At 40.7% G+C, this 72,089-nt stretch overlaps 5 protein-coding genes across 6 annotated transcripts in view; 3 read left to right on the plus strand and 2 right to left on the minus strand.

Annotated features, from left to right (window-relative positions):
- The first annotated feature begins 3,996 nt into the window (after positions 1-3,996).
- Positions 3,997-9,167, plus strand: LOC122770748 (chromobox protein homolog 8-like). Its single transcript, XM_044027833.1, has 5 exons — positions 3,997-4,189; positions 4,379-4,422; positions 5,759-5,824; positions 6,185-6,251; positions 7,221-9,167. The coding sequence occupies exons 1-5, from the start codon at positions 4,121-4,123 to the stop codon at positions 8,085-8,087; spliced, it is 1,113 nt and encodes a 370-aa protein (XP_043883768.1). The 5' UTR covers positions 3,997-4,120; the 3' UTR covers positions 8,088-9,167.
- A 2,720-nt stretch (positions 9,168-11,887) lies between these two features.
- On the minus strand, positions 11,888-16,157 carry lg6h17orf67 (linkage group 6 C17orf67 homolog). Its single transcript, XM_044027848.1, has 4 exons — positions 15,938-16,157; positions 13,583-13,671; positions 12,657-12,787; positions 11,888-12,208 (listed from the first exon to the last, which is right to left on the minus strand). Exons 1-3 carry the CDS (start codon positions 15,990-15,992, stop codon positions 12,671-12,673), a joined length of 261 nt encoding a protein of 86 aa, XP_043883783.1. The 5' UTR covers positions 15,993-16,157; the 3' UTR covers positions 11,888-12,208; positions 12,657-12,670.
- A 1,179-nt stretch (positions 16,158-17,336) lies between these two features.
- Positions 17,337-25,048, plus strand: dgke (diacylglycerol kinase, epsilon). Its single transcript, XM_044027801.1, has 11 exons — positions 17,337-18,051; positions 18,831-18,990; positions 19,077-19,196; positions 19,310-19,453; positions 20,024-20,181; positions 20,439-20,487; positions 21,787-21,900; positions 22,643-22,714; positions 23,786-23,913; positions 24,055-24,166; positions 24,665-25,048. The coding sequence occupies exons 1-11, from the start codon at positions 17,600-17,602 to the stop codon at positions 24,875-24,877; spliced, it is 1,722 nt and encodes a 573-aa protein (XP_043883736.1). The 5' UTR covers positions 17,337-17,599; the 3' UTR covers positions 24,878-25,048.
- A 16,445-nt stretch (positions 25,049-41,493) lies between these two features.
- Positions 41,494-48,166, minus strand: LOC122770742 (keratin, type I cytoskeletal 13-like). The gene is made up of 8 exons (XM_044027823.1): positions 47,716-48,166; positions 46,308-46,390; positions 45,923-46,079; positions 44,822-44,986; positions 44,341-44,466; positions 42,694-42,914; positions 42,309-42,334; positions 41,494-42,207 (listed from the first exon to the last, which is right to left on the minus strand). Exons 1-8 carry the CDS (start codon positions 48,091-48,093, stop codon positions 42,104-42,106), a joined length of 1,260 nt encoding a protein of 419 aa, XP_043883758.1. The 5' UTR covers positions 48,094-48,166; the 3' UTR covers positions 41,494-42,103.
- Positions 48,167-58,299: 10,133 nt separating this feature from the next.
- Positions 58,300-72,089, plus strand: part of krt222 (keratin 222) — a 23,788-nt gene continuing 9,998 nt past the window's right edge. The window contains exons 1-6 of one of the 2 annotated variants that reach the window (XM_044027805.1): positions 58,300-58,431; positions 58,616-58,819; positions 62,994-63,076; positions 65,052-65,205; positions 70,206-70,532; positions 72,034-72,089. The exon at positions 72,034-72,089 is cut by the window's right edge and continues 70 nt beyond it. In XM_044027805.1, coding sequence (XP_043883740.1) covers positions 58,622-58,819; positions 62,994-63,076; positions 65,052-65,205; positions 70,206-70,532; positions 72,034-72,089 — 818 coding nt within the window. In that variant the 5' untranslated portion in view covers positions 58,300-58,431; positions 58,616-58,621. Of the gene's footprint in view, positions 58,432-58,490; positions 58,820-62,993; positions 63,077-65,051; positions 65,206-70,205; positions 70,533-72,033 lie in introns of those variants that run through there. The other variant, XM_044027804.1, reaches the window with a different exon arrangement.

The raw sequence follows: 72,089 nt of genomic DNA on the forward strand, positions 1-72,089 counted from the left end.
GGCGTGTCCGCCGTGCGGTGTTCTCTTCTCAGGCGCCAATAAGGCCAGATTTAGATTCTGGAGAGGAAATCCGGCTCCATATCACAGCATGAAAGGCTGGATTTATATACAGCATATCAGGAAATAGTCTGGTATAATATAAGGAAATCCTCGTGAGTGTATAGAGTCAAGATTTACAACGAAATGCAGGGACAACTGGGCTCAGTGTGGTTAAAAACATCTGCTATAAGCATCACTCACACACTCTCTTCAACATTTATATAATAAGAAATATAATAATAAAGAAATAAACCGTGATGGTGATGATGGTCGTGGTGTGTGTTTGAATGTCTTCCTAAAGAACGTGGGTTAAACAGATGAATCCGCGCTCCATCAATCATCCCTAAATAAAGACAGTTGTTGTCTGTTCTCTTTTTCTAAATGTTTTACAGTGTATTGTAGCTCTGCTGTTTCTATATCTATGTCTCCATGTGTTACATACTCTATGTGATGTATTCGTGTGTAACCGTTGCTTTCGTGTTCGATGTCATTTAGCTGCTGATTTCTTTCCGATCTAATGAAGAACGAGCTTTCCATCGCGCATCATCGTGAACGTCACACCCAAAGTAACAAGGAGAATCTCTCCGCTCTGAGTGCGCGCGCGCGCGCGTGCTGGTGAGTGTCTGTGTAAAATGTGCTCGTTCTCCTCACCAGGATCCTGCGTCTACATCTTGCCCGGATACAAGGCAGCCAATGGAGTTGGTTCCGCGGCAGCGCCGCTGCTCTGCAGACGCGCAGAGACCAATCGCATCCAGAGGCTGAAGGCGCTGCTGCTGTTTGTGCCAGAGCCATTTCTTCTTCTCCTTCTTCCTCTTCTCCTTCCTCTTCTTTCTGTCTGCACGAGATCTGCGTTTGTCAGAGCAGTGAGGGAGAAAGAGGACACATTCAAACACTTGATATTCAGTATCCTAACATCATGCCTTCACCCGCGCGTCTGATCTTCAAATTCTTTATATTAATGTTTGTAAATAAAGCCTTTTCTTTGACTGTAAATCATTCTTCCGGAAATGCGGGTGGTTTATTCTCTTTTTCTGGAATATTTCCTTCCATTGACTAAAGCTCTGACTGAGGAAAGTGTGTCTTTAACGCTCTCTACAATGGGATTATGTTCATTATGTTAGACAAAGATTCAAGATTCAAGATGTTAATGTACCATTTGTGTCCAGGCACAAAAGGGAGGATTTCATGTGCAGAGGCTCCTTTCAGAGTCTGTAATTTAAAATAACAAAGTGACTAATTGTATAAGGCAAACAAATAAAGAGCAATTCAAAATAAAATAGAAAAAGACTAGAAACAACATATTTTAAAACTTAAAAACACTCTAACCACAGTGGAAACAGAAACCACACACACTGGAAATGTATATAAACTTGTGTTGATTTATTGTACATGAGGGAAAATTGACGTTTAGTAAAGATTATTGCACATTTTACTGCAGCTGAAGGACGTGACGTACAACCAGGCTGTATTGAGGCCTGCAAGAGAGCGCGGGGACAGCGCGAGGACGTATTTATGTGGATTTTCCTGGAGTTGTTATGGACAAGATTTGCTCGTGATTCTGATGCATATTTAGATATTTTTAATGATAAGAATAATTGCTCGCCGTGTGATAAGGAGTGAGGAGTGTCTGGACTGTGGAGGAAACTAAGAGGCCTCAGCACAGGTTTGTGCTCTCATGGAGCGACTGGTTTAAACTGTTCAACAAGCTTAACGATAACACGAGTCAGTGTTAGGAATCAGTGAAGGTAAACAATGATCAGTGATAAAACACTGAACTGCAGTTAAACCTTTACATTATCACTCAAGCCCGTGTCTGATGTTAGACAATTAATGATTTCAATTTAATGTCGCCGCAACTTTATCACACAGGGACTGAAAAGATTGAAGTGTGTTATTAATAGACAGGTTTTAACATCGTAAATGTTGAGTCACTGCGTAATCCAACTGAAACAACGCCCTGATTATTCATGTTTGTTGTTCTTCATGTTTTCCTCGACTCGCTGTGTTTATTTTGTCTGAATAAACTGCCGCATATAATATAACAATATAATAATAATAATAATAATAATAATAATAATAATAATAATATTGTTGTTGTTGTTGTTGTTATTAATATTATAATGGTTACAATAATTATTATAATCCGTCGTCACCAGCTCCGCAGTTTACAAATCTTAAAAGTCACAGAAAAAGAAGCCGACCAGGAACAGTCTAATTAATTTAAACAAGTTAACATAAATAAAGTGCAATAATCGGATTATTTATTATTATGTACATTCATTGAATTATTATATTATGATGTTATTAGTAACAATTGATATATATATGATGGTATATGAACGGACCTGTGTCCCGCAGTGACTTTTCTTCTTTTAAACAGACTCAACAAAAACAGAATAAAGATCTAAGATAATTTTATTTGTTAGATATTTTCGTTTCGCTGTCTTTATTTTTATTTTATTTTATTTTATTTATTCTGTATCAAACGCCACGGCGGCTAAATGGTTGTTTTCTTTTGGATTTAGACTATTTAATCTTATTATTAATATTTATTTAAATGATCTTAGTGCATGGAAACAAAACATAGGCCCGTATAGATTTGTTTGCACAGATCAATATTGCGACAAAAAAATAGCACGCAAACGAGAAACTAAGAAATTAATCGATAAAGGCGCAACCGACTGTTTAAGTTAAAGAGATTAAAGAGATACTGCTGAATATATACATATGATTATGTGCATATACATTTGTACATAATCATCTCATCTTTCCTTGGTTTCCACCATTATAGATCAACACTGACCTTTCGCCTGCTGCATGTGTTCATTCATTCATATATGTATGTATTCACCTATTTATATATGTAGTTATTTATTTAGTGAGTGAGTGAGTGAGTGAGTGTGTGAGTGAGTGAGTGTGTGTGTTTGTCACAGCTTCTCACAAACACTAGGAAAGTCGTGGAGATTGGTGCAAAAAAAAGAACCCAGCATTAATATTAAGGGAAAATTAAAGGGAATAAAATATTCGTAAGAAAGTTAAATAAATTAAAATAAATTATAGATAACATGAATATACAACAATGTGTGAACAAATAAGGTAAAACACACACCTGCTGAGCTGTATTACATACATCAATACATTCTTCCTATAATATAACGACATTCTTCCTATACATTGAATACATCTTGAACTGGAATTGTCAGAATGACATATACATATACAAATACATATACAAATACATACATACACATATAAATATACAAATACATATACAAATACATACATACACATATACATGTGCAAATACAGATACATATACAAATACATACATACACATATAAATATACAGATACATATACAAATACATACATACAAATATACATATACAAATACATACACATACACATACACATATACAAATACACAAATACAGATACATACACATACACATACACATATACATATACATATACATATACAAATACATATACATGATCCGAATTCAGTTTCAGTGACAAACCCGTACACATGAATGGAAAAGGTGACGTCATCTGACCCAGGAAGAGTAGTAGCGCAGGTGTGGGAATGTATTAAGTGTGTGTGTGTGTGTAATAATAACACGCGTACACATCTGCTGTTAAACGTGTGTGTTTGTGTGTTATTTCCCCTGTTTACACGTTTCCCTGCCGCGCGCTACATGATTTTTTGCTACCACGTGCACATCTGAATGTGTGTCACATCATTTGCGCGAGATTGTGATTCACCCGCCGCCGCGCGGGAGAAAAAAAATCCCCCCTCTCTCGTCCTCCCCCCGCAAGAATTCACTCAGGCGTTCGCTCCTCCCCTCACTTAGCAACCCGAGCACGTAGCAACGGCTAAACCAATGAGCGCTCTCCTAGAGGTTCCACCGACTGCGGTTTCTTAGCAACGCTGTAAAAAAAACTGCTCTGACGTCCATTCTGTTCGGGAGTATTATGGTCTGTCGGGAATTCAGAGTGGCAGCGACTGGAGAAAAATATCTGCGCTGCTAGCTGTGTTAGCAGCGTCCTGCGAGCTAACGGTAGGAAGCAGCGGAGTGAACATGGAGCTGTCTGCCGTCGGGGAGCGAGTGTTCGCCGCCGAGTCTATTATCAAACGCAGGATAAGGAAGGTGAGGCGAAACACTGCGTCGTGTGACATATATCAACATGTGTGTACGTGTATATATATATATATATACACATACACATACACACATGTATACACTGCACCACCATCGCTCTCCAACATACACTACTGTATCTGCCCCGCGAGCTAACCAACTCTGTGTGTGTGTGTGTGTGTGTGTGGTGCCACGCAGGGTCGCATTGAGTACCTCGTGAAATGGAAGGGCTGGTCTCCAAAGTAAGTGCTGTCTCATTGTGTCTCCGGTATGTTTACTGTCTCATTGTGTCTCCGGCATGTTTACTGTCTCATTGTGTCTCCACTGTGACTGTCGTTAGCTTACTCCGAGCTAGCAGCGACACTACCGGATTAAAAAAAAGAAAAGAAACCAGGTGAACACTGTAGCTCGTGGGCTAACTCCACGGTCACCCACTGCAATTATCACTGCAATTACTGTGCAGTGTGTACACGCTGCTGTGTGTGTGTGTGTGTGAGACAGCTTGGGCTGCAACATACAGGAAAAACATGCGATATCTGGTCGTCGAATATCGCGATAAATAAACAAATATACATTTATGTATGTATATACCTGCGTCCAATGCTAATATAACGTATGATTCCATCACTCTATGTGTATGTACTGTATTAATTTGCACATAAACATGTATGTCAACACAGAAAATTGTTATAAGTTATAGTTGTTGAATATTGCCATTATGATATGGCATTAGTGATAAACACTTATACAGAGAGAATTCTTTCCACTTTGACTTTGCTGCTATTGTTATAACTATTGTATAACAAACAGTCTTTTTTGATTTGCACATTAAAAAAGAAAACGTATTTAAGTAAAGAACATTTTAATAAATGTCACGTTTCTATGTTTTGAAGAAGGTTGAGTAATTGTTCAAATATTGCCATAAGTTTAATATCGCCATGATGCTTAGATTTGCCTTCATTGTTTCCCTTTTGGGTAAACTGCTAAGGTAAGGTGGGTTTGGGTCTGTTTTTATGGGTATTTTTGATTCGTATAATTTTAAAGAACCTGTATACAAGCAACACATTTGAATTTAGTTTTTTTTAAATATTGCATGTGTTTTGTGCTTGGTGGTAAAGTTAGTGTATTGTTAAAACATTTAAGATAAAATATGCATATTTTAGTCCACATATTACAAAAAAATAGAACATTTGAAAGAATGCAAATCATTTTTACACTTGTGGGCAATGAAAAAGATTGTTGTATTGATACATCTCAATGCGCGCAATGGAAGGAGACTCTGGGAGTAAAAGATGATGTTTAAAAATCTGGATCAGTCCTTTAGCTTCTGCTTACTGCATATGCTGTGCACTTTCTATAGTCTATTAAACTAAATGCACAGTTATGTCGTTTCCACCCTCTGCTTTTTAAGCCAATACAGTAAGTGAGTTCACGGACATAAGCCGTAGGTGATGCAAAAGTTAAAGTTCCAACCACATTTAAAAGTAATTAAGTCATTGAAATGCTGACTTTTAAACATTTCCTGTTCCAAACAGAAACATTACCCTTGTGTCTAATTTGATGTTTTTAAATGGACAGATACAGCACTTGGGAACCAGAGGAGAACATTCTGGACCCCCGACTATTTGCTGCTTTTGAACAGAGGTAAGATGACCAAGCAGAGTCGCTGGACTTGAATATGTCCATTATCTGGTGTGGTCTCCTGCTGCTGTAGGACATCTGCTTTATCTGCTTTGAGGTTTTCGATGCGTTGTGTGTTCAGAGATGCTCTTCTTCATATGGTGGTTGTAACAAGTGGTTGTTTGAGTTAATGTTGACTTTCTGTCATCTTGATCCTGGCTGGTGACTCTTCTGTGACCTCTGGCATTTTCTCCAAGAACTGCTGCTCCCTGGATATTTTCTCTTTTTTACGACCATTCTCTTTAAACATCATCTTTGTTTGATATGACATGTTTTTTCTTTTTTGCCACTCACGGTGTGAGTCTGCTGCTCTGTTCTCCACAGGGAGCGTGAGAGGGAGATGTATGGACCTAAGAAGAGAGGTCCAAAGCCCAAGACATTTCTACTCAAGGTAAACTCAGTCGCAGACATAAGAAATGAGAATCCAACTGTGGTGTCTGTCTTTTCTATTTACTAACCAGTTCCTCACAAACATATGGTGATTATAATAATAATAATAATAATCAAAACTGTTCAGAAATACTTGTTGTTGTCACTAAAACCAAAGACATTCAGTGTCACGTCTTGGAGGAGCTTTAAGAAATGAAGAGGCTGAAATCACAGGACAGCATATTTAAAAATAGTCATTTCATTGTAGATTAATAGTCGATTGCTTGTTGCAGCCCTAAAAACCCAGCTTCCAGCTTTTCAGGAGAGTGAACCGTGATAATTGCTCAATGACCGACCTGGTGGAATGTCTGCTGGAATGTCTCGTATAAATCCTGTGGCCTGACAGGAGCCTTCGCTTCTTTCCACTCGTTTGTTTTTTACCAAAATCTCAGATCACACTGAGCTGTGAAGTTCTTTTTTACATTCATGCCCACAGCTGTAATCCATGCATCTCACTTTTTTTCTTTACACTAAAATGTTTAGATACAGCAAATTAAAAAACGGCACAATTCATACAAGGTTTCCAGAAAGCACAAAAGAGATCCTAATCATATTCAGTATCCAGAAAAATATAGAAATAATAACTATACTCTCAAAACAAACAAGGCACCTGTACCAGTGTTTTCACTGATGCTGAATGTGATGTTCATTAAATTATTTAATTAACTGCAAATTCATTTAAAAGCATGCTTGAAGAGATGTGACTCACGCTAATACTTCACTGGCACGGCACTGTCTTAAGTTAGAGTGTGAGAGCGTCAGTTCATGTCTCTGTGGTCTGCATTTAGTATAAATATGAGTCAATTCTTCTTCTCCGGTCGATGCCACTCTGAAGTCAAGGGAATCATAGAAATAAAGGGTTGGGTTTGAGGAGAATCTGGAGTAAAACTGTCCCTGTATAATATGTGTAATTGTATTTTATTTTTTTTAGGCGCAGGCAAAAGATAAAGCCAAGTCTTATGAGTTCAGGAGTGAGGCCGTCAGAGGGAGGCACGTCAGCTACCCAGTTCCAGAACCCGTCATCACCCCCAGAGCAAGAGAAGGCCTCCGAGCAGTCGTTCCTACCATCTTCCCTCCCAGTACTGTCAACCGCGGAGAGAGCATGCGCGTCCGACCACCAGAACTCAGCACCACCCTAACCCTAACCCCTCAGCAGACGAGCACAGACGGACTCATCCACGTACCCAAAAAGAGAGGGCCGAAGCCTAAGCCTCGCTTCCATGACAGCGGCTGCGGCCCTGCGGCCTCCGAGCCGCACAGGAGGAGGAGGGAAGACGATCAGGAGAGCCACGCCCCTCACAAACTGGTCAAGTACCAGGGAGTGGAAGAGATGAGGCTCTTCCACAGACACCCGGAGAACCACAGTCACGGCCATAAACGCCACCATCACCACCACCACCACCATCATCATCATCACCACCAACAGCAGCACAACAGCGGCGGCAGCAGCAGCAGCTCCTTTAAGCAGCTGTACTCGGAGCGCGGTCTGCATCCACACAGGACAGACATGGACGTTCACAGGATGAAGGAAGGGTCCAGCTTCCTGGCGCCTGCTCACTTCAAGCACCGGTCCAACGCGAGCCCGAGTCGCCCCGCCGAGCTTCCACTCACGGAGAAGCCGTACTTCCTGGACAGGCCGTCCCCGGCGCGGCTGGACGACAGCGTGGACGAAGTGTCGTGGAGGCCGTCCCTCAGCAGCGTGGAAAAGGTGCTGGTGACGGACGTGACGGCCAACTTCCTGACCGTGACCATCAAGGAGAGCAGCACTTCAAAAGGCTTCTTCAAAGACAAGAGATGATCTTCTGTTTGTTAGTTTGTTTTTTGTTTTCTCTTGACGCTCTGATGTGATTTTAAAGATCCAGTGTGTAAGAAAATAGTAAAACACGAGGCCTCAAATTGTCACACATGGAGGACCTTTCCTCTCACCCCTCCCTTTCCCAAACACATCAAAAAACTACGGTGGCCTTCACAGACCAGAAAGGGTCTTGGTCTTTCTTTTTTGTGCGTACCAAGATTCTGCTTCCAAAGCAACACACACACACACACACACACACACACACACACACACACTTCAGCTGGTTAGTCTCTCATTGGCACAAAATGTCTCGTCTAAAATACATAAAATGTTTATTTGAATGTCTCAAAAACAAATTTTATTTTTTACTTATACAAATATACTATAAAGGGTAGTATATGCAAATAAATCCTCCCTTGATTTTACACACTGGACCTTTTAAAACAAAGCAGTTTTTGTATGTAAATATATAAAGGCAAATTACACAATGTGCATATGTGTATATATTATAAAGCCGGACATCTATTTAATGTACTGACCAAATCAAATGAAGTCCATTTTACATTGTCTGTACAGAGCTTTGTGAATTTCTACTATTTTGCAAAACATAACAAACTAGAATGTATTTTTCTTTCATTTCCACGCTTCTCTTTCAGTCTGAGCTCACGTTAGTACGTCAAGGTCTGGATTTAAAATCCAGCCTCTGGATGATAAAATTCTCCATAATTAGAACTAATTAGACTGAAGATGTCCTGTTCAATTTCAAATGGTTTCAATTTAAAGAAAGGAAGAAAAGAGAGAAAAATGAACTAAAGCACTTTGAATCTAAAAGTATTAATTTGTTTTGTTGTTGTCCTTTTTCATGTCTCTAACGTTTCTAGTTGTAAGATAAATTAATAATCCAACACAGACACTTTAAGAGTTTCCCCAGGGCGCATATAACTACTACTATAGTATATTTTAAATTTTTCATAGAAAAAATCATGCTGCATTGATGTAAAAAAAAAAAAAAGGAATTAAAAAAAAAACTTGCTGTCAAGTTGCTTTTTAGACGCTTTTCAATAAATATATTGAATTTTCTCATTTCGTTGTGTTGATGTATTTATTTGTTTTGCCGTTCAGGCCTTTAAAATTTACAGGAATCTTTTCTTTTTTTTTTTTCTTAACCCAAAATCGGAGGCGCAGTTATTGCTCAAACATCGCAATCGCTGCTGTTATTAGTTACGTTTTCATATATTCATATATATTACGTCTATATATATGTATATATATATATATATATATATACATATAATTACATTTATTATTTAATAAATTGAAAACAAAGTCCCGTCTGTCACGTCATCAGTAGACGAGGCCTCCTCTCATCAAACCAAAGAAAAATGTCTGTTTCTTTAATGTTTCATGTTCGTTTTTACTTCCACATGTTCACTGACGTATATATATAGATTTATCATTTTATTTTTATATATATATACATATTTATCATTTTATTTTTATATATATATATATATATACATATTTATCATTTTTTTTATACATATATATCATTTTATTTTTTATATATACACATATATAAAGAAAATCAACAACAAACGTGAAAACGAGATCGCACTGCAACCTATATTTGTTTTATATTTTTATTTTATAACATATAGTCTATTTACGTGACGTATTAAAAAAGACAAGACACGGATGATGTAGAATAATAAATAAAACACAGCGATAAAATTATCTCAACAGACGCAAGTAAACATTTGCGTTCATTTATATTAACATGGCTGTTAATGTGTGTGTGTGTGTGTGTGTGTGTGCGCGCGCTACAGGTGTGTGTTTAGCCGCTACAACAGACACTTTAACATGAGCTATAATGCTAATCTATTTATTTTATTTTTAATAAGCAAACAGAGACGGAACATTTGGTATATTTGTATTTTCTTACCTGCTGCCACGCGATGCCATTAAATATCTCGGCCGCCATCTTGTGAATCATTCATCATCGTCATCATCACATGAACCTGACGTCAGCAGATATTATTGTCGTAAACACGTACACGCGCGAGCTAAAATGCTTGTTCGTACATTTAGCACGAGTTCTGCTGTCGATGTGAAGGTAAAGCTTTATTTCTCTAACCCGAGATTTCCCATCGAGTAAATACACACACTTAATAACGTAGTTTATAATGATGACGTGATGACACTTACCAAAACTGAAATGTGACGCCATAATTGTGACGACATTTCATCTTAATTAAAATGCATTGTAATGTACATTATGTGTTATGTCGTCACTTTAATGCATTGTTTTTTTTAAATATATATGCTATGGACGTTTTTGTCTTTGATAAAGTTAAAATAATAATAATAATAATAATCATAATAATAATCATAATAATAATGTTGAATAAATTGAATACAGTTTGTAAGTAAGGAAATAAAATTAAAACTGTCGCCATCGGTCATTTAATTGTTCTATGGTCTGTATTATTTCACAAAGATCCATCATTATTATATTGATCATGTAACCTTCATTTTTGTAGTGGAACGAAAATCGATGCAAAAACACCAACAGGCTGCTTTTTGTTTCCTATAGATAAATATTATATCATAGTTTCATGCTTTAGGCTTTAACGTGCGAGGTTACGAAAATAAATACATAAATGAATGAATGAATGAACAAACAAACGAATGAATGAATGAATGAATGAGTGAATGAACGAACAAACAAACAAACAAACAAACAAACAAATAAATAAATAAATGAATGAATGAATAAGACGCAAACGGAAAATGCGTCCAGGGCTTTTTGTTAGTTGCACACACGTGAGGTAAAAGTAATTTAAACGTCACGTGCAGTGAATGGTGTCGGCACGAGTATTTACTTATTTATATATTCATGTTTGTTTGTTTGTTTACTTATTTACTTGTGACATTGTATCTGCCCGGATCCCGAGGAGACGGACTTCACGTGGATATAACGCGTTGGAAACACGCGGCGATCTGATGGCGCGGTCACGTGATCACCGATACTCGGATCATTGTGGGCAAAGTCGAGATTATTTCATCCACATTGCACCGCCATGAAACAAATAAAGGGTCTTATCTTGACTTATGAGTAAATTAATTCATTGATTTTATTTTTACACAAACACAGGAAAACACCAGTATATAAATAAGGGATAAACAAAGAAGCAATATATATATATAAGTATATACTTCTATGTATTTATTGAATAAACCTTTTTTATATAGCACTTTAAGTTATGTACAATATGTATATGAATCCAATAAGACCGTGAGTAGAACAACAATACATTCATAAATCAGCTCCTAAACATGATCTATTTAGCGTCTAAAAATGGTGCTTGTATAGTTTCACCTCTTCATAGTTGTACAAACACAATGGTTTAATTTTTACTCTTAAATCAAATCCACATTTGACCTGCAAGTCAATTATTTCCTGCTTTATACATAAACGCATGTGTCTTTAAAGAAACTGTATGTTCATGTGCTCCCTAAACTCCACATTATGTCTTATATATGTAATGTAGTAATATAATTGTATGTGTATGCATTATGTTGAACAGTAAATGAAATACGTTGATTTATGTTCCAGTATTTGTCAAACTGCAGTTTACACAGTGAAAGTGTATATTTGCATTTCCATAAAGGCCTTTTACTCCCACATTTAAATTTTAAGAGGTGGAGTCAGGTTAAAGGTTAAGATGAGCATCCCTAACTCCTCCTTCCTTTTTTTAATATCAATAGGTGAAAAAAAACCACAATGAAAGAAGAGTCCACCATTGTCATTGTCACTCATGAGATTTATTTTCAGTGGAATGAAGACTTTTCTACTCTGTGGTGATACATGACACACAGGAAGCTACAGCGGCTTTGATACAGAGAGATTAGAGTATATACTGTAAGTAGAAGTATTGATGATATTGTTTATTTACTGTGTAAACACATTTGGAGACATACAGCACCAATAAGTGCATCAAACCGTTTTAGTCACAATAACATGGTTTATTTTGGCCATGTCACTAACAGTGATGGTGGTTTATTAAGTCTCTCTGTTTGTTGTTCAGACGTTTTCACTGCTGCCATTGTCGAGTCCATGTTCACTGAGGAGGAAAAAAAAACAGGAAAATATCACTTTAAATGAGATTAAACTCATTTAAATACAGTTTCAATATAAGAAAGCCTCTGTTATTTGAGGAGAAACTCCATTTTATACAGAAATCACTCCGGCTGTGCAAAGATGTGGGTGGGAAAACAGAATTAAATATTGTATTTTTAGAAAATGTCTATTTTAAATCAATTTGAGGTTTCCACGACAATAATACGAAAGCAGACGCTAGTGAAATTAACATAATATTTAGCAGACTTTCTTCATTGTGCAAAATAAATAAACATTAGGGTCAAACAGACAGTTAGTCATAGAATGTTGGCTTGTTTACTGATATCAGATCATTTATTTTAAAACAAATAATATTCATATGGTGCTGATAATGTTGTGCCTCCCTCAGTCTAACAGTAATGACACCATTAAAAACTGAGACTCGTGGTGACCTTTGCCCTCGTCCTCAGACAGGGTGTCCGTAGTTCCTGTCACAGCGAGGAGAGCAGTGAGGGTTCAGCAAGTTCTCCATGTTAGTCTCCTGGGCTCGTTGATCCAGAACCTGCATGTGGAGCATGTGCTCCTGCACAGGGAGACACGTGTGCATGGTTCATCAACAACAACAACAACAACAACAACAACAACAACAATATCCAGGAATATTAAGGTCATGGGAGAAATATAGGCAAAGCACTGTTAAACTGTTAAAATGACATTCACTGTAATATTTTGTATATTTATTTTAGTAATGATTTGAAGTTACATATGGACCCTTTAATGAAAGAATCACACAACAAATATATATATTTTATATATACATTTAACAAACATGTAATAAATGCTGGATTCTTTATTGTTATTATGCATTAAGCATAACAACATTTCCTATTATTGGCTTAAGTTGTGTTCATTCATAACCAGCTCTCCTTGATGGGACTATAAAGTGTTAAAGGTGAGATAAAGGTTAAAGAATAAAACAGTAATAACTCTCTATAATGCTGTAAAAAGAGTGATATGAAACACATAAAGACATAATGAACGCAGGATAATGTAACATTATTGGCTAAAGCTGTACTCATACATAACCATCTGTCTATGAACTGTTCTAATCGCCGTAACGTGTGCATAAACAGTTATTAATGCTTCATAAAGCCTTTATTAACAAACTATTGCGACACATTTCACAATATCAACTGTAACGAGAGCAGATCTGTGTGTAGTAAATGATATATGTTAAAGATAAATGAATCTCAACCTGCGACCAAACATCATTTAGTGTTTGTTTCACTGAAAAACATCATCAATAATATCAATAGTTAGTGTGTGTGTGTGTGTGTGTGTGTGTGTGTGTGTGTGTGTGTGTGTGTGTGACCTTTACCCTCATTGGCTCATCAGGATGTCCAGGCTTCTGCCGCTTACTGCGAAGCAGCTGCTTCGCCAAACTCTCCGTGATGATGGGATTGGCATCTGACGGAGAGACAGTGTGTGTCATTTAGGATGAAACATGGATCATTATAGAGTGAATATTTGTTTGGTTTGGTTTCTTGTTTAAAGATAATTTGCTCTTTTCCATGGACTTTAGACAAAGTGCTGCCATGTTTCTACTTGTTTGACGTAAACGATTACTGCACTAACAAAGACGTGCAACATCCATTCTGGTACAGCAGGGCCACCGTAGTTTCCTGATGAGTTACAATCTCTATCTTTATGTTCACTCTCTTGTTGGAAATCAACAGCAAGTGAGTCACAAATAATCCGGTGTGAGCTACAGGATACTTGAGGGGATGACTAAAGTTAATCTAATCTAATCTAATCTAATCTAATCTAATCAAGGGCCATATGGTGTTGCAGTGGCTTGCATTATTGCCTCACAGCAAGGTCACTGGTTCAGATCCTGGATCCACCGAGGTCTGCATATTCTACCCGTGTGTGTGTGTGTGTATGTGTGTGCGGGACCTAAACCTGTTTACACAGTCACATTATGGGGACTTGTCCTCCTTGTGGGGACAAAAAGCAAGTCCCCATAACGTAAATTACTACATTTTAAGGTGAAGATATGTTTTAAGGTTAGGTTAGGGTCAGGGTTAGGGTTAGGATTAGGATTAGGCCAGTAGTAATTGTGGTTAAGGTTAGAGTAAGTCTCCAAGAAATGAATGTAAGTCAATGCAATGTCCCTCAAGTCATGAATGTCGAACATGTGTGTGTGTGTGTGTGTGTGTAGGTGTGTGTGCGTGTGTGTTTGTGTGCACGTGTGTGTGTGTGTCACTACAGCTTGTGTCACTACTTTCACTCTAAGGAGATCAGCTGTTATTTTAGAGACATTAGTCCCAGTGAAACTGTGAAGAACTCACAGAAACTAACAAAATGGCTTCAACACGAGATTATCTCCAAAGTCTTAAACCGACAGCAAGTAAAAGTGGATTTAAATAAACAAGTGGGACATGTTTACTTCCAGTGGAAGGAAACGGAATAAAAGCAGAGCCAGAAAAAACATTTCAGGCAAAAAGATCTTGTCAGTTCAGGAAAACGCTTCAACTCCAGAGATTTTGGTTTTTGCCTGGAACATAACAGCTGTTTGCTCAGTGGCCGGGTCGCGGCTCATCAGGAGAACATTCCTGTGACTGTGGCTGTGTTCACACTCATGAATAAGCCTCTCTCCACTATCTGCTGCTGCTGCTGCTGCTGCTGCTGCTGCTGCTGCTGCTGCTGCTGCTGCTCCAAACGTCAGACCCGAGGGAGCTGCTCCCTCTCTCCATCTGACACACACACATCTATGCACTTTGGCCTCTGCAGAGCGAGGACTCTCTGTCTCTGTCTCTCTTTTCCCTCCAAACCCGGGCTCTTATTGAGAGGCAGCAGGGTTTTTGGTGGAAGGTAACAATGTGCCCATTCATCCTCCTCCATCCCCGGGGAGTCCAGTCTGTGCAGCACATGAGCCCAACAAGCAGCCACGCACTTTCTCTCTGTCCTCTCCTGTCAGGAGAAGAAACTGCTGCTGTTACTGCTGCTGCTGCTGCTGCTGCTGCTGCTGCTACTGCTACTGCTGCTGCTGCTACCTGCTGCTGCTACTGCTGCTGCTGCTGTTACTGCTGCTGCTGCGCTTTACTGCTACTGCTGCTGCTGCTTCTACTGCTGTTACTGCTGCTGCTGCTACTGCTGCTGCTGTTACTGCTGCTGCTACTGCTGCTGCTGCTGCTGCTGCTGCTGCTGCTGCTACTGCTGCTGCTGCTGCTGCTGCTGTTACTGCTGCTGCTGCTGCTGCTGCTGCTGCTGCTGCTGCTGCTGCTCACAGCAACGTGGCAAAACACCAAAACAAACACTGCAGTTTGCAGCTAAAGGAAAGAAGAACTGTGGCGTTTAAACAAAAACATGCTGAAACTGAACTGTTACCATGTCTCACTAAAATCCATGCAGATCTAACATGAGCTTTTCTTCATTATTCACTTTTCTCTTTTTTTGTCCTTTGCTGAATCAATCAACATGTGCAGACTCATTTACTTTATTAAAAAACTAAAGAAAACAAAGGCATTCTTTTTAATTCCTCCTCCCAGACAGTCAAAAGAAAAACAGTCAAATCTTTAACGAGAATAATCTTGAAGAAGAAAAGATAACATTTGTGCACAGAAGAAACACAAAAAAATGGGTCAATTTTGAATTTGCTCTCTTGTGGCAAATGTTGTGGTTTCACTAGTGAAATAAATGTTGAATAAAACAGAAATAAAGAGTTTCTTACGTGTGTAAATGGTCAGCAGGACCAGGCAGAGCACAAACACCAGCAGCTTCTTCATCTTCTCCTCTGAGTCTCCTCAGCTCTGAGGTCCTGACCAGAGTCCAGAGAATTCTCCACCTCCTCCTGCACGTCACTCACACACACACACTGCACCTCCTCCTGTTACTGTGGAGATATTTAAAATAAGACACAAATCAGTGTTGATGCATTAAACCTTGAAAAATGCAAAAAAAATGTAATGTCAAAGTTTGCCTTTGATGACAACAACAACAACAACACACATATATATACACATAGACACACACATACAGCATATAACTGTAGTAACTGATCACCCATCATGTCCACTAGAGGGCAGTGCAAGCACAGTCACTGGGCACTGAACATTTTTGATATTTTAAAATAGCGCACGCACACACACACAGTAAGATGTTTGGAGGACCGTCAGTGTCATAAGAGGGAAATACGTCATCGTGCGTCATCCTTTGCGTTTAGGCTCGTGCCTGGTGCGGCACGCGCGTGTGTGAAAACAGTCCTGAGATTCATGTCGGTGCCACTCCACAGCTTTTGTTCCACGCGATGATTAAGGTCGTGAAGGGATTTTACCACATGGATGAGACTCATGACGCATGCGCACTGAAGCCTGACCGTTTCTCTTTTTTTAATCAGAGACGATTCAAAAGTGAGATGTCGAGTGCACGCACTTCCTTGCTCGCTGAATAAACTTGGACCCGGTTTATATTTAAAATATAACTGCATATAAATGATATGCAAATATCAAATATAAATAAAAGAAATCTGGAACTTTATATACAACCCATAAATTAGCCAATTGGTTAAAAATCTAGACACATTTATTCGTCCTTGCTTTCAAAATAAAAGATAAATATATGCAAATGTTTACAAAACAACTGCATGTACAATGTTGTTATAATGTTGTTGTTGTCTTTATATGATACTTTCATCTTTTTGAATGTTTACTTTCTGCTTTTATTGATCACATATTACATTCAGCTGTTAGCCTCTGTGCCAACATTTCACATTTATACTGTTTGTGTTATTGTATATATATGTACATATATACATATACACATACATGTACATAGATATGTATATATTGCATGCTAGCTGCATTTAGCTGCTGTGTCACTTTGAATTTCCCCAAAGGAGAAGCAAAGAGTAATCCGTTGATATTACATATATATATATATATATATATATATATATATATATATATATATATATATATATATATATATATATACATATATATATATACACATGTATTTATATATATATATATATAAAGTAGAGTCAAATGAAAACACTGAGCTGACTGATGACAGAGGGCGACGCGCGCGCGCTAACATCTGTACGCATGCGCGTTTCTCTTGCCCGGTGAGTGACTCATCTCGAGATTAAAGAACTCTTTGATGAATGCTAGGTTAGCATAGTTAGCTTGAGGCTCCAGCGGCATCACGTCGTGTCCGTGTTTCCGTCTGCTTTCCCCGTAAACCATGTTCATGTTTCGGTCAGGCTTAGTGTCAACGTCCCGTGCGAGTGCGTGGACATGAGCGTGGCGGAGCAGAGGTGCTTTTGTGTCCCGTGTGTTTACGGAGCTCTCCGCCTTTTCGCACACTTCCGCTCGTTAGCGTCGGTGCAGCGATGAACCAGGAGCGGGATGAGGCGCAGGACGACAGCGGCCCCCGGGAGGAGTGGACCCTGCTCTTCTGGACCTCTCTGGCCGTCGTCGTCCCGGTCGTCATCACGCTGTGGTGCAGCGTCCAGCGCTCCAAGCGGAAAACCTACATGAAGGGTTTCTTCCGCAAGAGCAAGCACGGCTGGCACTACACGGACCTGTTCACCAAGCCCACCTACTGCTGCGTGTGCTCGCAGCACATCCTGCACGGCGCGTTCTGCGACTGCTGCGGCGTGTGCGCCGACGAGCAGTGCCTGCGCCGGGCCGACCGGAGCCTGCCGTGCAAGGAGATCATGGCCCCCTCCAGGCCCGGCGGAGGCGCGGAGCACCGCTGGGTCCGCGGCAACGTCCCCCTCGCCAGTTACTGCGCTGCGTGTAAACAGCAGTGTGGGACGCAGCCGAAGCTCTGCGACTTCAGGTGGGGCTGCAACGATTAATCGATTACTCGTCGACACGTTCGAAGGTTTTTGTCACGATTAAAACAAGTCATCGGACTTTCAGGCATCTTAAATGTGAATGTGGCATGTCATGGACAAGTGGAAGGGAACTGGGCTCGTAACTGGAGGGTCGGTTGAATTCCCTGGACAGGTCAAGGGTCGGGTTCCCCTGAGGTGGATTAAATGCAGGGGTCAAATTCACTTTCACTAATTGGTGTGTGTGTGTGTGTGTGTGTGTGTGTGTGTGTGTGTGTGTGTGTGAATCGAACATAATTCTACTTTCCTTTCTGCAGTGACACAAAAACATTAACGTTTAAGTTTGTGGCCTAAACAACGATCGACATGTTTTACATGTTCTGTTCACCAGTGTGGTGTAAATAACAACTGTAATTCATGCACTTAGCACCAGTGAGGGCTCAATATGAATCTCTGTGATTTTAAAGTCAATATTTCTTTGTTATTTTTCTGTGAAATATTGTCTTGATCATATTCTACAGCTTGTATTATTATTTACATTATTATTTAATATCACGATTCATATCGCAATTTCAAAATAATCACAATTATTACTAACAATCGTTCAGCCCAGGCACCAGCCACTCCCAGGTGGTGGGAGGGGCCCCCAAATGAAATTCTGCTTAGGGCCCCATAAAGACTTGAACTGATCATATTGTGCTTTTGTAAACAGGAAGCTAGAATAAGACTCTTCCTGACTGAAAGACTCTTTATACGTCCCTGTGTCCCTGTGTCCCTGTGTCAGGTGTGTGTGGTGTCAGACCACCGTGCATGATGACTGCATGGACAGCCTGGCAGACACAGACGAGTGTGACCTGGGTGAATTCCACTGCCTCATCATCCCGCCTCACTACCTCTACCGCGTCAACAAACTCCGCCGCCGGCAGCCAGACGAGTTCAGCAAGGTGCCGGAGACTCGGCGGCCGCGCCGATGGTGTTGTGACATGTTCCCGTGCCGTTTGACGTAATTGTGGTGCTTGTGTTTCTGTAGCTGGCGTCGTCCTGCGGCAGTGGCTGGACTCCAGTGTTGGTCTTGGCGAACACTCGCAGCGGCAACAACATGGGGGAGGCTCTGCTGCGAGAATTCCGCACGCTTCTCAACCCAGTGCAGGTCGGTGTGCGGCGTGTGCAGCTTCACCTTTTGTTGTTGATGTCGTTGTTGTTGTTGTTGTTGTTGTTGTTGCTGCTGAGTGAAACTGGTGTTTCTTGTCATGGACTCTCCAGGTGTTTGACCTGTCTGAACTGACGCCTGTCAAAGCCCTGCAGCTGTGCACCCTCCTGCCCCCCGGCAGCGTCCGGGTGCTGGTGTGTGGAGGCGACGGCACGGTGGGCTGGGTGCTGGATGCCGTAGATACCATGAAGCTAAAGGTGAGATTCAAAAGTCACTTGATGACGACATTTCCTGAAGTGATTACATGTTTACAGAACACAAAACAGATAAAATGATCGTTTACGCTGCGAGCCTCAGGATGGAAGTTAACCCTTAGTGCTCACGAGACGCAGACCCTCTGTGAATTGCTGTGGAACCTTGTGTCTTGTAAAATAACACAGAATAGTGTTATTTTGTGTGCGCCTGGAGTCGCTGCAAAATGTTGTCATGTCCTCATAATGACAATAAAAGACTCTAGAATGATACACAACTGTTTATAGGTCACACCTTCAGTGTTTTTCATCTTCTTATCTGTTGTTGATTCATTTTAAATCGCATATTTACTTATTTAATCAATATTTGTGCCTCGTTTTGTTGATAAAACTGAGGCAAGTGAACTTTGAAGTGTGACTTTCCAGATTTCACAAATTCAGTCTGATTTTACTCATTGATTACTGCGAGTACTGTAGAATACTCTACAATAAAATAATAATGGAAAAAAAGCATCCTACATTCTCCTGTCGAGGCGCCTCCTGTGCGCAGTGAATAATCCACGCCTTCTGTGTCAGGGTCAAGACCAGTTCATTCCCAGAGTGACCATCCTTCCCCTGGGGACAGGAAACGACCTCTCCAACACTCTGGGCTGGGGGAATGGGTATGCCGGGGAGATCCCTGTGGAACAGGTTCTTCGTAACGTCCTCGACGCCGAGGTGGTCAAAATGGACAGGTGAGCGCTGTTTTACTGTCATAGCAATGACTCAAATCCAATGACAGTGGGACGATACAGTTTACACTGGGACTCAAGGTGTGACTGGAGGTGGAAACACGAGCAGTTTATCCAGCACAAACGTCAAGAATGTACGCAGTTCCATTCACACACACGTGGAGCAGGAGAAATGGAGTTTGTAAATAAATAATAAAATAGTGTAAATAGACTGTGAGTTCTATTGGTTCCTGTTAATGACGCACAAACATCACTTTCAGGTGGAAAGTGCAGGTGGCTTCAAAAGGAGCTTATTTCCGAAAACCAAAGGTGAGTTTAACGAGTTTTCACTTGGTATCACTCTATCACGTCGTTCAGGTTCTGTTGTTGTGACCACGTTCAACTGCAATAGAGGAACTTTATTTACTTTCATTCTGTGGATATTATAGTAGTATTAGTATTATTATTAGTTTGTTTTGTTATGGGTTTTTCTGTGGCTGATGCCAATTTTTAGAAATCAGGGCAGCCAAATTATTCTTTTTTTGCCCGTTTATTTAACCATTACATTACATCACATGTCATTGAGCAGACGCTTTTATCCAAAGCCGCTTACAATAAGTGCATTTAAACATTTGGGTACAAATAAGAGCTAGAAGTAGATCAAACTATGAAGTGCTAGTCATAAGTGCGATGTATACGTGTTTTTTTTTTTGTTTTTTTGTCGTCGTCATCTTAGTCGAGGTAGAGTCAGAAGAAATGTGTTTTTAGTCGGCGGCGGAAGATGTGGAGGCTTTCAGCTGTCCGGATGTCGATGTGGAGATCGTTCCACCATTTGGGAGCGAGGACAGTGAACAGTGAACGAGGAGCAGCGAGCCGCTTTGTCGATGCAGAGCGCAGTGGGCGGGCTGGGGTGTAGGTTTGGATCATGTCCTGGATGTAGCCTGGACCGGATCCGTTTGTAGCATGGAACGCAAGCACTAGAGTCTTGAAGTGGATGCGAGCAGCTACAGGAAGTCAGTGAACCAATAATCTGGTTAATGATTGTTATCGGGAGTGAAATCTCATAATGAGTTGTGTGGTGATATATCGCCGTATAGAGACGGTTTTTAATTGAAGTTACAAAGAAACATTAACGTTTTTGTGGGTTAGTGTAAAAAAATGAAATTGATATTTCAGTCCACTAGATGGTGCTAAGTGCTCCCTCTTACTGCAGCTGTTGTGTGAGTGATAATGTGGCGTTGTGGTGTCTCTGGCGATTCCCGCCTCTTAATGATAACAAATTCTACACAAAACCTGAGTCGCCAGTTATTGAACAACACTAATGGAATTTTAATTAAAGAAAATATATGAACTAAATACTGAATAAATGAAATGTGTCATTTATAATAATTGGCAGTTGAATAAATAACTTTTAAATAAAGTTTATTTTTAAAAACTGCAATGCAGTAGCTGATAAATATTCCACTCAGGCTGCAACTAGCAGTAATTTCACAATTGATTAATCCATCGATTATGTTCGTTACTCATCGATTATTTGTTTGTTGATTGATTTGTTGAAATGATGACGTTCTAAAATGTTGTGTTTTATCCACAAATGATTTTTTGTTTGTTAACATTCTTCTTCTCCAGGTTCAGTCCATGAATAACTACTTCTCTGTTGGACCCGACGCTCTGATGGCTCTTAACTTCCACACACACCGCGAGAAAACGCCCTCCTTCTTCTCCAGCCGCATCATCAACAAGGTCCCACCCACTTCCTGGTTCCACATGCTAATTGTGTGCAAATATCTAGTGGTATTTGAATACCAACACAAACATGTAGCCTGAACTCACCCTACCATGTGACGATGTGATCATGTGATCATGTGATCCATGCTTGGCGATGTGATCGTAATGACGATGTGGCTTGATGTGATCATGTGATCGTAGCGACCATGTGATCGTAGCGATGATGTAATCATCAGCCAGCGATGTGATCGTAATGACGATGTGATGGTGATGTAATCATGTGATGATGTGGCGATGTGATGGTGATATTGTGTGATGTGATCATGTGATGATGTGACGATGTGATCGTGATCGTAGCGGCGATAATGATCATGTGACGATGTGATCGTAGCGGTATGATCATGTGGCGATGTGGCGATGTGATCATGTGATCATGTGACCATGTGATCATGTGATGATGTAATCATGTGGCGAAATGTGATCATGTGACGATGTGATCATGTGATGATGTAATCATGTGACGATGTGATCATGTGATGATGTGGCTGATAGTCATGTGATGATGTGGCGATGTGATCGTGTGATGATGTGACTTGATGTGCATGTGATCGTGGACGATGTGATCATGTGATGATGATCGATGACGATGTGATCATTGATGTGGATCGATGTGATGATGGATGTCATGTGATGATGTGACGATGTGATCATGTGACGATGTGATCATGTGTGTGTGTGTGTGTGTCTGTTTCCTCAGGCCGTGTATTTCCTGTATGGCACCAAAGACTGTTTAGTGCAGGAATGTAAGGATCTGGATAAGAGGATTGAGGTAAAGCTGTTTTCTTTATGTGCTAATTATTTATTTTTATTCTTTTATTTTTTTTGTACTTTTTCTTGGTTTAGAAACATTGTTTCTTCCTTATTTCTTGTTTGGTCAGAAACAGCTCACACAAACTACTGTAACATAAAATCAGTTTTTTCTACTGATTTCTAGAGCTGAAACAATTGATCGATGAATAATCGATGACTAAATGAATCGGTTTGAAGCTTTTTTTTCAAACCGAACAAGATTTCCCATCTTTTAAGTTTCTTAAATGTGAGTATTTTCTTCATTTCTTTGCTCTGGATAACAAAGAAATCATTCAAAGTGAATAATTTTGATTTGTGGACAAAACAAGACATTTGAGAACATCATCGTTTCGAGGTTTGATGAACACAATCAACATTTTTTAAGATTTTCTGATATTTTATGGACCAAATGAACAATCGAGAAAATAATCGGCAGATTAATCGATGATGAAAATAATTGTTAGTTGAAGCTCTAGTGATTTCTGATAAGTGCTTCAGATTTCCATATAATGGTTTAATAATCACAAATAATATCCAAAAGATTAAATGTATATTTATTGAATAATGGCTTCAATATCAGGTCATGATTTGTTATTTCTGTCCATTTGTGTTATTTATAGATTCATTTAAAGATGTCCTTTACACTTTAATCTGAAAATTCTATTTAATCAGATATTCTGATAAAAAAAAACCTTCTAAAACGTTTGACTAACAAAATATTTAAGTTTAAATGAATGAATTACACATTAAGTAGTAACAATACTGATTGTTATTGCTAAATTAGCCAAATGTACAGATCTTCCCTACTTTGTTTTCATATTCTCTGCGTCTGCTGATAAAAGTAATACAACTTTATAGTGTATTATAAATGATAACGCATATTTTTATTTAAATAGAGATGATTAATATTATTGTTTATATCATTTATTGTAATTGCATTTAATGTAATTTGTTGGAGATTAAAGCCTAAAAACTGGAAATTGGGCGGAAATATGCTGTTTGAATGTTTTTAAAATATTGATTTAAAGATAAATATGTTTTCTGACCACAGTTGGAGTTGGATGGGGAGAGGGTGGCGCTGCCCAGTCTGGAGGGCATCATCGTTTGTAACATCGGTTACTGGGGTGGCGGCTGCAGACTGTGGGAGGGGATGGGGGATGAACCGTGTCCCCCCACACGGTGAGAATAACATGTTCCCTCAGAGGCAAGAGTTTGTCCTCAGTTGTTCCGAATGCTCTGCTGCTCCTACCTTTTTATGCTGCAGGTCACCATGGCAACCGACATTGATCAGCATTGCCTGTTTCCTGTCTCTCCCCGCAGACTGGATGACGGCCTGCTGGAGGTGGTGGGCGTGTTTGGCTCCTTCCACTGTGCACAGATCCAGGTCAAGCTGGCCAACCCCGTACGACTGGGACAGGCTCACACTGTCAGGGTGAGACACACACACACACACACACACACACACGCTTACATTAATCCCTTAATCCTAACCCAAACCTCATACTTATCATTCAACACGTCTTCACCTTAAAATGGAATACTTTGACTGTATAAACAAGTATCGGTCCCCACAACATGAGGATTACCTGGAACACACAAACACAAACTTGTTTTTATATCTTATTGAGGACACATCACAGACAAGTGTCTAACCTTAAAACCAGGTCTTAACCCCGAAAATGCCCCTCAGGGGTTGTGGGGTCCAGACCAAAGGTACCGGTCTACATAAGGACTAGTGGTCCTGACGTGGTCAGCGTTTATGCCAGAGAAAAGGTCCTCAAGAGGAAACCAATACAAGTAAACACACACAGATTCTGGTGAACTGGTGACTGAGATACTGACTCCTAGTGGCAGACGTCCCACACAACAGCAGTATTTGACTGACAGTAGCTTTAGTAATACTCACACACTGTCTGTCACACTTCTACAGCTGATTCTGAAGAGTTCCAAGATGCCCATGCAGGTGGACGGGGAGCCGTGGGCCCAGGGCCCCTGCACCATCACCATCACCCATAAAACCCAGGTCCACATGCTTTATCACAGCTCAGAGCAGACGGACGACGAAAGCAGCGCCTCCGAGCCCGAGAGCCCCGCCCCGCACGAGTCGCCCCGGGCCCCGGTGCCAACCTCCGCCCGTGCTTGATGCACCTGCGTGAACGCTCTTCTTTCCCCAGCTGTTTGTGTTTGTTTCAGCCCACTTTGAGTTCAGGCTTCTTTTGTGACGGCACTTCATTTATCTTCCTCTCAGATCTCTGAATATACTTTAACCTTAAAAGCCCAGTGTGTGAACATGTAGGAGGAGCAGTTAGTGTTTGGGGGCAGAGAAAGACTGCTGTTTATTTGCACTGATCCTCTGTGCCATATACACATATGTATATGTGTGTGTATATATATATATATATATATATATACATATACATACATATATAGTCCACTCTACTGTATGTATTATACTGTATTTATAAAGTATTGCCCAGTGCAGATCTGCAGGTATGGGCCATTTTTAACAAGCTGCCCATGTTCCAGTGAAAACCCCCCCAAAGCCATGACGTCTAAATCAATAACAGGAGTTACACTGAATGTCTGCTGGGAGCCTGCAGATCATTATTTTATAGTCATTTCGCACAAACACATAGAAGCAACATTTCAGGGTTCTAGCGGCGGAGACAAATCATAGATTGTGTTGTTTCCTGTATTTATTGCCGATGGTTTTGAAGTGTGATTGTTGGCCCACAGGGCGGAGCAAGGACTCTGCCATGTGCAGTTGAAACACTGGACACTGATGTTGCTTTGTTTACTGAATGATCCACTGACTCGTGCAGCTTGTTTGTGCTGCTAGATTGTACTTCGCCTCAGTCTTTAAACTATAGAACATTTAACTTATTTCGGGTTATTTTAAAGTAGTTAGTCAGTAAATGTTTTTTAATTCAGAGGAGCCTCCTGAGTTTTGCCCTTTTGACTGACGGTATTTTGTATTTTGTGAAAAACCACAAGAAACCACAATGTAGACGTCACGCTGCTGCTGATGAGATTATATCATTTTATGTTTTTATTTGTTTATGATTTCTTCATCCATGTTTTAGCAAACAGTCACCACAAGGTGGCAGACTGAAGACAGTGTTTGTCTGTAGGTTAAGGAGAGAAAGTTACTTATCACTCCTTTTAACAAGTAATATTACTTTATTTAAGAGGCTGAATTACCCGAGATATTACTTCTGTTAGTACTGGGGACAAATTGTTGCAATCAAAAAGTGATTAACAACAATTTTTAGTCGCCCAGCTTTTTCGACATTCACGCTAAGGTAGCCTCTGATGGACAAAACACAAATCACCATCTCGTAACACAGCAGCATTTCTTAGTAATTCAAATAGAATTAGATATAACCTCACACATTAAAATAACAATATTACACTGAGTAACATGTTACAGCCCAACACTGTTCATTATTCATCCATTTCTTCATCACTTTCTCGTGATGTGTTTTCATTTTGGTTGCATATTTTCCCTCAAGGTGCTCCCTTAAATTACAGAATGCCTATCGCTTACAGCCATATGAGAAAATGTAATCTCAAAAATGTTACTTAATGCTTTCTAATGAACCCGGAGTCCAACCCTGCTGCTCACAATGCTAACCAGGGGTCAGTGTTTAGCCGCGTCATACCTGTATACTGTTGGATTGTGTACCTCTGTGGCACCTGTTTGTGTGCTGAATGTCTTTTGTTTGACCTTGTGTCTCGTCGCACTCGATCGCCGCACTGTGTTTTGTGTTGTTGCACTGAATTAGCTTAAATGTAACGTAATGGGGATTATCAGCAGGTTGTTAGCCACACTAGCTCTTGTTCAAAAACACTGATTTGGAGTGACTTCTCTCAGTATTTCTGAAACTTTCAGTACAAACACTGATGGTTTCTTCATTTTTGAGGCACTAAACGTTGGTGAAAATGGACGAAAATTGTCATTATTTATAAAATAAGGGTAATCCTTGAAAGGGGTGCAAAACCCAGTAGGACAAGACGCATCAAAGATTAAAAGTTATCAAAAGGCCTTGCAGATTTAAAAGGGCGTGGCCATGGCAATCACTGGAATTTTGGAGAATTTTGACCATTCGCCACAAAACAGCGAGTGGCCTGTGACTACATTACATGTCATTTAGCAGACGCTTTTATCCAGAGCAACTTACAAGGGAGTTGAGTTCAACCTGTCTGGGGGGGAGTTGAGCTTGCGACCATGATGACTTTTGCACAGGGTACTGGTCTTAACCACTGAGCTACCCCACCCCTAACTACGTCATACGTTGACCAAAACTTCATGCGTGAGACCAGAAAGTGGGTATAGCGCCACCTGCTGACAGTTCAGTGGCTGTGAGGGTCCACACAATGTGGCTTTCATTTTATTTGTGCTTGTTTTACTCACTAAATGTCTATCAGGTGTGAGACTATGCTAGCTAACATGCTAAACATTAGCACGATGCATCTTTACTACAAGATGCTTAACATTTAGCTTTCAACTTAATTCAGATTTGGGCCAAACATAACTTACAGCTTATATTTATATGCTGTACATGTGGAGTTACACCGGCATAATCTTTTTATTTCTGAAACATCACTGTCCTGTCGTGTGGCTAATAACTTTGACCTGTTTAATGCTGTGGGGTTTATTATTTTTAGAAAACTGTGAGTAAAAATGTGTCATACAGTTGCAGATCATTCAATGCCTGCATTCAAACTTTGTTCATACTCACATGTTGCTATGTTGTGTGCTGAGCTGCAACTAATGATTATTTTCATTATATCAATCTGTCGATTAGTTTCTCAATTAATCGAGCACTTGTTTGGTCCCTATAATGCCAGAAAATGTTGAGAAATGTTGATTTTCAAACCTGCAAATGATTGTTTCAGATGTCTTGTTTTGCCACAAATCTGAAAAATCTGAAAACTTGTTTTAATTATTGAAAGAACACTCCAACTGATTACACACTCAATCTTAATCATGCATTCATTTATACTTTTCAAAAAATAAGACATCTGTTCAAACATTTTGAGAATCAACCAAACTGAGTCTGGGAGAAAATCACCTCTTGTTGGTAAAAAAATAATAATAATCAGGAAATCATTGCCAGTTATTTGTAAAATGGGAAAACAGCTGACAGAAACTGATTTTGATGGAACTGAATGTAACTAAGCAATCATTTAGGAGAAATACCCATAAATATTTTCATATCTATGCCACATGTCTCTGTGTTTTAATTAAATTAAATTCTATTGCAATAGCACAACACATGTATGTCATTTACCAGTAGAACAACACACATCAAGAAAGCTCAATATTTGATGATGTGTTCATTCTCACCAAATATTAGGCAAATTAGCACAGCAACATGTGCCAGCACAGTCAAACAAATGGTTTGGGGGACTTACGATTGTGTGTTGTAGGCGTTGCTGGCAGATTTTTCAGGATATAAAATCTAAAAATTAAATATTACAAGTAAAAGTTAGCTGGCTTCTTTTATCTGAAATACACACAAAACTGGACACCAACAATGTAAACGAACTTAATATAAATATGCTTGCACAGCTAGCATGGTTGTCCTAAACTGCTGGATTAGCTTAAGAAGCTATAGTGACAGCTATCTGCCTTATTTTACCGTCTGAAAACACACAGAACGGGACATCAGTGTGAATAAACTTATAAATGTGTGTTGTTTTTCTGTTTATCCAGTATAGCACCCGACAGGTGATGGAATAATAAGATACACTGAAGAAAGAAACAAAAGAGTTTGACTATGATATTCAAATGTGCCGACTTAGCATTCCCAACTGACGTACATTAGGTGGACTTTTGTTCAATATTCAGTCAGTATACAGTTGAATATTATACGCAGAAATTAAGTAACAGGCGTGGTACAGGAATATTCAAGTTACAAGTTGCATAGAAATAAAAGCAATGATTGTTCAAAGGAAACTTACTTCGAAATATGCAGTTAGCTGGTAATAGTGAGCTACCCTTCTGTCTATACCATGGACAAAGTATTCTCAGTAATTGTGGCAAAGAAAAACACAAAAAACTGCAAAGATAATAATTATAATAATATCTATATTTAAGAAGTTGAATTCCGTTGCCTTGGTAACACCTACAGATGATGTGCTCAAATCAGCAGACGCTCTCAATGCTGCGGCGCAAGTTCAATTCCCTGTCAGGGAACTCACTAAGATGCACTAAACTGCACTTTATTATCACATATTTGAAGTTTTATATTTTGTTGTGTTTTACATTTCATTGTTTTATTTAAGTGTTTTGTTAAGTCTTTCGTTATTTGTGTTATTTTATTGTGTGCCTTTAAGGGACTCACTCTAAAATTTCGTTAGGTCCTCATAATGACAATAAAAATTCTTGATTCTTGACATTCAAAAAATAATTATAGTTACATAAAATATTAACAAAGATAATTAATGATAGGTCACGGCTATTTAAATGCTACACGCAATACCATGAAATAAGTCCTGCGAAGGAGACAGTAGAACATATTTTGATTGACTGTAGTAAATATGAGGGGAAATTATATTACAGGGACTTCTGGTGTTGGGAAAAATAAAGATGAGTTGAAAATGTTGCATGTCTGCGTTCCTTTGAACTTTGATCCTCTGAAGAGAAACACTATGAAGAGGACCTTAAAGTGACCAAGAACCCAGAGAGAAGAATCCAGATGGAGTAAGAATTACCTCATTATGGATGACAACCTTGCTCCTTATTGTTTGCTCTCTGTGTTTTGCTGCTGTGGAGCAGCATCTGACACAAACCTGCAAAAGAGAGATCAAGACGTGGTTCCATTAGAAAAACAACAAAAAAAAGGAATACAGACAAGCTTCATGACATCCTTAGTGTTTATGAAGTTTCTTTGAAAAAGAAAAAGATCACAAATCCTGAAAAGCTGCCGCCAGATGGAGACCAGCCCAACGCTTCATAATTATATGGTTGGTTTAATTCTTGATTTGGTTGTACAGTGTATAGCCACAGTTAGCAGAACTCCTCAAATGTACCAATATAAAAAGAAACTTTACATGTTTTCATCAGACTTGATACCAGAGCATTTTAATCATTCAAATTTGGCAAGGTTTTCCTGAAGGGTGACTAAGTCAGAATTGTCTTTGCATTGACTTTAAACATATAACTAAGTTGTAGTTTGTAGTACTGTACTTTTAAAGATCTTGTTTTTCCATTTCACTGCAACTTATACTTTTCCTTCACTCTTGGGGACTAAGACAGTGAGTACGTTTACATGCATAGTGTAATCGAGCTAAGGCCGTAGTCTGACTAAGACAGGCAATCGGACAACTTGCCGAGTCAAAGTGTACTGGCAACAGTACTGCAGTTTATATGTGCTATGGTGGGCCGACTAAGACTAGCTCGATTTAAGTCAGACTAACGTGTTAACAAGACATTAAGAAAACCAAATTATTGTCTTAGACCGACTAAAATCTAACTCAAAATGCATGTAAACGCACTGAGTGTAAAGGCCTTTGAGACCTATGTTATTATTAATAATAATAATAATAATAATAATAATAATAATATGTCAATACAATTAACATACATGATAATCTATAGTTTGCCAGTTGAAAAGTTACAAACATTACTTTTGTTTTTGCTCATAGAATATTTTTACCGATAAAGGCAACATGACTGTGCTAGAGCCAAAGAATAAAAATGGAAGAAGCACAATCTTCAGCACTCAACAGACGGTCCTGCCATCCACCATGAAGAGTCTTCAGGAAACCCAATTGGATTTATTCAGCCAACAACCACTCCTCTCCCCTGACTCGAAGGGTTGGCAGGAGCACTCTCAGAGGCCCAACTCCTTTAAGCATACTTTTCTACAACCAAATATCCAGGACACACATTATAGTGGCAAAAGACAGAAAGCAGTCTTGTCACCTGTCTCTAAGGGCTGGCAGGAGCACCCACTGGGGTGCAGCTGCTTCAAGCATACTCTGCTGCAACCTATCATCAAGGACATGCAATATCAAGGTAAAAGCCAGCAAGGTGAACCGCTGCCAGTCTCCAAGGGCTGGCGAGAACATCCTCTGGGGCCCAGCTCTTTAAAGCATACTTTGTTACAACCAATTGTCAAGGACACACAGTATAGTGACAAATGTCAGCAAGAAGTCTTGCCACCTGTCTCTAAGGGCTGGCAAGAGCAGCCACTGGGATGCCGCTGTTTCATGCATTCTTTGTTGAAGCCTATCTTGAACGACATGCAGTATAGCGGCAAAAGCCGGCAAGCGATCTTGCCACCTGCCTCCAAGGGCTGGCAAGAATATCCTCTGGGGCCTTGCTCCTTTAAGCATACTTTATTGCAACAAATCGGTGAGGAAACACAGTTAAGTGGCAAAAGCCAGCGAGGAGTCCTGTCATCGGTCACAAACAGCTGGCAGAAGCCCCCACTGGGGTCCAGCTCCTTTAAGTCTTCTTTGCTGCGACAAATCTGTGAAGGCAAGCAGGTTAGTGGCAAATGCCAGCAAGAACTCATGCCACCAGTCTCTAAGGGCTGGCAGGAGTATCCACTGAGGCCCAGTGCCCCAAAAAATATTTTGCTGCAACAAATCTGCAAGGACACGCAGGTTACAGATAAAGGCCACCAAGAAATCTTTCCACCTGTCTCCAAGGACTGGCAGGAACGCCCACTGAGGTGCAGCTACTGTAAGCATACTTTGCTACAACCAGACAATAAGGAAACACAGCATACTGGCAAAACACAACAAGACGTCCTGCCACTAGGCTCCAAAGACTTGCAAAAGCATCCTTTGGGGCCCAGCTCCTTTAAGCATACTTTGCTGCGACCAGTCAGCATGGAAACACCGTCAAGAGGCAGAAGCCACCAAGAAATCCTTCCACCTGTCCTCAATGGCTGGCAGGAGTGGCCACTGGGGTCCAACTCCTTTAAGCACACTTTGCTGCGACCAATTTGCGAGGACACACGGGTAAGTGGCAAAGGCCAGCAAGAAGTCCTGCTGCCAGTCTCAATGGGCTGGCAAGAGCATCCACTGAGACCTAGCGCCAATTTGAATACTTTGCTGCATCCAATCTGTAAGGACACATGGGTTAGTGGTAAAATACAGAAGCAAACATTTCTATCTGCCTCCGAGGCCTGGCAGGAACACCCACTGGGGTGCAGTTGCTTTAAACATGCTTTGCTGCAACCACTCATCAAGGACATGCAGTTTAGAGGCAAAAGCCAGCAAGAAGTCCTGCCTCCAGTCTCCAAAGGCTGGCAAGCACATCCTCTGGGTTGCAGCTGCTTGAAACATACTTCACTGCAACCAGTTGTTAAGGACACACAATGTAGTGGCAAAAGCCAGCAAGAAGCCCTGCCACCAGTCAAAAGCTGGCAAGAATATCCTCTGGGGCCCTACAGCTTTAAGCGGACTATGCGGCAACCATTCGTCAAAGACATGCGGTTTAGTGGCAAAGGCCAAGAGGAAGAGCTACCACCAATCTCCAACAGCTGGCAGGAGCATTATCTGATGCCTAGCTCCTTTAAGGATAATTTGCAGCAACCAGTTGGCAAAGAAATACAGTCAAGTGGCAAAAGCCAGCAAGATGTCCTACCACATGTCTCCAACACCCGGCAGGAGCATCCATTGGGTCCCAGCTCCTGTACGAATACTTTGTTACAGCCAGTTGTCAAGGACATGCAGTATAGAGTTAAAAGCCAACAAGATGTTCTGCCACCAGTTTCGAAGGGTTGGCAAGAACATCCTCTGGGGCCCAGCTGCTTTAAGAAGTATTTGCTGCGACCACTTGGCAAAGAAACCCTGTCAAATGGCAAAAGCCAGCAAGAAGTCCCCCCACATATCTCCAAGGCCTGGCAGGAGCAAGCATTGGGGCCCAGGTCCTGTAGGTATACTTGTCTGCAACCAATCATCAAGGACACACAGTATAAAGGTAAAGGCCAGCAAGATGTTCTGCCACCAGTCTCCAAGGGCTGGCAAGAGCATCCTCTAGGGCCCAGCTCCTTTAAGCACACTTTGCTGCAACCAGTTGTCAAAGACGCACAGTGTGGAGGTAAAGGCCAGCAAGACGTCCGGCCACCAGTTTCCAAGAGCTGGCAAGAGCAATTTCTGGGGCCCAGCGTCTATAAGCATTCTTTACTGCAACCGGTTGGCAAAGAAACACAGCTTAGTGACAAAAGCCACCAAGATGTCCTCCCACGTGTCCCCAAGGGTTGGCAGGGGCACCTACTGGGGCCCAGCTCATTTAACCATATTTTGCTGCAATCAATCTGCAAGGACACACATGTTAGTGGCAAAATCCAGCGAGAAATCATTCCACCTGTCTCTAAGGGTTGGCAGCAGCATCCACTGGGAACCAGCTCCTGTATGAATGCTTTGCTGCGACCAATCTGCAAGGACGCACAGTTTAGTGGCAAGAACCAGCAAGAGATCCAGCCACCTCTCTCCAAGGGCTGGCCAGAGCGTCCACTGGGGCCAAGCCCCTGTGAGTATAATTTACTGCCACCAAAATGCAAGAACCCACAGTTTGGTGGCAAAAGTCAGCAAGAGGTCTTCCCACCTACACATCCACAGGTACCCAACTCCAGTAAGCACCCCTTGTTGCCACCAAGATGCAAGCACTCACAAAGTAGTGGCAAAAGGCAGCGAGAAGTCCTTCCACCTATCTCCAAGAGGCGACAGGGGTATCTCAAACAGTTCCTGACAGCCTATGAGCTGGAAGAGATCAAACACTACAAAAATGTGTGGTACATGGGAGAGAAGGTGGTCAAGATTCATAGCAAGAACTCATCCTTCAAATCTGGCTATGACACCAAGGATGGATACTATAAAGCAGTAATGAAATAAAAATAATAATAATTGTTGATAGTAATTTAAAACATCTTTAAACACATTGTGTCATGTTTAAATCCTCAGATAATCAATGACCACCTGGCCTACCGCTTTCAAATACTGACGGAGCTTGGGGTAGGTGCATCTGGACAGGTCTTCAAATGCAAGGACCACAAGACTAATGAATTCATAGCTGTCAAGATCATTCGAAATAAAGAGAGGTAAATATATTACCAAACAAATTGTGTGTAACATAGAACATACATTTACAGTGTTTTTCCTTTAGTTTAGTTTATTTCTCAACTTTCAAGCAGATCTCCTATTTATTTATTAATGTTATTGATTTATTGGACAGAAACAAAACATGTTAGCATTGTTCCATCCAACCACTGCTCAGTTTGTAGAACATGTAGCTTTAGCTAATTTTGTAGTGCTTGTCCCTAGTTAGACATTTTTATAATAACACAAATACTAACATATTTATCAGAGTAAATTATGATGTTACTGCTGATTGGTTGCCCAGCATTTCAATTTTCTTTGCAGTTTTTCAATATTTTCTTCATCACAATTACTTGAAATGCTTAAAAAAAGCCATTGCACACTATTCCCAGCCGAACCACATTTTCATGTTTAGTTTGTCTTAACTGTGGGATGAGTTTCGCCACAAGTCTGTAGAAAAACATTTAGTTCCTATACGTTCTTCCTGGTACTTAAATTATTAAATAATGTGAAGGAAACACACCCTTGGGTGCCTTTAGCACTTTACATGTTATTTTTACATGCACTCACAAAACTCTATCTACTGTCCAATGGTTTTCAGTATTCATCGGCTGGGAAAGGGTGAAGTGACCATTTTGAAAGCCCTGAGGAGATCAGGCCAGAGTAACAAGGCAAACATTGTCCAAATGAAGGAGTACTTCTACTTCCGCAGTCACCTCTGCATCACATTTGAACTCATGGAGTAAGTTCACAACACACTTATTTCCCCTCTTTGTTCTTGGAGTGGGGTAACACGTCAGATTGTAAATACGGATTCTGTTTTCAGAAAGGACCTATTTGAAGCAATGGAAAATGCTCTCGATAATAGATTCAGTGAAAAGGGACAAAGGAAATACACCATAGACATTCTGAATGGACTGCTGCTGCTCAGAAACAAGAGGATCGTCCATAGTGACATTAAACCGGTAGGAAAGTCTTGTTTTTGGGGGAAAGGCATGCATAGTTGATTATTAGAACCGGATTTCAACTGATTTAAGATTAAGTTTCCTCGCCCAATTCAACAATGTTAGCTTTCAAAAGTACATAATGTAAATATTTGTGCAAACATTTGAGATATTTCAATACCTACTGCAACTAAGTTTTGTTTTGTCAAATGGACAAATGAAACCAGTAAATGTGCTTGTTTTAATTATTAGAAAAAACTCTGATTAAACTGACTAAGCGATTATCGACACAGTTGATGATTAAATCAATTAATAAATCGATTAACCGAATGTTGAAATATATATCGAATCGGCTCTATTATTATGTGGATGGGACCGTTCTCATTTGCGTAGTTAGCTTCCTCTCCCAAACAGTGAATACAGATCTAATTACCTTTGTGTTAAATCAGTTATACACATATACAAGCAATAATTATGGGCTGTATTTTAAACATCTGCTTATAAACCTTTCAAAATGAGGTTTTGGTACACAAAGAAAGGGAAACATCTTTTTACTTGTGTGATTATAAAGTCAGTCACTAACAACACGTGCATGTCGTTTCCCAGGAAAACATATTTCTCTTCAAAAAGGACGGTGAAATGCACGCAGCTGTCGGTGACTTTGGGGGGAGCTACTTTTTGGAAGACACCGGTGAGTGAATATTGGAATTTTCTGAAGATATTTCTTGCTTTTACTTGCTCACGTAACACATACACACTCTTGTGTCCTACATCTTCTTCCTCCACAGATCCAGAATTCACCTTCACTCCAATGTATGCGTCTCCAGAGGTGCTTCTCGGTAAAAGCTGCAGTCCAGCTACCGACATGTGGAGTCTGGGCTGCATCATAGCCGAGCTCCACCTTGGTTACCCGCTGTTTTGTGGAAGCAACTCAGAACAGCAGTTCATTCGTATAATGCAGGTCATTTATGTCGTCATTAATTAAATAATGCTGTCTTCATTCCACGATCAGATCAGACAGGTCCTTCGCATGTCAGTGTCAGTTTTTATCCAGAGGCAGTTAAACATGTTTTGTATCTATGTGGTCAATTCAAAGGAGAACGACTGACCTGGAGCTTTTATGATCAATTTTCAATATTGAGAGGAATCATCATCTTGCCGTGAAGCCATTATTTCTTCATAATTCATACTTCAACTGTTTACTATGTTAGAATATAAAGCAATATATACATCTTTTTTCCTGTGGAGGGCAGCATTACACCTCTCTGGGTACAGCCTGCTGGATATTATTAGACGAAGAACCTTTTTTAAGTGCGTGATGTGGATTCTTGCAGGTGCTGGGTCCTCCTCCTAAAGAGCTGCTAGTGAATGCACCCAAGAAGAAAAATTACTTTGGTGAGCAGAAGCATTTCAGAGTAAAACCTTTTCTTCTTTGCTTTGACACACAACACTCTCAACCTCGCAGCGCTCTGTGGTTTTTTGTTTGTTTTTGCAGATTGCAAGGGCGTTCCGTTAAGAATGGAAAGTGTAATGCGCTACAGAACCTCACTGACCAGACATCTGGCTTCAACAAACTACCATTTTGTCGATTTCATACGACGCTGCCTTGAGTAAGTCCACTCTCTCAGAAAGTTGGTTTTCAGCATGTGAGTAATGTGTAGTCTGCATTTTTTGGTTGCATTAAAGTCCGTTCATATACAGACGTCACATTTTTACACAAATTCATAAATTCATTATATTTACCGGAGACAAAATCCCATATTGGTCAACTTCTATATAGGATTCTTTTGATGCTTTTCCATTACACAGTTCTAGCACGACTCAACTCGACTCTGCTCAGCTTGGTATCAGGCTCCTCCTCGTCTTCCATTACTTCATAGTTCCTCCTCAGTGTGGGCGGGGTCATCATAGCACCGCTGCATGAAACTGCTGTGACATCGGTTTATACGAGTCCAGCTGGCTTCGGTGACAGACCACGGTGTATTTTTGCAGACAGCAGACGTGTGTGTGCGCTGTAACACTCTTTCTGTTGACGTCACATTTTAACATCGGCTCAGCGTGAGCAGGTACCAAAGAAAATGGATGGAGTGGTTGGGGCCGGTTATTTTGGTATTATTCCTAATGGAATCGCAAATAAATACGTACTGTACCAAACTGTTCCACGCAGCTGTAGAATTATCTGTATCCATTAGTTTAAAATACCTCAGATAATGTCTTAATTGTGTGCGTGTATCTCATTATTTAGATATGATCCACAAAGGCGTATGACACCAGAGGAGGCCATGCACCATCCATGGATTCTCCAAGGCGTCAACAACAACAAGTCTGCACGGAGAACCGGTAAAACCTGTGTGCTTTCATTCTCGCAGCAACTTAGTTCAGGGATTTCTTGAATTGCCCCCTGGGGACAAATAAAAATCTTAGTTTGGTGTTTTGTTTTTTAAGTGTGGTGGTGTATATGTATATATATATATATATATATTACATATATACATATAAAACTCTGTTTCTTTGGACGTTTGCCTTTAGAGTGACACAAAAGAACATTTCTAATCATATTTGAGCAACCAGGGTGCTCAAAAAAATGTGACTTAAAACCTGTCTTACTTTACTTAATCAAGATGACAATAAGAATGTATACCTTTATTCTGTATTTAACACAACCTTAGTGAAGACTCAACCCAGGGGCAGTTTGGATTTAATTGTTTCAGCTTGTTCCCAGTAATTAAATCTAAAGTCAGCTGATTAAGGCAAAGTTAGTTCATTTCTCTGAAAATGAAATGATTTTAGAGTTTTTGTTTTTCTGCTTCTTTTACTTTCTTGTGTCATAGTCTAAATGAACGTTCATGTTATTTATTTACCTTTCCCTGTCCACCTGTGCTCAGATGTCCCAGCGTCAGCCAGCTACACGAGGCCTGCCCTGCTGAGAAGAAAGAAATTGTCGCATCAGCAGCTGCAGCCAGTCGTTGAAGTTGAAGCAAGAACATTTCACAAACCATACCATAATGTGTTCCAGCACAACAGTTTACTAGTTGATTGTTATTAACATACACGTTTCACCTCTGCCACTGTTCAACTGCTCAACACAGGAAACCTGATTCTTTTCACCAAAACAATACACAGTGTTCATGCATGTGTTGGCTTCATGAGGCCATGTGACTTATTCTAATGCAAATACAAGTTAATATTTGCATAATACAAATACAAAAGTTCAACTCCGCCCCTGGCCGATTGTACTCAATTCCTGTGTAAGTCGCTTTGGATAAATGACATGTAATGTAATGTAATGTAATTGCTCTGGGTTTATGGGAGTACATTCTTTTTGTCCCAAAATGAGACCAATGTTGCCTTTGTTACGCAGCACGTCACAAAATTCAGTAATTTCATCTCTGTAAATACAAGAAACACTCGCTATATGTGTATATATATCTATAGATAAATATCTATAGATAAAGATATATATATATGCTGTTTTAAAGTTAATTAATCATGTTTTCTCTGATTTATGATCACTGAAAAGCATCTTGCCAAATTTCACATTCTTAAATGCAAACAAGAAGCTAAATTTGTTGGTGCTTAAAGACCATTTCAACATCTGACCATGAACAAAACAAAAAAGCAGCTAAAACTATTATTATATGGACAATATTAATATTATTATGTTTATGTATTTGTTTTATTATTATTTGCTGTTTATTTAGTCCATCTCTGTAAGACTTTGTCAATGCTTCTGGACTGAAATAAAGTTATAAAAAAAAAGGCCACAGCCCACCTTTGTTTATCCGTGAGGTAACAATAATAAGCCTCGTTTCATACATTGTATGGTTAATTTGATTTAATCTGGAGGAATGTACCAAGTGCTAATGGGGGTGTTTTCAGAGCACCCCTGTTTCACAGGTAACAGCGTGTCTTCAGAGAACACCCCCTTGTATTTACTATATTGGATTAGCCCAATCCACATGAGACAGCTAAATTAGCTCAGTAGCTCAAACTTTAATGTTGAGCTACAGTCAGTCGTCCTGTAACATGCACGTCAAAGACGTCACAGTGTGGCAGCGTTTTACAAAAACACATGGTGGGAAAAAGTCAAATGCAAAGTTTGCCAGCAACAGTTTTCATATCACAGCTAACGCTAAGCTAACTTGTCTGTGTTAGGTTGCTCAGTCCGTTTTGAGTATATGAACATATCAGAATTGACATATTTCAATGTTTTAGTCTAATAATCGTTGATTCGTTTTATAACTGCAGGTGCACATAAATAAAGTTACGTGTTAATAAAAATCAGTTTAATTTTTAATGATCCAGGTATAAGAAACATGATCATGTTGTCGGCAGCTTTTAGCAAGATAGTGTTACGGGTCCCACAGTGTTTGACCACGTATCAAATACAGATATAATACCACGATGAAGTTAGCCTCCGATTCGTCAGCTTCCGATTCAGCACTTAAGGGGAAATTTAAGGGGTAATTTACCGAATGTGCAGTGCGACTGTTTGTACACTGATTATCTTTTTTTTGGCACACTTGATGTGAAAAAACATTTTAGACGTTTTGGGTATGACATTAACTTTGCTTGACACCCATTATTGTATTTGTGAAACTTTTATTTTATTTGTGAAAATGCTAAAGGGAGATTTCACCATTTTCTGTTTCATAGGTACAGTGGTTTTTGATGTGGACCTGGTCCAAACAGGTCCGAATCCTGAGAGAACGGTTTTATTGCATTTTCACAAATCAGAGACTGTGTTTTTATGAATCTTCAGGGTCTGTAGGATAATCTAGTCCAGATTTGAGAAGTCTAGGTACAGTGGTTTTTGATGTGGACCTGGTCTAATGAGGTCTAGGTATGAAACAAAAACGGTGTAATCTCCCCTTTGGCATTTTCACAAATACAACAGTGGGTATCTAGCAAAGTTAATGTCATACCCAAAACGTCTAAAATGTTTTCACATCAAGAAGTGTCCCGAAAAAAGAGAATTAGTGGACAAACTGTCTCACTGCATTTATAGACCTTCTTTTTCTACAACTGTCTCCAGTCAACCATTCAAATAAAGAGGAATGTGAGTTGTAGAGGGTAACAGTGCTGATGATGTTTTTGAACTCATGACATTTCAAATGTTTCAATAAAGTTTTATGGAAAAAAACTCTTTGTTTTATTTTATTTATTGCGACTGGGAAAACCTATAACGAGACTAAAAATGGATGATTTTGCTGTTGTTAAAAATGAACAGCTACACATTTATCATATTGTACATGAGGTATTTAATGTCCAATCTACTTTTTCTTAATTTTGACCTGAATCATGTATTTCACAGTCAACATTTGAACTTCCCCTTTTCCTGAATGACTTCAGCGTTAACCACCATAAGTTCTACACATATAAACAGAAGTTCAGTTCCACAGTAAGTGCAATGAAATTAGTTTAAGCAATATGTAAGAACACATTAGATCAGCTTTAAGATAGAAATGTGAAATAAACACATTAGATCAGCTTTAAGATAGAAATGTGAAATAAACACATTAGATCAGCTTTAAGATAGAAATGTGAAATAAACAAGTCTATTTTGAGACATGTTGAGTCATTTAAACCCAAAACTCCCCCAAATAGGGGACCTTGACCCTGAGTCTGTGCAGCCTATTTTTCATAAGGATGACAAAAACATTTTTTTGAAGCTGGGCATCAAATGAAAGCGCGACATCTGGACTACGAGGCTGTAAAACGCATTTCTGGAGCTACCGCTCCGCCATTTTGTCCAAAACAAAACTCACATGAAAGCTGAGACTGTGGTCTTTCCAACAGTGTACGCCACAGCAGTATACAGAGATGAAAGCCAGAGAATACAGACAAGTGTGAAATCGCTCTTACCTTTGATGTTTCTCCGTGAAAACTTCATCTTTCACCGCAAACACACTCTCTCCGGTCAGACTGACTTCCTGTGTTACATTCAAAAGCCTCCGGGCGTCTTCCAGATGGTTCCATTGTGTGACGCGCCTGGCTGCTCACATCCACGCGCTCTGTTGCTTCTCATTGGCTAACAAAGCTGTCAATCAAAGACCACAAGACCACAGCGTCCTTCTATTGGCTGTGAGGAAGCCAATGAGATGTCGTCCATCCCTGTAGACCATTCCCTCGCTGAGATACAGGCCAGCAAAGAGAGACACGGCTCAATGGAGCCATCTGGTGTTTGTTTTTGGAATAGAAAACATATTAAAGTCTGCAGGAAGTTTGAATAAATTGTTTTATTGAACATTAATAGTTATATAAAAGTGAAGAAAGTAGTTTAATACATGGTTTGAATACAAATAGCACAGATGTTTCCTAAATGTGCCAAATGAGTCCTCGCCTGGAATGTTTGCACTAAAATCTCTAATTTTGTTCCACTTCACTTGATCAAAGTCAAACTTTGCAGAGATGATGTTCACATGTTATTCTTTGATTTGAGTGAGTTTAGAGCTGATTCTCCATCATTCTAGAGAGATATTCATCCTTAAGCTGAATTATTTTCATTTTTTTGTGTGCCATCTACATTTACTCTTCACCAGTAACACTTACACTGATATATACACATCTCAACAAATCACACAATTTTTCCCTTTACTGTGACACCAAAAGTATTGAAATAGAACTTGTGGTTCATACTCATTTTATTATGAGTATGACATTTTCCGACCTAAAAAACAGGCCAAGATAAAGTCAGCTTTGCTAATACTGTAATCCTTGTGTAAGTAATATAATAATACAAGACCTTAAAAGATTTCTTTTTATTATATTTTTATTATTTAAAAATGACCAGAAACACAAGTCCCCTGTTTGTGGGTGTAGAGTGACAGTCCCCTGTCAGCCTGGTATATATGTGTGTGTGTGTGTGTGTGTGTGTGTGTGTGTGTGTGCATAAATAAGCAGTGAGAACCAATTGGCTGGTCCTTACAAGTTTAACATGCTTTTTGAGGATTAAGACTTAGTTTAAGGGTTAGGTGTGTAGTGGTGATGGATAAGGTTAGAGTAAGGTGCTAGAGAATTCATCATGTCTGAAACAACAAATAATGCAAAACCAGCGTGTGTGTGTGTGCGTGTGTGTGAAAAAACACAATTTTATTCATACATTTAAGGGCCTTTTCCCAGTGTTTTGTATTAAATTGTGGACGTTCTACTTGAATTAAAAATAATGCAGAAATCATGACACTTGACGACTTTGGTAATGACCCAGGGAATTCTTCTCCAGGTTAGTTTTGGTAAACTTGAGAATACAGGAAGACCTGCTTATTACTGCTATCATCATCATCATCATCATTATTATTATCATTATTATTATTAGTGTTGTTATTATATATTTGATCCAGATACTTCGGGATGCATTGTGTCTTCTATTTGAGGACCTCTTCGTTCACGTCTTCTGTGCGGGACACCACTTTACCGTCAACGATCTCCTCAATCAAAATCCTCCTTCTCTGGGTTTTGATTGATTGAGCTGCAAAAGGAAATCCAAAACATAAATAAATAAATATTTGTAAAATAATCCATTTTAATTTGGCAAAGAGTTTAAAAAATGCAAAGATGATGTTAACTTACGTGGCGCTGGTGTGGTATTTACAGTGCTGGAAGACAAAAAAGTCAAGAAATCACAAAAGCTGTTTTTTTGCCCAGTCTTACGACTAAAGATAGAAATAATACAAACGTAAACAAATGACTAGTTTGGTGTTTTTGGACAGGAGAGAAAGGAACTGCTATTCCACAGCACAGCAGTTACTACAGATCATCTTTAAAATAAGTCCCACACGGGGACATTTACTGCTGCAGCAGCACAAATGGCAGGAAAAGAAAAGAAATAGCAAATGCATTGAAAGATCCAGAAATCAACCACTAACTACATTCTGGTGAAGGTGTTGTCTTCATATTAATGAGGAAAACATTTACAAACAGACTATTTCATGAATATACTTTATTATCTCCTCACATTATCTCCTCTCCATCCAACAGCCTCCTGTACTCGGCGATCTCCAGCTCCAGCCTGGTCTTGATGTCCAGAAGCTCCTGGTAGGCGGCGGACTGCCTCTCGATGTCGGCCCTCATCTGGCTCAGCTCGTTCTCCAGGCTGTTGACCATGGTCTGGAGCTGGCTCAGCTGCAGGCTGTAACGGGACTCCGTCTCCGACAGAGTTCCCTCCAAGGCAGATTTCTGCGACGTTAAGTAGTTAAGAAGCTTCGTGAGTGCTGATCGTTTGTTTTACGATCATTCTACCACTATTGACAGATGCCTGTGTCAAGTCCCTGTAAAGCACGGGTCTCACACTCAAACGACCTTGGAGCCAGCGACCATCTCGTCTGGCCAGCAGGGGGCCAATCAAGTAAACAACAAAAAGATTAGTAGTAATAGGAAAATATTGATCTTTCACAGAATTTCAAAATAAAAGTGACTGTTCATGTGGAACAATGTATAGTTCACACTAAACGTTTACTTATGATGCAGAATGAATGTATTACTCACAAACATGCAGAAATAACAACATTAAGTGTGGGGCCACGATGGGAGGGGCCTCTGCTGATATGAGTCATGTTGTGTGTTCTTCTTCTTTATATCACACAGATGGAGAATTCTGTCTTTGAAATTGCTTGAAAGGGCAAACATGTTTTGTTAATAGATTCATAGATTTGATCTAGTTGGAATGTTCTCCCCGTGTGTTTCTCCAGGTTCTCCAGGTTCTCCAGGTTCTCCAGGTTCTCCAGGTCTCCTCCCACAGTCCAAAACATGCAGATATGGGGATTAGACAAATTGAACTCTAAATGGTGTGTCCCTGTGATGACTGACCATCTGTCCAGGGTGTGACCCCGCCTTTCACCCTATGTCAGCTGGCATTGACACCAGCGCCCTCTGTGACCCTCATGTGAAGGAGAAAGCGTAGAAGACGGATTACAAAAGGCTTTAAAATTAGATGTGAAAGGTTGCCCACCACGGTGGTGTAGTGGTTAGAAGACCTGGGTCAGAGCCCCGGTTGGAACAAGGGCCTTTCTGCATGGAGTTTGGGGGATCAGGTAAATTGGACACCCTAAATCGACCATAGGTGTGAGTGTGAGAGTGAATGGTTGTTTGTCTCTATGTGTGTGTGGCCCTGTGATGGACTGGCGGTAGATGTTGCCCAAATGACTTGGCAACATTTTCTGCTCTGAGACACTGGGGGCGTGTCCACTGGAGGAGGCCCCCCCCCCACACACACACACACGTGCTTTAGTGGGGACCAAAGTCCAAAAACGTCGTTGTCTGTACAGAATATAAACGTAAACTCTCATGTAGAGAAACGACATACTGTCCACAAACTCAGAGTCCTGCTCTCTGTCGCCCTCTTTCTCTATCAGTGGTACTGCAGCCTCACAGTTGGCGTCTTCTCGTCTTTAGTGATTATAACAATTAAGTGTCAGAGCTTTTCTGTGTGTTTCGGGTGAGACACACACAGAAATAAAGGATAAAGATCACTGAGGGTTTTTATATCATTACAGTGTTTGAGGATGAGTTGAAGACATCGAGCCATTTTCTCAACACACATACATATGTGTTCATATACACACACACGTGTACGTATGTGCAGTGTGTGTAATGTGAGACGTACCAGACTGAGTTGGGAGTGCAGCTCTATCTGCAGCGCCTGCAGCGTTCGCTTCAGCTCGTTGATCTCACTGCGGGACGTCTGGAGACTCTCGGTGCTCGACGCCACCTGCTTGTTCAGCTCGTCGAACTGCAGCACATCAAATTGAACATGGACGTTATTACAATTCTATCAAGACTTTTATGATCATTACAGATTTTTGAGTTTATTGGTACAAATGACATATACAATTTAAATGAGCTTTTAAATGTAGAGGGTTAGGGTTAGATGCAGTTAAGGTAAGAACTTCGCTTAAGCCAACAGGTTTTTACAGCATTTGACTTTTAAAGCAGGAGTTTAAACACATTTACTAAAGAGTCCCAACGTGACAAAAGAAAAGTTTCAAAACAGTCGATATCAATAATAATCTTGATAAATAATCATACATGTCTTTAAGCATGAAAACAGGATGTGACTCTGCTTTTATGTCTCTTTAACGTCTCACCTTGACTTTGTACCACGCCTCCATATCGCGGCGGTTCTTCTCCGCGATGCCCTCATACTGACTTCTGATCTCATCCAGGACTCCGTTCAGGTCTTGGTGGGGTCTCGCTTCCACCTCCACATTCACAGAGCTGGAATTCACTTGGCCGCGCAAGGCTGCAAGCTCCTGCAGACACGATCAAAGAATAAAATAAAACATTAAATAAATTCACTTTTATTCAGATAAAAACATAATAAACAAAATAACCAGAAACAAAACGGGAACAAGAATAACCAACAAGCAAAGCTGCATTTGAAAACAGGCTCCGTCAAGCTCTACGATCAGACCGGACTGAGGGAGTGTTTGTATGCACACACCAGCACTGCAGGGGCGGGCGGGGACAACAAGCATTTTTTTTTGAGCAATAAACTTCACACATGAAACTTTTCTTGTGCGCGTCTTTGCGTTTTCTGTCCAACTCCAGCCAGTTTGGACTCGTCTCACTTCCTGTGTGCAGTCAGCTTTGTGTGAACCTGTCACGTGATCATCATTAAAAGTTGCTCACTCTGAGGAAATAACGTATTTTTGTTCCAAACAAAGATAACAAACAATTCAGTGCCCAATTTAGCAGAACTGGTTGGCTACAACATTGTTAAATGTATTAATCGTGCACGATTCTTAAACTGTGGTATGTGTACCACCAGTGGTACGCAAGCTGCCTCTGGTGGTAATCTGATTAACGTTGGTGATGATGGTGTTACTGAGAGAGCGCCATGTTTTCTCGGTCATAAACGCACAGTTAAACTGAAGCTAATCTGATGGATTATGTACATCTCAGGTGAAACGATGTCATTTATCAGACGGAGTGTAAACATCAGCGATGATTCTCTCAGCAGGACGCAGCAGTTGCTTGGAGACACAAAGACAGAAGGCACTTCAAACAAGTTTGGCATTAGCTGTGTGTGTGTGTGTGTGTGTGTGTGTGTGCACAAGCAAAAGATAACCAGGGAGGAACTGGGTAAATAATGACTAACTGACTCAGGGAACTGCACCGGGAACCTGTTCCTCTCACAGAGACGAGAGGAGCGCTGTTTTCACACAGCTGACCAGCACGACTCTCACCTCTTCATGGTTCTTCTTCAGGTAGACCAGCTCTTCCTTCAGGCCCTCGATCTGCATCTCCAGGTCGGAGCGAGCCATGGTCAGCTCGTCCAGGACCTTGCGCAGACCGGCGATGTCCGTCTCCACCGACATGCGCATCGCCATCTCGTTCTCAAACCTGCACACGAGGTTCATGTCACTGCACCCGCACACGTTAATGTTCCAACTAACAACAAACCGGCTGCACCTGTTCTACCACCGCGTTGACCGTGACACCCTGTCCACTACCACTCACATGACTGATGCTGTAATACTGCCACTGATCACTGGTGTCTGCCTTTTTCAAACAGGACAATGCTGCATAATGCAGGGATTATAATTCCAGATTGACGACATGTCAACTCACTTGATTCTGAAGTCTTCTCCTGCCAGTCTGGCGTTGTCAATCTGCAGCATCATCCTGGCATTGTCCTGTGTGGCAGCACTTATCTGGAAGTTTTAAAGAATGAATGAAAGAAAGTTCTTAAATAACAGCAGCAGGTGTGTCAAAGTTCATAATCACTCATGATGTCACTGATTATTTTATATGTTTGTGTACGCGGAGAATTGTTTTATAATCAAAATCTATTCTTTTTTTGTTGCTATACAATAAGACTGTGTAGGTACTTGGTAAGCTTTGCTTTACAGTGGCTGCCATTTTGTGTCACATTTCAACTTCTTTGATGAAGAACAAGAAAGAAGGGGCTTTAGGTTGCTTTAAAATACAAAGCTTGTAGATGTACTTGCTTTACAGGCCTCATTTCTACAGCAACCCCAAACAGACAGACCACTTAGGGTGTGGCGTTTTGTTTACCACACAAACAACAAACAACATCCTCTGTGGTATGCAAAGGCCACCGTAGTTCCCCCGAGGTGAGAGGAGGCGTTCTGCAGTGTCAGCACTAACACTGGACCTTTGATGCCTCTGTTTTAATATCAATAATCCTGTGGATTATATACATATATATACACATATAGTTGTTTAGCTGTAACATTTTTATTCATCATTCCACGTCAAAACAAACTGTGTGAAATGTCATTGTCAAATGTTTTAAACGCACTAAATGCTGATTGGCCATTTGAGTTTGAGACGCCTGAAGTACAGTAATACACGTGATACATGATGTTTACATCCAGGTGGGGACGTCCGGTCTCCACCTTGAGTCTCCAGTGGTTCAAACATAAGCTCATCCTGCTGGACACTGCTCTCTTTCCCTGAGTTGTAAACTCAAACTCTTTTATTGCACTTTAACGTTCAGTCAGTCCACGTGTTGTAATTTCACATTTTAAACTAAAGGTTCACATCACTGGACCACATCTCCAGCTGGTTCATGATAATGTGTGTGACGCTGCTGATGAGTCAGTAAACAAATGAGTTATTAATAATGATAATGATAATAAAACAATAAAGTTCTGTGTTCTTGCCTGTGGGGATAAATGATTTAAATACAGAGTATCAGGTCACGTTAGACAAGATTTTAATACATTTTAATAAAATCATTTGCAATAATTAATAATACATCTGCAAAGTTTTTCCGTTTATTTTTAAATATATAAAAAGTTTGTATATTATTAAACTAGTTATAGATGAATGACGTTATTGATTCATCATCGTTGAGTTCTATCACATTGTTCTGGGAATAATATGATATTGTAAAGTTTCCAGATGATCAAATAAAAGTTGTTGGTACTTATGTAATAATAATGATAATAATAATAATAATAATAACAATAATAATAATGACGTGTAATATTAATATAAATCTAAAGCTCACCTTCTGGCGCAGGCCGTCGATGATGGCCTGGTACTTGCTGTAGTCTTTGACAGTCGGGGTCTGCTTGTCGTACCACTCGCGGATCTGACGCTCCAGCTGCGCATTGGTGGTCTCCAGAGTGCGCACCTTGTCCAGGTACGTGGCCAGGCGGTCGTTGAGGTTCTGCATGGTCACTCTCTCGCTGCCGCCGCTCCCTCCGCCACCGCCGAGCGCTGATGACAGGTCAAGGCCGGAGCTGCCGAGGCCGTTGGAGGCGTAGGACACCCGGGCGTTTCGACCACCTGAGCCGCCGTAGACGCTGCCGGCGCCGCGTCTGGAGCTCATGAGCGGCATTGAGGAGGAGGACAAGGATGAAAATCCGGTGCGGTAGAGGGTCATGGTGACGGACTAGTGTGGTGCTGGAGAGCCGCGTTGGAGCACTTGACGCTGGAGAGAGACGCTGGTGCTGAGGCAGCGCGGAGGGAGCGTTTTATAGGCGCCTCGCTGCAGGTGGAGGCGGAGGAGGCGGTGGGTGCGGCCACCATCACAGGTGCGACCACACAGGGCGTGGTGAGTGAGCATTCAGGTTTATTTTCTGCTTCGAACGACATGTTTAACTGTCCGTGAACATTTCAACGCCGCTGCTCAGAAAACGCTGTCACGCTTCATTTCATCCGCTTTAACAGACGTTTACTCCGGAAGACAGGCCGACATGTTGTCAGGGCACGTGACGAAGCACAGGTGCAAACATTATTCAAATGAACGATGGCCGAGTTCCATGGAGCTTCCACAGCTGCTTATGTTTGTTTGTTTGTTTGTTTGTTTGTTTGTTCGTTCGTGCGCAAAAAGAGAAAAAAGAGAGAAAAAGTCTATTATACAGTTCGTTTTTTGATATTAAGTCACAACTTTGACACCATAAGTCAGTGTTTTTGGATAATAAGTTAAAAGAAAAGTTAGTATCTTTAGATAGTAAGTTATATAGTAAATTCGAATTTTGAGATTATTGGGTCATTTAAGTCTTTAGTTTGAGAAAGTCAGTCAGTGTTTGAGATATATTAAGTTTCAGATATTAAGTCAGTATTTGTGAAATATCAAATGTTGAAGAAAGTGTCAGCGTTTGAGATGATACATCAGTATTAAGTTATAATATGGATACGAAAAGTCAATATTTTAAGTCTTATAGTAAATCAAAGTTGAGATAATATGTCAGAATTTAGTGAGTCAGTGTTCTGAGCTAGTGACTATTTTGATATAGTACGACAGTAAGTAAATAATCAAGATAATAATCAGTATTTTTTGAGATTTTAGATCATTTCAGTCTAAAGTTTGAGAAAGTAAGTCAGTTTTTGAGGATAGTAAATCAAAATCTTGACATATTAGGTTAATATTTTCAGATATTGAGCTTGTAAGTATGTCTTTTTGACACAGTAGGTCAGTAGTTTTATAACGTTAATTAATATTAAGTTAGAATTGAGACGTATAAAGTCAGTATTTTGTGATAGTGTAGTGTGTGACATTATGAATCAGTATATTAGAGATAGTGTTGACATAGTAAGTCATAGTAGAATGACAGTGAGTCAATCTTTTGAGAAAGTACGATAGTAAGTCGCTATTTTGAGGCAGTAAAGCTAAAGAGATTATATATCAGATTATAATCTGTCACTATTTTGATATAGTAAATCAGGTTTAAAAAAGTATTCAAGATAATAAATTAGTAAGATAGATATTATCATTATTTTTATGAGCTGACTCAAAACATGAAGAGTTTCTAATGTTCTCTATTTCATGCCACAGTGTGGTTTGTGGTGTGATTATATCCGGGCAGGTGTGTGTTGGCCAGTCTGTCAGCAGATTGTAATTCAGATTGGTTTCACCTGCACTGAGGTGTGTCACAGATGTGTAACAGTTGTTTACAGTGTCCCAATTCACACGGACAGAGACAAAAAAAAAGCTTAAACACGCATTCAAAGCCCATCAGTGCTGGTGGCAAGACAACAAAAGTGTGAGGACAAATGCAGCAAACACCACAATAACAAACCTGATCACTGCGATGCACGACAGTGTCAGTCTGATGCTGTGTGTACATCATGGTACGGTCTGGTCTGGTCTGGAGTGGTAAGCAGGCTTGCGTTTGGATTGAGAACAGTATCTTTACTTGGTTTTGTGTGGTCTGGTCTAGTTTGGTTTGGTCTGGTCTGGTTTGGTTTGGTACAGTACGGTTAGGAATGGTAAGCAGACTTGCGTTTGGATTGAGAACAGTATCTTTACTTGATTGGGTGTGGGCTGTGCCCGATGACTGTGTCGCTGGGCGATAAAACCATAATGATATAGAACTTGAAAGTGATAGAAAGTGAAGGACATTACAGTCTGGACGTACAACAAGTTTACGTTCAAAGTCAATGCACAGACGTGATGGACTCGCTCGACATTTTTCATCTTTGTGTTGACATGACGGCCAATCAGCATTGAGATTGTGAAGATGACGACACTTGGCTTACATGCGGCCAGACTCAGGTCACATTCTGTCTTGACACACTTCTCAAGAAGAAGAAACAATTTGGACAAAACTTACTTTGGGAGCTCCGTATGGATGAGAAGCGCTCTCAGCGATACACCGCGTCTCACAAAATGTCGAGCTTTGCATGAGAATAGCATTTGCCTCGACTTCTATTGGAAATTTACAATGTTCCCAAGGGAGTGACGTTTTTTCCCCCAATCAGCTGACCTTTACACTCTGGTACCCCAAGGGAAGGGAACCAAAGAATGGAACAGTCGGGGCTGGTTATTTTGGTACTGATCGTAATGAAAAGACAAAAACAAAGCGTACTGTACCAAACCGTTCCACTCGGTGGTTTAGAGTGAGCACAGGACCTTTAATAATAACCATGTAAATAGTTATCAGTGGTTACAGTTCAACAAAAACTCATTAAGAAAGGATTAACATTAATTATAAATGAAATGTTATTATACTCTCAAGAGCTGGTGATACCTCATAAGTTGTTTCATTGTGAGTGTGTTCACGGGGCTGTTAGTTCCTTCCTCCTGACATAATCATCATTTATGTCGTCTGCTCTAACCATAAATAAATGCTAACAACCACCTGTGTGACAGAATGTCAGATTCAGGTTCTAGACCACAGCTTTGTCAGCAGATCCTTCTCCTGCGTGATCCACCATCACAATCTGGTCTGGCCGTAGTTCAACCATTCACAGGAAAGAGTTTACATAAAATATTAAGAGACATTAAAAGAGCTAAGCTTCTGCACTGCGGCGTTGCATCGTGTGCTGTTAATGTTGGCAGGAACAGTGGTACAGTCCAGGCTTAATGCAACGACGGTGTGCTTTGAAGTGTCACAGTGACAGTCACTCAGAAACTAATTAGGTTAGGAATTCATCATATATCCATCACATTGCTTCCATGTGATTGGCAGCTTTTATGCTGCAGTTGAAAAGCGTGAAACTGATACTGGTGTGAACACACAGTTGAACAGAATAATACCTAATAAAGTGAGTATAACAAGAGAGAAGTAACTAGGGCTACGGCACTTCTACTATTAGTTTCCTTCAACTAAAGGTCAGTATTACGGAGTGTGGGGGGGCTCACATGAGGGTGTTTTTAATGAATATATAATTACTTGAATGATCCACATTCCTGTTTTATTTGTGGTTGATGAACCAAACATACCTGTTTCATTCAAGCCTTTCCCTTAAACCAACGCCTGACTGCACATACGTTACCTCGCTCACTGTGCCCGGGCCACGCGGTTGGTGTAGTGGTTAGTAGTCCTGCCTTTGCAGCAAGAGAGACGCAGGTTCACGACCCGCTCGAAATGTTCTCCCTGTGTGTGTGTGTGTGTGTGGTTTCCTTCCACAGTCCAAAAACATACAATATGGGGATGAGGTCAATTGAAAATGTGGGAGGGGCTTAAGTTTATTTTTCAAACATGTGTCCTGTTCCTCACTTGGAGGAAGTGCTTTTATTTGTCTTCCTGAAAACAAAACTAAACACAAAAGTACCATGTCCCACATGTTGTTGTGTTGCCGGGTCAGAAGTGAGGAGTCGGTGTTTTGTGTCCCAGAATGCCGTGTTAGTGACGATTGTTCATGTTGATCAAACGTTCAAACAAAGAGCGTGGTTGTGTCTCAGACATGCACCTCATCCACAGCCTCACTTACACACTCGTTGAAATGTCTTCCATCGCTCAGTGTGCCACTCCTGCTCTAATTGTTTTGTAACTATTGTGTAACCCTGGAGTTCTGTTTGAACTGTCACTCTGACGATGCGTCTTTTTTCCACCACTTAAAGATGATTCAGTCACGTTAATGAAATAATTATTCTTTCTGACATTTGTGAGAATAAAACCAGTAATTTACTGTGAAAGTCCTTTTAAATCTTTCGAGAAGCACTCGTTTTCTCTTGTGTGTTTGTGTTCATGTGAGAGTGACGTGGTGCAGAGGATAGTTCATGTTGTTTTAACCGTGGTTGCATGAGAAACTGAAAAAGTTCAGATTTACCTGCGGTTGGTGTCGTTGAGTCTTATGTTAAGAGGCTATGACACAAAAACACTAACTATGCCTTTAATGGCACATAATGAAGCCTGCGCCGTGTGTGGCACAGTTTTAAGTGAAGAGAGGAGGAAACACCCTGTCTGTCACATTCATCGAGCCGTTCCCTTTAATCATTCAGTCACTGTATAATTGTAAGACACATTCAGCACTTTGTCTTTCGTTTGTTTTTGCTTGGAGACAATAAACTATGAAGCCTGCGCCGTGTGTGGCACAGTTTTAAGTGAAGAGAGGAGGAAACACCCTGTCTGTCACATTCATCGAGCCGTTCCCTTTAATCATTCAGTCACTGTATAATTGTTTTTGTGTCTTGGTGTGTGTGGTGTGTGTGTGTGTGTGTGTGTGATGTGTGTGTGTGTGTGTGTGTGTGTGTGTGTGTGTGTGTGTGTGTGTGTGTGTGTGTGTGTGTGTGTGTGTGTGTGTGTGTGTGTGTGTGTGTGTGTGTGTGTGTGAGTGTGTGTGTGTGTGTGTGTGTGTGTGTGTGTGTGTGTGTGTGTGTGTGTGTGTGTGTGTGTGTGTGTGTGTGTGTGTGTGAGTGTGTGTGTGTGTGTGTGTGTGTGTGTGTGTGTGTGTGTGTGTGTGTGTGTGTGTGTGTGTGTGTGTGTGTGTGTGTGTGTGTGTGTGTGTGTGTGTGTGTGTGTGTGTGTGTGTGTGTGTGTGTGTGTGTGTGTGTGTGTGTGTGTGTGTGTGTGTGTGTGTGTGTGTGTGTGTGTGTGTGTGTGTGGTGTGTGTGTGTGTGTGTGTGTGTGTGTGTGTGTGTGTGTGTGTGTGTGTGTGTGTGTGTGTGTGTGTGTGTGTGTGTGTGTGTGTGTGTGTGTGTGTGTGTGTGTGTGTGTGTGTGTGTGTGTGTGTGTGTGTGTGTGTGTGTGTGTGTGTGTGTGTGTGTGTGTGTGTGTGTGTGTGTGTGTGTGTGTGTGTGTGTGTGTGTGTGTGTGTGTGTGTGTGTGTGTGTGTGTGTGAGTGTGTGTGTGTGTGTGTGTGTGTGTGTGTGTGTGTGTGTGTGTGTGTGTGTGTGTGTGTGTGTGTGTGTGTGTGTGTGTGTGTGTGTGTGTGTGTGTGTGTGTGTGTGTGTGTGTGTGTGTGTGTGTGTGTGTGTGTGTGTGTGTGTGTGTGGTGTGTGTGTGTGTGTGTGTGTGTGTGTGTGTGTGTGTGTGTATGATGAGCATTTAAGTCTAAGGCGTGGAGGATTTGTTCAGTCAAGTTCAAATTGTGAGGGAAAGTTTTTGGCTGGAAATGTTTTGAACTCTCACCGTTTAAAGATCGCTACATGTAATATGTAAAGTGGTGGCCATTAATGTTTTAAATGGTACTGCCTTTCTGTGACTGTGATGGCCGTATCCATGGCAACACAATTACTCTCAGTATACAGATATAATAGTTTCACACACTTGTAGCCACATATATAAACAACCACGACGCTGTAATCTGAGTCCGAGTACATTTACAGTACATTTGTGCATAATATAGCGACAAATCAATTTCGTGAGGGCTGAAATGCCAAAATGTGTGTGAACATATCATTTTAGATGAATGATTGTGTTGATCTACAGACTGAGGAGAACATCTTTGTTGTCTCAGAGCTGCACAATGAATGACATGAGAACAATGCTGTAAAAATGAATCACTGCTCTACATGAAACGCACACATTTTGTTTCCTCCGTTTAGTCTCAGATTGTTGTGTCGATACATTTTTCTTTGATCGTCTGAAGTCCAGTCCAAAGCTGTTCCAGGGGGTGGAGCCTGGTTAAATACAGAGGCCCAGGATTAGAATGGGTTGTAGTTATTGTGTTTAGTGTGTGTTCAGTTTGTTGAGTTTGTGTTAAACAGTGTTTTTGTGAGTTCTGTTTAGTTTACTCAGATTTCTGCTTTAGCACTTCTCAATCATTGGACTTTTATTTTTTGAAAGAAAATGTTGACATCATAATTTGTCCTTTGACTGCTTGGTACACAAAACACACCCATGGCTGTGTTTTCCTGTCAGTGGATCAGTGGTAGAGCGAGTTTGTGTGTTCAATCCCCAGCTCTTGACTACAGTTGCGTGTGATGATGATGTCGTGGATATCTGCAAATTCAAACTATTTATTATTTACCTTTTACTGCTTTTTATAATATGTTTACACTGTGAGTCAAAAGCACGAGTCATGGGTTCAGCTTAGCTTAACCCTCAGAGCAGCATCTTTTATATCAACATAATCCCTTCATTTGTTTTGGATTTAAACACCATGGCGACCATCCAATCCAGAAATGTAAATGACATGTTAGACAACATCGTTCAGACCAACATCTCCTGGCAGGGAGTGACTTTTCTAATTGATGAAGAATGGATTGAAAGTTGTGTGTTTGTTTCTTTTTGTTTGTCAAATGTCTCAGTGTTCAACCTCCACCTCCTGAAAACCTCAGGAAACCTCCACCTCAGGAAACCTCCACCTCGCCCCCTGAACTCTGAGTGACAAGCCACCACCTGCAGCAGCCCGTCGCTCCCTGGACCACAGAACTCCCAGGAACACTCCTGCAGATGCCGTGCAACACTGGCGATTTCCCGTATCTATGTGGGAGCAACATGACATTAAACAAACTGGCTGAGTGGCATTCTTCATCTGCTGTCACAGCACTAACGATCCGCGGGCAGCTGCGTACAACGCCCCGACGGGTGTTTTCCTAACTGACAACTTTATTCATCGCCCTCATCATCACAATCACCATCATCATCATCATCGTCATCTTCACTGCCAACAAGAGGATAACAAAAGCGTGTACGGCGGGGTAATGAGGGTGAGTGTCCTCACATCGCTGTCTGTCTTTGTTTAGTCTGTTACCAGCGGTCCTCACAGAGACCAAAACCTGGTCCTCATATGGCACAACCTTGTTTCTGAAGAACTAGTCAAGTTTAAGTGAAGATGACTTGTGGTTAAGGTTAAGCATTAACTGGTGATACACTTAGTTTAGATTGTCCAAATGAATGGAAGTCAACATTTCTTCATTCCATCGTTTCCATCAGTCTTGTTTTTGGCAGCCATTTTAGATTTAGTCTCAGTCTCATTAGTTTTTAGTCATTTTAGTTAATAAAAGAGTTTAGTTAAAAAATATTAAACAAATGAATTCAGGTCACTAAGTATTGGAGGACTGGATTTCTTCAGAAACCTTTTATCTCCACATTACGTTTGTTTCCAACATATTGCAACAGTTTTTTTCAGGAATTGATGCTGACTTTATCAAACACGAGTGTCACACATAAGCTGTGAAAAGGAAATTTCCTGTACTGGTGGTGCTCCACCCGGACCTCTGACCCCTGCCCGGACCTCTGACCTCCGCCCGGACCTCTGACCGCCTCGACCTCTGACCCCTCCTCTGACGACCCTGACCCCTGGACCTCTGACCTCCGCCGACCTCCTGACCCCTGCCCGACCTCTGACCCTGCCCGACCTCTGACCTCCGCCCGGACCTCTGACCCCTGCCCGGACCTCTGCATTTGCGGAGCTGCAGGACAGAGGGTTAAAAAGTCAACAACTGACCAGACGTTTAGTAAGTGACACATTTAGTCCATTTTCCACAGACTCCATTCAAACAGTTCTGAACACAACAGTGGAGTCGCCCCCTGGTGGCTACTTTCTAGTCTTGGCATTTCAAACCATCCTTATTTAACCTTTGTTTAAATAAGGTCTATGGTGGGGAAACAAATGTGTCCAAAGTCCCTCTGTCCCTCTGTCTCTGCAAACCCACTATGTAAATACTGTATGTATAGACTCACTGTCTTGTGTCTTCTGTCTCCACTAATCCTGTCTCGTTGTGATACAGATGGATTGAAGCCACATCATAAAAGTGTCAGCTGCCTGCTCCTCATCCATCAATATTTGAACAGACAGAGCTACAGGCCATAGTTAGTTAGTTAATAATAGTTAATGATGCGTTCATGGCTGTGTTTTAAGCAAAGCTCACCAACCCTTCAGAGACGCGATCCAGGTGCAAATTCTGTGAAGTAGCATTGAGTGAACACACACACGCACACGCACGCGCACACACACACGCACACACACACATGCACACACACACGCACACACACACACACACGTTAGATAAGGTGAAGGTAGATTATCCAAACAGTGACATATCAATAATTGATTATCATATATCCACATTCTTTTGAATAACCAATGACTGCTGTTCCATTTCAGTCAGGAGACACCAGTGAAGGACAATGTATTCATTACAGATGGAAAACAATAATGTGCTGATCGAGTTATGAGTGATGTGGTCTATGAGAGTGGGTTTTCTCTGGGTTCTTCCCACGGTCCAAAAACATGCACACGTTAATGGAACGTTAGCTTGACTCCAGTGATCTGTGATCCTCATGTGAGGATGTTAACATTCACGGGGAAACAGATGATAAAGCTCAGCACACATGAGTGGAGGGCCACGTGTTTGAGACCTCTGCACTACACTATCATGTCTCAAAATGACGGCTTATTCGATGAATGAATGAATGAATGAATGAATGAAGAGTTGTGGTCATTAAAGGTGAGATCAGCACATCTGGATGTTGGACCGGTGATGTGTTCAGGGTGCACCCCTCCTCCTCACATACTGTGTTGTAGAGTTTAAATCCAGCTGACCTGTGTTCACACTGTGAGCTGCGTGCTGCTCTTTCAAAGTATCAACATTTACCTTTTTAAATGTAAACACGTGGACATGTGATTTCATCAGCGCTGAACACGGATGAGAGTGACATCACTGACATGAAACACACTCGCATAGAAGAAGAATCCACGGGCAACAGTGATCATGTGGAGTAGGATGTACTATATGTCATATAGTGCTAGATCTCCAGTGTCAAACACCTGACCCTCATGATACACAGTGAGTCCTGTAATACTGTGTGTGTTGTGAAATCCATTTGTTTACATTTGTGTTGGCGTGTTTTAAATATTGAGCGAGATCTTGAAACCACACCTAGTCTCAGCAAATACACACCTGAAATGTTTTCATTACGTTACTGATGATGGCACACAGGTCCATGGTTCTTTAACCAATCTTTTCTCCATTAATATCATGTTTTATTAATAATAATAATAATAATAATAATAATTCCCTCTAAAATAACAACCTAAGAAAACGAGGACGATGAATTACATTTGTCATTAAAGATGAACATTGAGGACGGTGTACTGAGGAAAACTGAAGACACCACCCATAATTATGTTTGTACAAGTCATCATTATTATAAATCATTATTTACTTTGAGTCTTGCTTTATGGACACCCGCCATCTTAGGCCACTATGTTTCCATAGCAACCCTTACACGTACAACCCAGCCAGAGCACCGGCGTTCATGTTTGGAAATGAAAGCATACTCTGCAGATGAAGAGTCACACGTTCACACGTTCACCCTGACGAAGAGGAAAGAGAGTTTTTACAAACTAACTCAAGTCCTCTGGGAATGGTGAGCAGAGAAGTGTTGCAGTGTGCAGTGCCACCATTAGATGTCACTAATTCCTACCAATGGGACCTTTAACACCACGTTTCCACCGAGTGAAATGCTTTGTATTTTTTGGCAAATGTCCCCAAACATTCCATTTTTGGACATTTTTCTGTCCTTCACTTGAACTGACTAAGCTTTTATACGAGGACATATGACAATGTACTCATTCATTCATTCATTCATTCATCTTCTACCGCTTGATCCTCCACATGAGGGTCACGGGGTGCACTGGTGCCAAGGACGAAAGGTCATATTCATATTAAATGTGATGAAATTGTATTGAGAGCGTGAAACCTTTGTGAAACCTTTGTCCCAGACACAAACATTCAGTGTGTGTGTGGACATGTAACCACACACGTCCTGTCACTGGGTCTCTGGGTCTCTGGAGCTCTGTCTGAATGCAGCTCAGTAATCCTGGATCAAGAGTGGTGGTGACGTAAGCACTAACTCGCTGCTCTCTCCTCTCCTGACCGCTGTCCAGAGGGCGGAGGATGCTGAGGACAGTGACACAGACTGACCTGTGACACAGACTGACCTGTGACACAGACTGACCTGTGACACAGTGGGGAAGGCTTGAGCAGCTGATTGTGGAGGAATGTGGCTGAGCTCAGTGTGACCAGGCTCAGACTCGAGGAATTTTCCTCCCTGTTACTTCATTCGCTGAGTTTTATCCGCGGCAGGTCACATTACCTCGGGTGAGTATTGCTGGGTAAATATTTACCCAGTGCACGCCTCTCACAGTATGTGTGTGATCTCTGACTGAGTGGCAGATTGTTTGCAGTGAAAGTTTTAACTTCACAGTGTGTGTGTGTGTGTGTGCGACCATCTCTGGCACTGCGCTGGCTGTCCGGTGTCATTTGACTGTGTGTCGTCTCTCAGGTCTCCATGGACTTCCTGCAGGACTCCCGTCAAACCATGTGGGGACTGAATGCCCGGCTGAAGGGCTTCCTGGAGCAGGTGAACGAGCTGCAGGAGGCCAACACTCAGCTGGAGGATCAGATCGCCAACTGGGGCGTCAACAGTAGCTCGCGCTCCGAGGACTGGTCCCAACAGGAAGAGACACTGAGGGAGCTCCGTACCCAGGTCAGGTTTATCATGACGACACGATCATGAACAACGTCACAATGTCCAAGTTTAGCAGACGGAGCAAACTATTATTTGCACTCAGGTTGTATAAATACGTTAGGATCATGTACCGTCGTCGGCTGCTGGGAGCTGGACGCAGTATTTACTGTATAATCACAGCATCAAGCAATGACAGGGTTAATAACAGCCTCATGGGAACACATGATGCTGTACACATGTCTGGCTTAACGGAGCTGCTGAAACCCAGAGCATCCACACGTGAGCTGAGCCTGAGGGGATGACATGGTAATGTTGACTTATTCTAGTGAAACAAAGAATCAAAAAGAAAAGTGTGAGTGAATGGGTGTGAATGGGTGTGAATGGTCGTCATCAAGACAGAAGACAGCGCGATGTAAATACAGAACATTTTCAACTGAACCTACATTTTGCTGTAAGTTGGAAAGCTGTAAAATCTTGTAAAAGATGACGTCCAGGACGTCCTTTGTTAGAGGACGTCCAGCTGTCAGCATCGTCTCAGTCCTCCTCAGATCTGAGCTGTCTTCAATAAAGCTCTTCAACTTAACTCTCCACCAACTCCAGAAACTCCATCTTTGATCATCAACATTTCCACAACATGGTCAATTTATGGTGTCCAAGTGTCCTCTGCATGTGTTTACACTCAGAGGGGACACTGGAGAACCCGCAGAGGACACACACACACACACACACACACACACAAAGGCCCTTATTCTGAGCAGGTTGCAAACCTTCTTGTTTGTTATGACTTTTCAAACTTCTGTAGTTAATTCATTAATCTGGACTTTTGGCTGAAGATGTGTGTCATGGTACAGGAGCGACAGGATGTGCAATCTTTGCTTTATTTTAAGAAAATATCGATCTGAGTAAAACCAGTGTGATTGTTGTGTTGTGTTACATCTGAAAAATGGACGATGCAGCGATGAAACTGTATTTACTGCAACTGCAAACTGTTATTTCACAAAGAAAAGAAACAACAACAACAACAACACTAGTGTAAGGACAAGAAATGAGAACAGAATAAGCCACACCCCATTCCTTTATATTTTTCGAGTTATTTCATCTCAAATGTTAACAAGTTATAACGTCCAGTTGTGTATGTATTGTTGTGTGTCGCTCACAAAATAGTGTTTTCTGTGATAGTAGCACCAACCGAGAGGTGTGCTTTCTCCTTTTGGCCACAAGGTGGAGTATCCGCTAAAGTGAGCACAAGTAAAAGGAGGCGACGTATAAACTTTAGTACTGTTGTCGGGAATTGTGTCATGATTAGCATAAAACATACAGAAGCACAGCACGATCATCTCGCCATTCACTGTTTGTTCTTCTGTGACGTAAAGTTCAACCGAATGATTCAACACGCATTAGCTTATGGAGAGACACAGCGCCACCTATGGAGGCGGAGCCGGACGTACACAAATCTTAGTCAGACTACGGCCTTAGCTCGAGTACACTGTGCATGTAAACCAGTTAGCTTCAGCGTTAGCTTCAACGTTAGCTTCAAACATGTCTTCCTCGTTCGTGAAGAGGAGGAGTTTAAGATCATCACCTTTAGTTGTTTTTAAATTTAAGGAGGTTGTGAATGTTTAAAGTGTGTGAAGTGCAGGGTTAGCGTCGTGCTACCATTACAACAATTACAGTTATGATTAATAATTGACTCCTAAACTCATCGTCAACTATTTTAATAATTGATTCATTGGTTTGAGTCAGACTTTTTTTTGTGCTGTATAACAAAGAAATCATTTGAGACGAAATTGAGTTTGTGGACAAAACAAGACATTTGAGAACATTGTTATATGGGGGGGGAAGAGAATGAATATAATAATGAAATGATGAATGTAATTGTTAGTTGCAGCCGTAGTAAGCAGACAGATTCCACAAAAGTCCACAAGGTGAGAGGTAATGTGAAGGTAATGCAGAGGATTAGACGCAGATGTGTGTGTGTGTGTGTGTGTGTGTGTGTGTGTGTGTGTGTGTGTGTGTGTGCATCATTAGGCCTGGATCAAAGCCACAGGAATATCACCTGTCATCTGTCACCTGTCACCTGTCACATGTCACCTGTCACACACACAGACAAAGAAAGTTGAACTCTTTACGACTTTAACATCTGTTGCACTGAGTAGACCATTAACAGCAGTCAGAGCCGTCGGTCACATGACATGATGGTTTTCTACTCCTCCCTGGTTTTAGTGTCACTTCCTGCTCAGTGGATGTTTGAATTATTGTTTGTTGCAAACCACATGACTCAGGTCAAAGTGCAAAAGCAAAATTTGTATTCTCCTTTTTATCGTCTTTGTTAGTTTAAAGCACCAACGCAGTGATTATGTGAACGTCTCACAGATGCTTTAAGTGTGTAAAGCACAATTATTTTTGTAGTTTGATCCATAGAATGTCAGAAAATATGATATTTGTGATCACAAATATCAGGTGTCCTGTTGTGTCTACATACCAACACAATTCCATTTGTACGATTTTGTTTGTTAATGGAACAAATATACCAGTAAATAGTGAAAAATCTGGGGAAAAAAATACACGCAAGCCATTTATCAATTTTTAAAATAGTCATCAATTCATTTATATAATTAATAAAATGATTTGATTAATTATTCCAGCTCTGGTTTAAAATTATGAAAATATGTTTTGTGAAGAAAACTTGCCAAGTGTGAATTATTAAAAAAATAAGGTTATAAATCATGTTAAATTCAGTTATATTCCCTGCTGTGAGACCTTTGGAGTGGGAAAAAAATTATAATTAATTGTTAACATTTTCATAGTAAATAAAATATACCAGAAGGTGTTTTTAAATATTTACTCTATATTAACTCTATATAACTCTATAATGACAACGTGTACTTGCATACATTTCAAACAATTTTCCAACAATTACTTACAATAAGTAATAATAATTACAAACTAGCGCTCAATTATGGAAAATATAATAATCACGATTATTTGGGTCAAAACTGAACGATTAATTATTGACTTAAAAAAAAGAAGTGGATTTGAAAATAACTATAATTGCTGAATGCTAGTGTTCTACAGGGACAGGAAGTCAAACACCATTACAACTTTGAAAGCGCTGTTTTCAGAATAAAAGCCCCATTTTGTTTGGATGACGTTGTTTTTGTCAGTGTGCTGTAAAAAGTACCTTCAGTTTCATGACATTTACAAAAGTCATTCTCTGATATAAAATGTACTTAAGTAATAAAAAGGTGAGCAGTAAAGATTGGAGCCATGGTGGCTCAGCGGTAGGGCGAGATGTCTTTCAACTGGAATGCTGTGGGTTCAATTCCTGGTCTATTCACTTAAGTCCGTGTTGCAGCGTGTGAATGTGTATGAAAGCAGCTGGTCAAGACTAGAAAAGCTCCACATAATGAATACAGACCATAATACCAACTCTTCTTCTTCAGATTTTATTTGGTAGTAACGAGTAACAAAGATAGTGGAGTAAAAGTAAAAGTTGCTTTTAAGTAAAGTAGAAGTACATGAACGTTGTACTGAAGTATTTGTACTTTACACATCGTTTGGGGCCACAATCGTATTTAAAACACACATTTGAATTCATTTACTTCAAACACACGGTACTTTTTATTTAGTGTCCTATTATTATGTTGATTATGTGAATGTGACAAGAAGTGAGAGAATCGAAGGATGAGTGACAGACACTCTTCTAATAGATAAAACAAACAAACAAACAAAAGCAATAGGGAAATGATCATTGTGGCTCATGAAAACCACGATGCAGCCTTCTCCACAACCATAGCACATGGCCTCCATGATGAGTATAGAACGTTATCTGTGGGTGTATTTCGCCCTGTTTGCATACGAACACAAAGTGTAAGGGTGTGTTCACATTTCTGTGTGTGTGATGGACACGCCCTTTGTTCCTCCTGCGGGTTTTGAAACATCCTGGCACATTTGTTTTTCAAAGTCAAAGTCAAAGTCAGTTTTATTGTCCATTTGTGATGTGATTGTGTTGCTCTTGTGTCATGTCTTTAATGTATTGTGATGTGATTGTGTTGCTCTTGTGTCAGGTTTAATGTATTGTGATGTGATTGTGTTGCTCTTGTGTCAGGTTTAATTTATTGTGATGTGATTGTGTTGCTCTTGTGTCATGTCTTTAATGTATTGTGATGTGATTGTGTTGCTCTTGTGTCAGGTTGGTAAACTGCTGGTGGAGAACGCTCAGCTGGCCTTACAGTCGGACAACATGAAGTCCAGAGCTGCTGCCATCCACACCAGGTCAGCTGTGATCTCAACTCTCTGATTTAATATAGAAAAGTTATAGTCAAACAAAATAACAATGGCTAGTTTTCATTTACTTAATCAGACATTTATATTTAAGTTAACAATCCCATATTTGTATGTTTTATTTGAAGATAAAATAAGAAAAAATCAACGTTGAGATGTAATAAAACCAAACATTTCCATAGGTTGTGTTCAGGGCATCTATGACTGCTACCATACTGTAAATCAGGCATTTGTACTGTACTGTTTTAGAGAAATTTCAAGTTAAAAGTCCAGTGTTTGCACTTTTTAATTGAAAAACTATTTTGAATTTTGAAGAGTTATCTTCAGAAGAAGGGTTCAGTTCATCTTCAATCTTCTATCATAGCAAAACACAAAATGGCTGCTGGGATCTGAGTCCATATGAATTACATTCACTTAAATTCAGATTGTGGGAAAGAGTTTGAGACAAAGCACGATCCTGTGTTATCATTACATTCATCATTCATCAAGTGTCGCTCCTGTGATCTCACCTGCATACAAGTCCAGGCTTCGTGTCTGTCAGCGCTTTCACTTACTGTATGTCTAAGTGCACTCAACCAACCACAACATACACAACACACACACACACACTCACACACTCAGTCATCTCACACACACACACACACACACACACTCAGTCATCTCACACACACACACATCTCACACACACACACACACACACTCAGTCATCTCACACACACACACACACACACTCACACACACACACACACACACTCTCAGTCATCTCACACACACACACACACACACACTCAGTCATCTCACACACACACACACACACACACACACATCATCACACACACACACACATCATCACACACACACACACACATCACATCATCACACACACACACACACACACTCAGTCATCTCACACACACACACACACACTCAGTCATCACACACACACACACACACACACGCATCACACACACACAGTCATCTCACACACACAATCACACACACACACACACACACACTCTCATCTCACACACACACACACACACACTCAGTCATCTCACACACACACACACACACATCACACACACACATCATCACACACACACATCATCACACACACACACACACACAACACACACACACACTCAGTCATCTCACACACACACATCATCACACTCACACACACACACACACACACACACATCACATCACTCACACACACACACACACACACACACACTCAGTCATCTCACACACACACACACACACACTCACACACACACACACCCACACACACACACTCAGTCATCTCACACACACACACACACACACACACACACACTCAGTCATCTCACACACACACACACACACACACACACACTCAGTCACTCACACACACACACACACACACACAGTCATCTCACACACACACACACACACACACACACACACTCAGTCATCTCTCACACACACACACCCACACACACACACTCAGTCATCTCACACACACATGTCATCACGCACACACACACACACACACACACAACACACACACACAGAGCTTTAAAATATATGGTAAATATGAGATTATTGTTATTGATATGAGCTTTATTAATCTCTGTGGGGAGATTGGATGTGCTACATTAGCTCCTTCATTACATTACAATCATTAAATGATATAATATAATTAATGACTTGAGACAGAGACTGATTAAATGTCATTTATAAGATATTCACAGATGGTGTCGTATATGAAGGTGAAACACTGACGGTAACCTGTGGAAACTCTCATTACCAAGCTTTTATATAAATGTGTAAAAATAGCACATTATTATCTCTTTATTACCTCACTATTACAGGTATTACCATATAATAATCTGACAATTCTACAATGTTGGTTATAAGAATAACCTTTAATATTGTTCATTTAACAATAAACACTAGATGACTTCAGCTGTTGACATTGTAGGTGTGAGACAGAGGAACAAAACACCCGACGTCTGGAGCAGCAGGTGGTTCTGCTCCGGGAGACGAAGAGGAGGGCGGACCAGGGCAACGTGACGCTGGAGGAAGAAGTTCAACACTCCATGAGAGAGCTGCAGGAGATGCACCAGGACTTCAAGGTCACTAAATGTTCTACACATGTCGACAGTATTAGAACATCTTTGTTTTCAGTGGATCCTCACACTTCTTTTCTGCTTCTTTTACCTTCACTTTTTCTGTTTCTCTTGAATCATGCAGACAAACACAAAACAAGGAGGCAGGAAAAGACGTCTGTTTACAGTATTGGCTTTTTATTCACAACCTGGCGTTTTGGGAGCGTTGAAATAGGTCCTCAAAATGCCACCCATGCATTTTTGTATGGACAACCAATACACTAAGAAAATGACGATGTCACAGTCCCACCTCTCTCTTGAACTTGGATTTGCTGTTGCTTATCTTTGTCGTTGTCTTCTTCTTCTTCTTCTTCTTCTTCTTCTTCTTCTTTTTCCCGTGTTTGGAGATAGTTTGGTATGTTCTCTTTTTGATAACTGTTGTGTCCTCGTCCTTGTGTCCTCTTCTGTTACACCAACTGTCCTCATGTCCTCCTTCACAACATCCATGAACCTTCTCTGTCGTCTTCCCCTCCTGTCCGGCAGCTCCATCTTCAACATTGTTTGTCTTCACCGTAGCACCTGTCTCACTGTCATTCACACACAGGTTGAAGTAAGATGTGTGTTCCAGGTACATTGTGCATGTAATGTTTAGAATATTTACCGTCTGACTGATATTTGACAGTTCAGCTGAGGGTGTGAGACTAACAGAGACGTGTTTCAGTCATTCAGGCCCCAAACTTTCAAAGATGCCTCTGATGATCACACTATAGATCATGACAAGAAGACAATGAAGTGTGTTCATTTATACACTATTATGAATTTATGAAGTCACAGCCATATATTATTTACAATTGGTAAACACAATAAAACATATTGACATAAATCTTAACTAAATGTTTGGGAAGATTTTGCACATTTGTTTGGGGACCCAAAAAAATCTCTGGCGATCCATCTGTGGGTCCCAACCCAGTCTTTGAGTCAAGTCCAATCGTCTTTAGCTAACTACGGAAAGTCATAAAGTCATTGGTGATTTAAATCTCCTGAGAGCGGAAAGTGAGACACAGGCTGAAATTGCATTTAGCTGCTTGTGTTTACTGGTCCTGGTTTTGCTGGTCCTGGTTTTGCTGTTACATTTTAATTTACACTCTGAACAATCTTAGAAATCACTCACACTGTAAATGACCTATGATGTAAAGCCAAAGCTCATGACTTTATTTGCTCACACTGTACAATCTGATGGTCTCATCACAACCTGAGTCCTTATATTTTTTTTGTAAAAATGGCACAGTGCCCCCTGCAGACTAAATATTGTCAAGAAAGATTCATTTTAAAAGCCTCTAAGCAACAATGCTCACACTACGTGGCTTCCAGACTCTTGACCAACATTGTGTTGCCATGGTTTCCAGAAGGACAGTGAGATAAAAAGACACTGGCATTGGGTGATGGAGTCCTGTCTCTGCCTCAGTTGTGTGAGAGCCTGATGTTGGTTGACCAAACATCTGTCAACTCAAAAATGAATCCAACCGTCTGTATCAGGGTAAGCTCAGAAAGGACTCAGACGTGTTACAGGGAATAAGTGGAGTGGTTTCATCTAAAAGTAGTCGGTATATACAGTAGGTAATCCAAGTCCAAAGCAGCAAACAAATCCAAAATACGTATCCAGTGTTTTTCTTTTGGCTTCTCGCTGTCTGGGCTCTGTAACACACCATTTATCCTGGCTTGGCACTAGGATGTACACTGGATGTGACCTTCATGGTCGGGGTAACTGGGTAACTCTCTCAGAGATACCGTAGCCCTTGACCAGGTGGGGACACGAACCAGCAACCCTCCAGTCACAAACCAAATTCCCTTTACACTCAGCCATGGGCTGCCCTGCTGGAACTTCTACTATAATAATAGTCATATGATCACAACAGACACTCTTGGGTAACATGATGCCAAAGAAAATCAACTTTTCTACCAGACTTAGTATGAACAGCAGTTGTAGGAGAACAGTCAACAGGAACTCCCATCATGGAGCAGATTTCCCCAAAAGTCCAGAGCTACAGAAGTAAAGTTTTCTTTCTTGAACTTCATTGACATTAAACTGAGATGTTATTGTGGATTGTTTTCAATTATGGCACAATTATCCTGCCTGACTTGTATGTGAAATAGACTGGAGACTGAGCAGGTCGACACATAGGCACCTGCAGGCATTGGTGTCTCTTTCTCAGGGTTGGGTGCAGTTGTTGCACATCATATGCATACATTTGATACCTGACTCGTTTTGAGTCTTCTTGAACAGACGATTTGTAGTAATTAGGGTAATTGAGCCTGTGTTGGCATCCTGGTCTCAACAAACACCACGTTTAAACACAGCGACGCAGGTTGAAGCAGAAAGGTTTGGTGAAAAAAGCTGAGTGAATGACTTTGTAGTTATGGTGTCGGTTTACACACTGCTGGTAATGAGTACAAGCTTACTCCATGTTCTGTCAAGATGACTGGATGTATACCTATTCACAGTGGATTAGTGGTTTATGGTCTGTATTTATATAGCACTTCTCTAGTCTTGATGACCACTCACGCTGCTATTACACTGCAGTTTTCACGCCTATTCACTCACACTTCGCAGCAGACCAGTTGATTAGTCAAAGTGCTAATGTGTCTTAGGTTAGCCATTGTTAGCAAAACCAGCTGATAACAAATAAAAATGACACAGTACTCTGTGTACAAAACAAATATTAAACGGTAAAACGGTACTGGTAAAAAGTGCTTTTACCAGTAAGATGTTTGTACATGTACAATGTTTATAGCAACAAAGACACTGCGACATAGTGTTCAACGTTGCTGCTAGGGCTGGGTACGAACTTCGGTTCTTTCATGGCACCGACACCGAAACGTGCCTTGTTTTTCGGTCCTAACTTTAGATACCTTCAGAGTTAATCACGTGATCAGATCTGCTAATGCTGCCGGTGATTGGCTGTAACGTTACACGTGGTTGTGGCGTGCAGGAAGAATAGAATGTTGTTACGCCCACAGACCGCGTTCACGTGTGTCTGTGTCGTTAACTACGCTAGTGTGTTAAGGTGCGAAGGCGCTAAAATGCCACCGAGGTTTCACACCTTCATCCATGACGAGTACACGGATTTCACACCTTCATCCATGACGAGTACACGGAGGTGAGTTTACGTGTTGTATGTTTGTTACTGCAGCGTAACATGTGCTTGAACTGGAATCCATGTCACGCTAACTTAATGTTAACGTTATGGCTATATAGCTCACTAAATGAAAAGCTAACTGAATATAGACAGTAACTGATGAAGTTTAACCTGTTAAACAGCTCACTGTGTTTATCTTGTCCTCACAGTGACCTCTGACCCTGATGTGAGGAGGAGGACGAGGTCAGTCGGTGATAAACAAAGAAAAACAAGACGAGTGCCACAGTCACAACTTTAATGTTAAAGGTTTGTTACCCTTTTCTACAGGAGGTGAGTAAACTGTTGCTATTAGTTAAACTGAGATTATCTCAGATTATCTCAGCCTAGATTATGTTTTTTGAGTGTTATTGTTATGTATTGTGTTCTAATGATTTTGCCTTTTGTACGTTTCTGTGAGATCCTTTAGTGAAAATGACTTGTCACTTGTTTGAAATTGTTCTTTTTGCACTGAAAATCATTTGTAGTTCATTTTTTTATGTAAAAAAAAAAAAAAATGCATTGAGTGTAAAAATGTCAAAACTGAAAAATAAAAACTAAGGATGGATTTTTTCCATAATGTGTAATTTTGTTTTTTAAGAAATTATATTATTAAACTGGTATTGAAAAAAGTATCAATCAGCAACCGGTATCAAAATGAAGGTATCGGTATTGATACCGGTATCAAAATGAAAGTATTGATACCGGTATCAAAATGAAGGTATCGGTATTGGTACCAGTATCAAAATGAAGGTATTGGTACCGGTATCAAAATGAAGGTATCGGTATTGATACCGGTATCAAAATGAAGGTATTGATACCGGTATCAAAATGAAGGTATCGGTATTGGTACCAGTATCAAAATGAAGGTATCGGTATTGGTACCAGTATCAAAATGAAGGTATCGGTATTGGTACTGTTATCAAAAATGTTGGATTGATACCCAGCCCTAGTTGCTGGTCGCACGTCGTCCAACAAAAACACCAGTAACAGAGAGACCGCGTTTGTTCTTCTGATTGACTTGAAATGCATTTACATGATTTGAGCGGTTGAAATACAGTATTTGTATGATGTGATTTGATTGGCTGCTGCTTCACAGAGCAGTTCAGTGAGTCGAGTTCAGTGAGTTCAGTGAGTCTTCAAACTGGAACAGTTTGAAGACTGCACTCGTTCTTTGTGTCATCAGAGAAAATGCAGACTTTCAGGCTCAGTGGTTACAGTCTGGTTTAAAGTTAGACTGAGTCTCTCCAAGAAATTCATTTTAGTCGACTTAAAGTGTGTCTGAGTCACCATACTTGGTCTCATTTGAAAACACATTTATTTTCTTTGGTTTTTAACCTGGAGTGACTTCTGTTTTATGTGTGTGTTTTTTTTCTGAATGTTTCTTTTATTGTCTTTTGACTTATTATTATTATTATTATTATTATTGTTATTATGAATAATAATAATAATAATAATCTTTTTCTAGTCCTAGTCCTTGTTGATTGTGTATCTTGTGTGCTGCCTTTGGTTCACCCTCTGATTTACAAATGTGCTTTATGAATACAATTGGTTTGGATCATTTATGTTACGGGGACTCGCTTTTTGTCCCCATAAAGAAGACAAGTCCCCATAATGTAATTGTGTCATGGTCCCCACAACATGAGTAATGTAATACCTGTAACACACACACACACACACACACACACACACATAAACTCTTTGTCTCTTTTCTTTCCTTCTCTCTTATTGTCCTTTGCATCCATTAATCTACACATTAACTAATTTAATCCCAGAGTCTTGTATTTCTTTTGTATCTCCTCTCTCTCTCTCTCTCTCTCTCTGTCTCTCTCTGTCTCCCCCCACTGTTTGCAGGCAGCCCAGGCTCAGCAGCTGCAGCGGGCCGGTTCCTGCGATGTCCTGTTAGCCACAGCAGCAGCAGCAGCAGCAGCAGCAGCAGCAGGAGAAGGGGAGGAGGAGGAGGAGGATGGCACAGGGATGGAGCTCACCAGGCTCTTCGATCGAATCAGAGCCCAGTGCGACCATAACAGACTTCCCGGCCCTGGAGAGAGACACCGTGGCCTGCGGGCCACCTCAAATCCACCTCCAGGCTTGGTGGGGCCTAGCCACTCTGGAGCTGGATCATCAGCAGCAGCAGCAGCAGCAGCAGCAGCATCAGCACACAGAGGAGCTCTGTGTGAGGTATGTTTCATGTCTGTGCTGTCTGTGCTGTCTGTGCTGTCTGTGCTGTAGACCATGACTCTCCCTTCTTTTCTTCATATGTACAGTCTGTGTCATCATGTGTCACGTGTACCTAATAAAGTGCCCAGTCCAGTGTAGCCCCGCTTGGTGTCTTGTGCAAACCTTGTATAATCCAATGATGAATCCTCATGATTGGATGATTTGTGATTGCATGATTGAATGATGGTTTACAAATCTGAGAGCTGGTTCTTTTCCGAAAGACCTGAAACTAGTTATTGATTTAGTTTATTAGAAGTGGAAGCTTATTTTCCCATAGACTTCCATTCTTTTTGTGAGCAGCTGAATGGTCTCTGGTGGTTATTTGTGACTTCCTTCCTTCTGAGTCCACCACCTGCTGTGATTTGGATCACCATTGGTTCCAGTTAAAGTGGTTATTTGTGGTTTATTTAATGGTCTTGACCACGACTTATATCCCTTCTGTGATTAGCCGCCACTTTATTAGGTACACAGGGCCCATCTTAAAGGGGGGGGAGGAGTGGTGGTCTTCTTCTGCTGCAGCCCACCTGCTTCCAGGTTCATGTGTCTTGTTTATCTGCAGCTAGTCTGGCTTTAGTCCACTGACCTTTGGCTTCAGCAGACACTTTGGGTCCAGAGAGCTGCTGCACACTCGTATGTTCTCTGTCAAACGCTCTGTGAGATGGTTGTGAGTGCAAATCCCAGCAGTTTCAAAAAATCGTAGATACTGAGGACCAGTAAAGACCCCAATAATCACTGAATTATAAATGCTGCTGCACACTTATATGTTATGTATAGATATAGATATATACATATATCACAAAGGTGAGATGAAGTATTCTCTTTTGTCTCGTGTTTGATCCTTTAGAGAAAGTTGCTTTCTGAGCTTTTTGACTCTTGTTTTAAACACCTGCTGTGAACAAAGGCTCAGACAGTGTTAGTGTGTCACATCACAATGACTTTGGTCTCACAGTCAAACGGCTGGAAGTGTCCACAGCAGGGTTTTTATTTATGAAACTCTGTCTGTGTCCCACTAAAGGAACTGTTACACCATAATAGTGGTGAGATTATTATTGATGACCAAAGTCAACTTCCTCCTTCTTTTCTCCTCACTGTGCTGAGACAGTTTCTCTGTCTGTGTGAGAGATGAACAGATGTTCAGCTTCAGCAGCTGTGTGTACACACACACACACACACACACACACTGTTTACTCAAACCCAAACGCACACAAGCAACACAACCACACGCTCATTGACTGAGTGCCAGTGTGTGTGTGTGCAGGTGGATGTTGGGTGTGTCTTGTTTATCTTTGGTGAAGGTGGATGATCGGTAGAACAAGTTGTCTTTAAACTGGAGGGTTGAGGGTTCAGTTTCCCAGCATTCAGTGCACATCGATGCATGTAGTGTTCAGCAGCTTTGATTGACAGCGTTCTAAACACACAGCATGAAACACTGTGTGTGTCTGATCCTTCTCACCTCGCCCAGGAGGAGGCAGCGTGGGCTCAGGTGAGTCTCGGCGGCGCTGCACTGAGGGAGGCGCG

This window comes from Solea senegalensis, linkage group LG6 (assembly GCF_019176455.1).
Source record: "Solea senegalensis isolate Sse05_10M linkage group LG6, IFAPA_SoseM_1, whole genome shotgun sequence".
Taxonomy (NCBI): Eukaryota; Metazoa; Chordata; class Actinopteri; order Pleuronectiformes; family Soleidae; genus Solea; species Solea senegalensis.

Coding starts and splice junctions, on each gene's coding strand:
- LOC122770748 (XM_044027833.1), top strand. CDS start 4,121: ATGGAGCTGTCTGCCGTCGGGGAGCGAGTGTTCGCCGCCGAGTCTATT. Junction 4,190..4,378: donor TCAAACGCAGGATAAGGAAG/GTGAGGCGAAAC, acceptor GGTGCCACGCAG/GGTCGCATTGAGTACCTCGT. Junction 6,252..7,220: donor CCAAGACATTTCTACTCAAG/GTAAACTCAGTC, acceptor TATTTTTTTTAG/GCGCAGGCAAAAGATAAAGC.
- lg6h17orf67 (XM_044027848.1), bottom strand. CDS start 15,992: ATGAAGAAGCTGCTGGTGTTTGTGCTCTGCCTGGTCCTGCTGACCATT. Junction 13,672..15,937: donor CCTGCTGACCATTTACACAC/GTAAGAAACTCT, acceptor TCTCTCCGTCAG/ATGCCAATCCCATCATCACG. Junction 12,788..13,582: donor ATCCTGATGAGCCAATGAGG/GTAAAGGTCACA, acceptor CTCCCTGTGCAG/GAGCACATGCTCCACATGCA.
- dgke (XM_044027801.1), top strand. CDS start 17,600: ATGAACCAGGAGCGGGATGAGGCGCAGGACGACAGCGGCCCCCGGGAG. Junction 18,052..18,830: donor CCGAAGCTCTGCGACTTCAG/GTGGGGCTGCAA, acceptor TCCCTGTGTCAG/GTGTGTGTGGTGTCAGACCA. Junction 19,197..19,309: donor CGCTTCTCAACCCAGTGCAG/GTCGGTGTGCGG, acceptor TGGACTCTCCAG/GTGTTTGACCTGTCTGAACT.
- LOC122770742 (XM_044027823.1), bottom strand. CDS start 48,093: ATGACCCTCTACCGCACCGGATTTTCATCCTTGTCCTCCTCCTCAATG. Junction 46,080..46,307: donor GGAGAAGACTTCAGAATCAA/GTGAGTTGACAT, acceptor CCTCGTGTGCAG/GTTTGAGAACGAGATGGCGA. Junction 42,208..42,308: donor AAATACCACACCAGCGCCAC/GTAAGTTAACAT, acceptor TTCCTTTTGCAG/CTCAATCAATCAAAACCCAG.